At 34.3% G+C, this 72,089-nt stretch overlaps 3 protein-coding genes across 4 annotated transcripts; all 3 read right to left on the reverse strand.

Moving 5' to 3' along the window:
* Window positions 1–19,861: 19,861 nt before the first annotated feature.
* On the reverse strand, window positions 19,862–29,573 carry LOC104223279 (COP9 signalosome complex subunit 2-like). The gene is made up of 12 exons (XM_009774692.2): window positions 29,439–29,573; window positions 29,245–29,337; window positions 28,349–28,427; window positions 27,153–27,393; window positions 26,972–27,046; window positions 26,757–26,891; window positions 22,357–22,544; window positions 21,429–21,497; window positions 21,223–21,313; window positions 20,990–21,124; window positions 20,424–20,536; window positions 19,862–20,329 (listed from the first exon to the last, which is right to left on the reverse strand). Exons 1-12 carry the CDS (start codon window positions 29,446–29,448, stop codon window positions 20,239–20,241), a joined length of 1,320 nt encoding a protein of 439 aa, XP_009772994.1. The 5' UTR covers window positions 29,449–29,573; the 3' UTR covers window positions 19,862–20,238.
* Window positions 29,574–32,346: 2,773 nt separating this feature from the next.
* Window positions 32,347–40,302, reverse strand: LOC104223280 (L-ascorbate oxidase-like). Of its 2 annotated transcripts, XM_070156631.1 has the most exons (7): window positions 39,972–40,302; window positions 39,017–39,109; window positions 38,338–38,550; window positions 36,712–36,906; window positions 34,912–34,990; window positions 33,928–34,216; window positions 32,347–33,120 (listed from the first exon to the last, which is right to left on the reverse strand). In XM_070156631.1, exons 1-7 carry the CDS (start codon window positions 40,221–40,223, stop codon window positions 32,526–32,528), a joined length of 1,716 nt encoding a protein of 571 aa, XP_070012732.1. In that variant the 5' UTR covers window positions 40,224–40,302; the 3' UTR covers window positions 32,347–32,525. The 2 variants fall into 2 exon arrangements, with proteins under 2 accessions (XP_070012732.1, XP_070012733.1); XM_070156632.1 differs by lacking the exon at window positions 38,338–38,550 and having other exon boundaries at window positions 39,972–40,293.
* Window positions 40,303–47,166: 6,864 nt separating this feature from the next.
* On the reverse strand, window positions 47,167–54,173 carry LOC104223281 (signal peptide peptidase-like). Its single transcript, XM_009774694.2, has 12 exons — window positions 54,000–54,173; window positions 53,057–53,144; window positions 52,215–52,330; window positions 51,975–52,126; window positions 51,771–51,862; window positions 50,807–50,934; window positions 50,628–50,678; window positions 50,239–50,325; window positions 50,062–50,131; window positions 49,696–49,832; window positions 49,485–49,562; window positions 47,167–47,391 (listed from the first exon to the last, which is right to left on the reverse strand). The coding sequence occupies exons 2-12, from the start codon at window positions 53,094–53,096 to the stop codon at window positions 47,317–47,319; spliced, it is 1,026 nt and encodes a 341-aa protein (XP_009772996.1). The 5' UTR covers window positions 53,097–53,144; window positions 54,000–54,173; the 3' UTR covers window positions 47,167–47,316.
* Between the last annotated feature and the right edge of the window lie 17,916 nt (window positions 54,174–72,089).

Here is a 72,089-nt window from a genome sequence, read left to right on the forward strand (position 1 = left end):
CAAATAATTAATTGGCTAATATTACTAGTATTCTAATATTAATAATATTTTATAAATTTATTAATTTTTATAATAAGCTATTTATAGATGGACATATGTGATAGTTTTCCTTTTTTTTTAATATACAAAAAAATCCAAAGTAATATGGTGTGACAGCAACTGCTCTTATCTTTCTTTGTCCTTATTATGTACGTACCGTGTTTCTGTACTTGCGGAAATTTCCTCACGTAAACCTATTTCGGATAGTATTTCATTTATTTAATAAAATCAATATATATTAGTACATTTTTAAAGAACTTTTAACACCTAATCATTGTCAACTAAATACATCTTCCCATTTAATTTATAATTTCTTAACTAACTAATTTAGTTCGGTAAAAATATCGAATATATCTTTTTCAGAAGCGGATTTAAAATTTGAAGTTTGATGGGTTCTACAACAATCACAATTAATATATACTCCCTCCGTTTTATATTAAATGAGGTATTTTCCTTTTTAGTCTGTTCCAAAATAAATGACACATTTCTAAATTTGGAAATAATTCAACTTTAAACTCTTTCATTTTACCCATTTACCCTTAATGAGAAGTTTTTATAGCCACAAAAATGTCATGGGCCCACAAACTTTTTACCCCTTAAACTTTTTAAACCACAATTTTCAAAAGTCTTCTTCTTTTTTCTTAAACTTCGTGCTGAGTCAAACTACCTCATTTAATATGAAATGGAGGGAGTAATAATTAGCGGATCGGTGGATTGGTTTAGAGCTAAATATTCTTTATAAAAGTAGTGAATTTTTTAATACAAATATAAAATCTAAATAAAAATTACTATGTCAGGCGTTGATTGATTGACAAAAAAAGCATTGTATGGAACGGAATCGAACCACAATCGTTTTCTTGAGCTGAATTAAACTTTCATTTAAGTTTTTTGTCAAATTATAAATGAATTTATTAACTTACTAAAAGGATAAATATGAAGTTCCAATCATGATCTTCATATCAAGAGAAAGAGCTGCCCAATATTTGAATCACAACATGCATGTCTATATAATCATGGTATAGACTATTTAATAGATTTATGACTTTTCTTCATTAGTATGATTGTGTTATATAAGGTTCATTACAAAGAGAAGTGCTTTCCAGTATGATTTTTTCATTCGCAAGGCTTAAACCTAAGATATTTGGTTAAGAGTAAAGAGATTTAACGATCCTTTTTTTTGGTAATTAAATTTTTTTTGTATTAATCACCGAGGATCAGACTTTACAATTCCATAGTCAAGCAAAACTAAGCTGACTATCTCAAAGCAATAAACAAAAATGCTAACCTAAGAACATAGAAACTAATCTACTCTTCTAGATAAAATTGTTGTATCTGATTCTTAGCTCGAGGCCCTACTGTAACATTACAAATGTAAGCTATTTCTATTGCTAATACATCAATGTTACGATATCTTTGCTCAAATGTACGTGTGTTCCTTTCAATCCATAGTGCATATGAGGTTTCAGCATAAACCATCCTGAAAATACTGGCTTTGTTTGACTTCCCTTTACCTTTCTTGATGATCCATTGGAGGTGTTGATCCCAGCTGGAAATGGTCATATGATCTTCTTGAATCCATCTCAGAATTTTCCTCCACAGTTCCGTTGCATATGAGCACTGCACAAACAGGTGTTCCCTTGTTTCAACTTGGCCTTGGCACGTAATACACTGATGGGTGACATTTAATCCCTAGTTAGCTAGTCTGTCTTTGGTAGGCAATCTTCCATGTAACAACAACCACATATTGAAAACTGTCTTTGGTCGAGCAGAGTTCTGAAACACTAGACATTTTCAGCTTATTTTTGGCAAGTCTCCCATTAACTGTAAGTATATTTGCCTGATGCTACTAGTATTATGATCATTGGAGTTCTGAGCTTGTAGCAAGATATTTCTTGAGCCAATTATTCTTCTTACCATCCAACTAGCCTGTTGTGGGACTGACATATGTTTCAAAGAGATTTAGAGATAGATCCAGAATATTAAGTTTACGTGTTTTTACTGCGATCGCAAGTTAATATACAATAAATAATTTCCGAGATCAATATTCTTATATATTCAATTAATTTTTTAATATTAGTACATGATCTAGGTAAAAATTATTGGGTTCATGTGAACTCGTAATTATTATATTAGATTCGCCCCTAAAAAGATCTTATCCATTCCACCGCAATCCTTAGCAATACTATTTTTAGATTATGACTGCTCTAAGGAGGTAATGAGAATTATGGAACTAACTACAAAGTGTTTTTGTGTTCCTTAATCTTACCTAAATTTCTTTTATTTATTAATTGAATTATCTGTTTTCATATGTACAACACTTAGTAATTAATTTTTAAATTTTAATGGACTCGTTATTAAGAGCTCTTAATTAATTATTAGTCTATAAATCACTTTTAATTAATAAATTCATGTTTAACCTTTTTATTTTTTCTAACAATTTTGTGTATAAATAAATTAATCACTACTGCACCGAAAATCAGAAAACTTTAGCTAAAAAAATGTTTGGGCTTTTCATAAATTTTGAAGATTATTGAAGTGAAGTTGGGAAAGAATGCACTCCATTTAATTTACATGGCTCTTTTTATTTAGGACGTCTTGATGAATGTTTGACACAATCTTATTCCTACGCAAATTTCAGAATTTTCAAGAATTTAAATTTATTAAACTATTTATGTTTTGACTTTTTGTGATATTTGCTCTGTTTTCAACCATTATTTTAATATTCCTTTCGATTATCACTAACATATTACTCATATAAGTTCAATTAACATCATGAATTATACTAACAAGGGTTGTGGTGGAGCGGTAAGTATTCATTCATCTTTAATCAGAGGTCTCGAGTTCGATCCCCTAGCTATGGAGTCGCTTTTGTTAGGGAGCGTTTTACCCTCAATGTGTTACTTCCTGGCGCGAATCCGGATTAGTCGGCCTCCAATATGGGTACTGAATACCAGGTGAGAAATCAAAAACAAACAAAAAAACATCATGAATTATATGCCCCGAATATTTTCTTCCATTTTCACTAACATATAAATTCAGTTAAATTATACATTATGTGCCCAGTCAAATACCGTTACGTAAAAGGAAATAGTAGTTAAACTTGTGGCTGTGGGTAGTACCAAAATTGTTTTTTTTTCCAAAACATGAAATGCATGCAGTCCATCGTTGTAAAGGAAGCTTCATTTTTATTGAACGTTCTTTTGTTTGATTGTTAGAAAAATAAGAAATTATGAATGAAAGCTTCAACTAAATATTATCGCATTTTTGGGCCGTATTAATTAATTTGCTCACTGCTTCACTTAAAATTAAAGGATAATAAATATGTGCAAGAGAAATATGAAAAGGAAACTTTGAACTTATGTTGTACGCCACAAAAATTATGGAATATACAATCTTATTAGTATCATTTTTCTTTATTGTTCGTTCACAAAAGAAGTAAGTAATTTATAGGATATGTTTGATATAAAGGAAAACACATTCCAAAAAATAAGTCATTTTCTGGCAATTAAATACTAAAAAATATTTTTCTTTAATAGAATAAAAAAGTGCCTTTCTTCACTTATGTTTCTCCTCCGATAAACAAGCTAAGTATTTTTCTCTTAAGAATTATAATCTTCCTAATAGATACTCCCCTCGGTTCACTTTATGTAATTTTTTTGATTTATTTTTGTGGTCCGTAATATTTTATTTTTTAAAATATCAAGAAGGTATTAAATTGATAAAAGTGTACATTAATTTTTTGCTGATAAAGAATTTATTGAGATGGTCCACGTGGTACCAAATTGCTGCCTTGTACGGAACAATAAAGACATTGTCCCATGGAAAGGAAAATTTTGGTACGGAAATACACTCTTAATATTTAGAGCCCGTTTGGACTTAAGAATTTTTAAAAGAAAATTAAAAATATTTTTATTTTTATTTTTAAATTAGTGTTTGACCATAAAATTTTTACTTTTCACTTGAAGGTGATTTTTGAAATTTTTCGAAAATTTAAAAAAACTCAACAAAGTTGTTTTCCAAATTTTCATTCAAATCACTTACAAAACTTTAAAACAGCCCAAAATTATATTCATGTCCAAACACAACTCTAATTTTCAAATATCATTTTTATTTGAAATTTTTTTTTACCTTTTTTTGAAATTTTATAATTCTTATGTCCAAATGCCCACTTAGTTATGTAAGAGAGTGATTTACACTTTCCACACTAAAAGGGTTAAAAGGTATTACATGTTACACTTCACACATAGTCGGGGAAAAATAAAGGGTGCATTTGAAAAAGTCATCCAACGCTGGGTAATTATGTATTATCTATTTAATTTTTTAATTAATAAATTTAATCATCCTTTTTCATATGTAAAACACTTGTAGCTAATTTTTAAATTTTGATGGACTCGTTATTAAGAGCTCTTTCACGGGAAGGGTGTCAAACGGTCCGGTTTTGATTAAAATCGGGCCGGCCCAGACCGATTAAAATCGGAATCGTTCGGACCGGTATAAGAGGGTCGGGTAGGGTTGGGTTATTGGGGTAAGAGAGTTTGGTCCGTTTACGTTGGAGCTACCGGTTAACCGGCCTGGTCAAATCCGGTCAACGATTTTTACTATAGAACTAGTTAACTGGCCCAGACCAGTATAACGGCTACTTAATTTTTTATTATTATTATTTTTTATAGTGGGGTCTTTTTTCTGATCATTGGCAAGGTCTTCTGGCTTTGGAGTCGTTGCCCAACGGCAGATTTGCACAAATAGCCCATTTTTTGGCTTTTTTTATTAAAAATAAATATTTTTTGTAATTACCTAATTAACCCTTTGAAAAACTATAAATACACCCCTCCCCCCATCTTCTTCATTTCTTCACTCCTCTCTCATTTCTCAAACTCATATTCTCAATTATCATTCCCTCATTCTTCACCTAAATTGCAATTAAGTATTATGCAAATATAATTGATGATGATGCTCTTAATGTAGGCAATGTTAATCCCACTATGCAATGTACCACTTCTACTACTGTGGATGAAGATGAAGGCCTTGATAGTTTTAATATTTTTTCTACATTTGCTAACACTCAAACCAGTAGCAGGAACATTGATGAACTTCAATTCTACTTGCAGAAGCAAAAAGTGCCTCGCATAATGGAATTTTTACCGTTGGGATGGTGACATGAGAATGGAAAGCAATTTCCTGTTCTTTCCGCTATGGCTCGGGACGTGCTGAATGTGCCAATTTCAACTGTTGCATCAGAGAGTGCATTTAGCCAAGCAAGACAACAACTTAGAGATACCCGTCACTCATTGGGAAGCAATGCTTTGGAAGTTTTAGTATGTTGAGATTGGATTAGATCGGAACGAAGAAATCAAGGACGTGAAGATGTTGATAGCCCAGAAGACGAGGAACTTGGAGATATATTAACACATGGTAACCCATCTGAATTTAACACTCCAGAATAAGGTCAATCAGTTCATATTGATTATGAAGAACTTACTAAGGCAATGCATACGTTAATTTACTTGCTGTTAAATGTAACCTTTCAATTTGTAAGTTTGAATTTTGAAATAAATGTAGCACTTGCAATTTATAAGTGTAATATTTTCCCATCTTCATTGTATTCTTTATATTTTTACTTTATATTAATATAACTTACAATAGTTATATAAAATACAAAAAAAAAAATTACACTACCCGGCCCGGCCCGACCCCTTTTACCCGTAACCCGTGCGGTTCATATTTTACCTGGATGAATCCGAACCTATTAAACTCGATAAGAACTAACCTGTAATCGGCCCGGTTCCCAACCTGTCCGGTTCCAAAATTTGTCTACCCATCCCGACCCGACCCACCCATTAGACACCCTTAGAGGAAAGGGACTCGATACCTTTTCTTCTTCAAGTCTTCTCCAAATAATACCATTTATTTTAAATTGAATATTTATCTCTTTCAAGACTTCCTTCGAGAGTATAGTATGTTGGAAGTAACAGTTTGGATAGTTGTTATAGCAACGTATCCTGTTGTATTGCATTGTGCTAAATTATTTTAGTTTATATAATATTTAAATAGATTATATTATTTTTCGTCGTTTTATAATATCACACCCAAACAATTTGAAAAATAGGCGTACAATATTACAAAAAAAATAGAGCATGAGGTAGAGTAATTATTAAAAAAGTAGGATGAAGAATAAAATAGAATTATACTAAGGGCAAGATGAGAATAGAATAAGTTAACAACACGATTTACACCAAATCGATTGTTATGTAAAAGAGGACTTTCCATCGTTACGCAATAACGAATTTAACGATACGGTATAATAAAATTAAAATAATAATTAAAATAAATATTGTGCTTACAGTAATAATACGATACGATACATAACAACCATCCAAACAAATATTATAGTTTAAACACTATTTCTTCAATTATAAGCTAATTGTTCAATATGATTAATTAGTGTCCGCTTTCTTTAAAAAATACTACTAACTCATGATGAGGTTCAGCAGATCACGACAATCTCTATCACCCAAATTTAGGCTATAAATCACTTTTAATTAATAAATTCATGTTTAAATTATTTTTTTTCCTAACAATTTTGTTTACGAATAAATAAATTAATCACTACTGCACCGGAAAATCAGAAAACTTAAGCTACAAAAAAGTTTGAGTTTCATAAATTTTGAAAATTATTAAAGTCAAGTTGGGAAAGAATGCACTCCATTTGATTTACATGGCTCTTTTTATTTAGGACGTCTCGAATGTTTGCCACAATCTTATTCCTACGGAACTTTCAGAAGTTTCAAGAATCTAAATTTATTAAACTATCCATGTATTGACTAGGAATGAAGATATTCGACAGAAGGTAGGCGTGACCCCCATAGAGAACAAGATGCGGGAAGCAAGACTCAGATGGTTCGGGCATATTCAGAGGAGGAGCACTGATGCACCGGTGAGGAGGTGTGAGCGACTGGCTGTGGTGGACACGAGGAGAGATAGAGGGCGACCTAAGAAGTATTGGGGAGAGGTGATCAGACAGGACTTGACGCGACTTAGGATTACCGAGGACATGGCCCTTGACAGGGAATTGTAGAGGTCGAGCATTAAGGTTGTAGGTTAGGAGAAAGTTGTAAATATTTATACAGCGCACTAGAGTGAGACTAGCCAATTAGGAGTTAATCTTTGGCTGTTATTTGTCATCTACTGATGCAGGGCTTTATCTGCCGATTATTATTATGTCATCCATCTATTTCGTATTTTTTATATTGTTGTTATTTTATTATGAGTCTATTGATGATACTAATATATCTTCTCTTGTTGCTTTCTTGAGCCGAGGGTCTCCTGGAAACAGTCTCTCTGCCCCTCAGAGTAGGGGTAAGGTCTGCATACATATTACCCTCCCCAGACCCCACTTGTGGGATTATACTGGACCGTTATTGTTGTTGTTATATTCATGTATTGACTTTTTGTGATATTTGCTCTATTGTCAACCATTACTTTAATATTCCTTTCGACTATCACTAACATATTACTCATATAAGTTCAATTAACATCATGAACTATGTGTCCACTGTTGGGTTTTAAGCCTGATAGAGCTTAAAAATAAAATGAATAAGAAATAAAGGGAGAAATGAAAATTTGAATTTTCTTCTTTGACAAAGGGATATTATCTCATATTGGAGGAGGAAAAGAGCTTTGATGGGTATACATACAATTACACTTCTTCTAACTCTTAAAGAGTTGAGAAGAAGGCAAGTCTATATTAACGCAATATTATTTAATCCAAATTAGACAATTTTTGTAATGATAATTTAATTTTTCCATTATAATTTGAATTTGGTGGTTTCCGTAAATGGCCGTTTTATAAAACAACCATTTTCAATTGCAGCCTTACATGAATTGCAACTCTTCGGTATTATAAATGCATGACTCCCTCGGATTTTCCTTACGAAAATTCAAATTTCTCTTTCTTCCTTCTGTACTGTTTTTAACAGAAAGAAAGCAGTAAGTGTGATTTGCTACTGATATTTGAGTTCGTTGGTCACTGGGGTTTGAAGTATCGCTACACCAATAAGGGTAATCCGTTCTATCATGGAAAAAAATAATCCTAAATCTCGGATACTAAGAGGGGATTAAGTCCTTAAGGAAATACTGTGAATTCAGTAAGCTCGGATTAATTATGTTCTTCTACATTTTTGGTTTTAACATTGTTTCTATTTTTAATATATTTCTAATACAGAGTACTAACATCCACAAGTATTCTCTTCCATATACACTAACATATTACTCCATATAAATTAAATTAAATCATATACTATGTGCCCAATCAAATACCATTGCGTAAAACAAAATAGTAGTTAAACTTGTGGGTAGTACCAAAATTGTTGAGGAAGCTTCATTTTTATTGAACGTTCTTTTGTTTGATTGTTAGAAAAAATAAGAAATTATGAATGAAAGCTTCAACTAAGTATTATAGTATTTGTGGGTCATATTGATTAATTTGCTCACTGCTTCACTTAAAATTAAAGGATAATAAATCAGAGACGGATCTAAGATTTTTATAATATGGGTATACCACTAAAAAAAGGAAAAAATAAAAGTTTTAAGTGAGAATTGATCTCAATTTCTCTAAGTAAATAACTTAGCATTCAACCAAGTAGGCCATTTAACTTTTTTGGTGAATGGGTGCCAGCAGGTAATATTTGATCAGTTCTAAAAAATATGTACATACAATACCTAATTTGGTGGAAAGACCAGCAAAAATAGCACGGGCTAGCATGTTTTCGGATTAATCATTGAAAAATAGCCCGCATTTGCAAAGTCATTGAAAAATAGCCACTATTTTGCTGCAATACGGAAAGTTCCAGCATAATATACTGGAAATTGGTCGCCTCTGAAAGAACATCCAGCATATTATGCTTGAACTCCAACACGCGAAAAGTTCCAGCATAATATACTGGAGATTGAAGCACCTGTGTATGAACTTCCAGCATATTATGCTGGAACGGTATATTATACTGGAACTCTAGTATATTATGCTGGAAGTCCAGTAAATTATACTGGAACTCCAGTATATTATGCTGGAAGATTTTCCGAATTTTGAACAGTATTTTCGTTCATATTTATCTTGACATGAAAAGTGGCTAAATTTCGCTTACTTTTGAAATTGTGGCTATTTTTCGATAACCACTTGCAAATCTGGCTATTTTTAAATTTCCGCCGAAAGATCATGGGTTCACGTGCCTCATACACTGGGCTAGAGATCCGCCCCCGTAATAAATATGTGATCAGAGAGAAATATGAAAAGGAAACTTTGAACTTATGTTGTACGCCACAAAAATTATGGAATAAACAATGTTATTAGTATGATTTTTCTTATTGTTCGTTCACAAAAAAGTAAGTAACATATAGGGTATGCTTGATAGCTTGATACGAAGGAAAAAACATTCCAAAAAATAAGTCATTTTTGGGCAATCAAATACAAAAAAATATTTTCCTTTAGAAGGATAAAAAGTGACTTCCTATAATCTATTCGAAATAATTTTAAATTTTAGAGGGTGTGAGACAATAAAGGAATTAATTTACAAGGGGAACACCCTTTTATTTAACTTTTTTTTTAAATCCCTTCTAAGGAGCTCCACAATTGATCAGTGTTGGAGGTGAAAGGTGCTTATTCCTTTTAACTTCACTATTTGAGTAAGGTCTACAAGAAATTGAAAAATAGCCTGATTTATAATTGGTAATTGAAAAATAGCCACAGTTTCAAAAGTAATCGAAAGTTAGCCAATTTCTCATATAAAAATAAAATCTGAACAAAAATCCCGTTGAAAATTTGGGAAAAAATCGAATTTTTTACATACGAGATTCTAGCATAATGTGTCCGGATTTTATAATGTGCTGGAATTTCATAATGTTCTGGAGTTCCAACATAATATGATGGAAGTTTATACGCTGAAGCTCTACAATCCAGTATATTATGCTGGATATTTTTATGTTTCAGCTAAAATAGTGGCTATTTTTCAATATCTTTACAAATGCTGGATATTTCTCGATTACTAGTCAAAAACTGACAAAGGGGAGGGGTGTGTGCATGCTTAGTATGCTAGTACATAAGGAGGAAAAGGGAGTAAAAATAGCACGGTATAGTCAGTTTTCGGACTGGTCAATCAAAAATAGTCAGCGTTACAAAGTCAATGAAAAATAGCCACTATTTTGCTGCAACAGAGACCGGTCCAGTATAATATACTGGAGTTCGGTGCACCTGTGTATGAACTCCAGCATATTATGCTAAACCGGTATACTTTGCTGACTCCAGTATAATATATTGGAGACTGGAGTATCGGTGCTCCAAACTCCAGTATATTATACTGGACAATCATACTTGCTGGAACTCCAGTATATTATGCTGGAGTTCTAGTGTACTTATGCTGGAACTCCATCATATTATGTTGGAGTTCCAACATACTTATCCTGGAACTCCAGTATAATATACTGGCATATTTTTCCTGGTTTTGAACAGTGTTTTCGCTCAGATTTATCTTTACATGAAAAGTGGCTAAATTTTGATTACTTTTAAAATTGGACTATTTTTGAACGACCGGTTGTAAATCTGGCTATTTTTGAATTTCTCCCGAAAAAGGGGAGTCATGAAACTCTTGCACCTTCAAAAAGACCTAAATTTGCTGCCAAATTTCTATTTTTTAGGATCATAAACCTTAAGATTGGAACCCTCTTCTTTTCAGCCCTATGGTAAGTCCACAGTATAACCACTTCTTTCAGATAGGAGAAATCTCAATCAGAGGCGAATCTAGGATTTGAAGGCATCGTGCAACTCTCTTAAAACTTGATAATGATTATGCTAAGTTTCAGTTCTTAGCTTTGAGAGAAGTAAATTTGACACTTTTCTAAAAGTGTGGTTTAATCAAAAGAAATAGGAGATGAGGGGAGAAAACTAAAGAAAGAAGAAGGAAATCTAGTCTAATGACTTTTTGATGGGTTTAATCAAAAGAAAAAAATGTGACTGGGGCAAAAATTATAGAAAGAAAAATTCAAACAAGAGAGAAATCTGAGTTAATAAGCTGTTCAAATAAAAGAGAATTAAATATAAGGGTATTGTTGGAGTTGGGATTCGAACCTTTGTCATCCAACAAAAGAGCAGTGACTGAAAGTACAAGAGGGGAGGGGTGAATTGTAGCCTTTTTAATTTCTAGTCGACTACTGTTTAGACCTAGTCGACTTATACGGGGATAACCTGTACAGAACTGTTAGTTCTTTCGATTTAAACAAGTGTTAATCACAATAAACAGTAAAGGAACATAATATAATACGAGAGCGATAAATTAAATGACACCAGGAATTTTATACTGATTCGGAACCGATGTGATATCCTAATCCAGTCATCTTGGGTAGCAAGAGTGTTGTCTTTTATAGCTCTTTGTAAATTGAATTGAGTACAATCTTTGTGATGTTCATCAATCACCACCAACGCTGACAGGGTTGGTTTTCACTCGCTCATCATCAACGACGATTTTTGATTTTCACTCGCTCACCAAAGAAACGAACAGTGGCAAAACCTCTAGGACACACTGCCTCTCCAATATTTTTCTGTCTCTCTTCTCTCTTTTGTGTACACAGTAAATCTACTAAAGTGAATTACAATGCTTGTTAAAAGTAGAATAAAGAACTTGTAGTTTGATAGATAATTGTATAGAAGACTGCGTAAATGTTTCTTTTTCAATTTCTTGAACTTATAGTGTTGGCTTTATATTGACCTTTACATCACATCCTTGAGTCTTGATTTCCTTTCTGTTGCTAAAATCACGGGAATAATTTCCTCTGATATCTCCTGATGGATTATGTTGAATCTTCTTCTATTCAGCAGATGTCGACTTTCCTTTTGAAGCTTCATTGTAGTGCTTGATTTTGTGATTTAGCTACAGGCTTTTTGAATTTCAAACCTTTCTTCAGATATGAAATGTGTGCATATTTCTTAATATATCCCTTCATATTGGTTTAATTGATTCTTCTAATTGTAATACCATCTTTGAAATCTTTCCCAATCCAATCCATTTATCAATCCAATATACTAGGATTCTTTCCATTTATTTTCTTTGAACCAATCTTGTATATAGTTGTGTATTCAATGAATATTGTTTCTTGCTTATATCCTTTCCTTTTGCAGATAACTCTTTCCATAATATAGATTTGTACTATACCCATAATATATTTTCTTTCCATAGAAAATATATTCTTCTCCCATTATATTGAAAATATTCCTTTCTTGATCTTGAAAAATAATATCTTTCCTACTATAGATTGTACTATATCCATAATATATTTTCTTTCCATAGAAAATATATTCTCTCTTGTCCTTGTAATATCTCTTCCATATAGTATCTTCCTTTCACAAAATAATAGATCTTCTCCGTGATTTTAGCAACTTTCCTTTCAAGATGTTGAAAAGCTTTCCATCCATAATTTCCATAAATTCTTCTTCTGATATTATAGTAAGCCATTCAATATTTGAAATTTCACTTTCAAATATTATTCTTTCTAGATTAAATCTCTGAAAATAATCTTCATTGATAAATTCTTCACATGATATTTTTTCCCCATATTTGTTTGGATCTTTACCAGTATTTTCTTTCCTGTACAAAAATAAGATTACCACAAGTAAATGTTCTTTCATTAATAGTTATTTTGGTTTGTTATCATCAAAATTAATACGGAAATCTTGAAGCTAACAGTGACCAGTGTCCCCAGTGCAACATGCAACATTGGATGGGATTTTGGGTGGCTCAGGTGAGTTTTGGACCGCTCAGAGCTAAGTCCAAATATCGGGTGTTGCTGGTTTCCTTCTTCGCGATCGCGAGGGTTGTGTCAAGTTCGCGGAGAAGGAGAATGTGGGGGACTGCGATTGTTCTTTGCGTTCGCGACCCCTTGCTCGTGCTCGTGAAGTTCTGGGACCTGTGGCTTACGCGTTCGCGAGAAAGGGCTCGCGTTCGCATAAGAGAAAGGGCCTCGAGGGGGGGAAGCTGAACTTCATCCTTCTTTGCATTTGCGAGGTGGACCCCGCGTTAGCAAAGATCAGGCGTGTCAAGCCTTCGTGTTCACATGTGGGACCTCGCATTCGTGATGCCCATTTTTCCTAGGTCTGGGCAGCTTACCTTCGCGATCGCGAGGCGTCTTCTCTTGTCGCGAAGAAAATAATACTAGGTAGTGTGTTTTAAAAATCGAGACTTAGGCTCATTTTCTTCATTTCTCTCACTTGTTGGTCGAGTTTAGAGCTCTTTGAGGATGGATTTTCACCTAGCACTTTGAGGTAATTAATTTCTATACAGTATGAGTTTAAATCATGCATTATAAGTAGATTTTAACATAGAAATTGTGAAAAATTAGGAGATTGTTGGAAAACCTAGGTTTTGATAAAAATGGGGCTAGACCACGAAAATGATTATAGAATTGAATATAAATTATATATTTGGGTTTGTAAGGTTATTTATCTTCAAAAAATTTCTGAATCAGGGCACGTGGGCCTGGGTGTAAATTTTAGGAGTCTTCCAATTTGGGTTGGGTAATTACTATAATAGCTAAATTATGAACTTTTGAGTATATATTGATTAATTTATATAATATTTGGCTAGTTTCAGATTGTTCGGCACCGACTTGAGGCTTTAGAGTGATATGAGATACTAAGTATGATTAGGATTGAGATACTCGGTAGTACTATTTAAGATTTACAGTTTAGACTTTTAATTTTTGTTCATTTAGGAATTATGCATTATTAATTATTAATTTATGGATCATATTTTGGCTATATATTACTTCAGATTTGTGCAGAGTTGTTTGTTTGAGAAAAAAAAAGAATGAATATCATATGTTCATTGAATTGTGTGGAATATAATTTGGGACTAAATACTAATAAATTTGCTTTTGAAAAATGTACTAGTTATTTGTGGATTTTCATTAGGAAGTGCCCTGAAGCAGATTAATCTTTTGTTAGAAATTTACCTGCAAATATACAATACATGGGGATTTTGCTAGGAATTCTCCTGTGAAATTATCACATCAAATTCCCACGAAATTCCCTTTTTCTACGAAATTTTTATTGAATATTTTCTGCAAATTTACTTGGAGGTTTTGCTGCGGAATTACATGCGAATATTTGCCATGAAAATCCCTAGGAAAACTCCTTTCTTTCACAATTTTTTACCAAATTTTACTACGATTTTTTGGTATTTCTTGCGGAAAAATCCGCAAGCAACTTACATAGGGATTTAACATTTCCAGGTAATGCACCTGCGACTAATTTTTCCCCAGGTAATTTACCTGGGGAAATTAAAATTCGCAGGTAATAATTACCCACGACCTTTATTCCTGTGGATTCCCGTTTGCATGAAAATCCCCAGGTAAATATTTTACCTGCGAATTTTACATTATAATCCCTAAAAAAATCCCCATGTAAATGGCACTTTTCTTGTAGTGTATGTGGACCGGAAAGTGAATTTGAGAACGAGGTAAGTTTCTTGCCTAACCTTGTAAAAGGGAATTTACCCAATAAGTGTTTTAAATTAGTATTTGCTACTAATTGTGAATGCTACATATGCACAAAGTGACGAGGGTCCTTGCGTAGCTACAAATCATGCTTACGTCCGAGTAGTTTTAGGACTCCATCATGTAATACTTGTACTAATTGTACTCTACTTGTTAATTTAAGTGCTTAAATTATATTGAAACTTGATAACGGATTCGTAAAGACCGAACTTCATTTACTTTGAGTTTTGGCGGGTTACTTGACATTTAGTAGAAATTGTGTCTCCTTGTATTTTAATCTTGTAGTAGCCGTTAAATCGGATCTCGTAGAGTATTATCTATTATGTGGAGTGGGCCGAACGCCTCGGCGGTATAATCGGCAGTGTACACATTATTCTAGATCGGGTCGTATGACCTCGGCATAAATCGTGCGTGATAATGCTCAGAGTCCGATTACACTTGACATTACTTCATGACTTGAGAAATTATAATTTATTTTATGGCTCGTATTTGTTGAAGTAGTATGTGCTAATTGGAGATCTTAATTGACATCTAGTTAGAGAATCACTTATTCACTGTTCATTATTGCGTTATTATCATTGATGTACTTTATGCCTATTTAGAATTTTTGTACTTTATTTATTGGTCCATAGTGAGTGTCGACGTCGACCCCTCGTCACTACTTCTTTGAGATTAGACCGGATACTTACTGGGTACATGTTATTTATTTACCCATGCTACACTCCTGCACTAACCGTGCATGATCTGAGATAGGTGCATCTGGCGGTCATCCAGGCGCGTACCCCCTTACCCCAAAGGCTTAGTGGTGAGCTGCTCTCTATGCCCGTTCTGCAGTGCCCGCAGTCTCTCTTTTGTATTTATTTTCTGTCTATCCTATTCCAGACAATAGTATAGATGGTTTTGTATATTCTACTAGTTGCTCGTACATTTGTGACATCAGGTTTTGGAAATATTTTAGTAGACACTTTATGATTTTGAATATTAAATTCACTGTATTTATTCTTTCGTTAGTTTATATTTTACTTTACTATAATTTCCTACTAATCATTCTCTTAATAAATAAAAATTAACTACTTTGAAATTATTTAAAAGAATAAATATATGACTAGTTCGCTATTGACTTGCCTAGCAGCGATGTAGTCGTCATCAAAATCTATAAGGAGAATTGGATTGTGACAATAACCTGATTACTATTTTATTATCTGCCCGAACACTATTGTTAACAAAAATATATGACTATGGTATATCAAGAATAACGAGGTGTTAGAATAAATTATTATCATTATCTAAAATAAATGAATAAATGAAATAGGAGAATCCAGTCCTATTGTAGGATGGGACCAATGGTCTCGTGATGAAAGGAATTAGGCAGTGCATGCATGTGGAGTGTGTCATTGTAACGATACTTTTGAAGTTTCGAGGAATCTTTTATACTTTCCCACCTAATATCCGTACGGATTCAGAATTTAAATTTTATGGGTTTAAAATTCTAAATCATCTAAGTTTGTTCATATTTAACGAATATCTTAATATAAATATACAACAACAACGGCAACGACCCAGTATAATTCCATAAGTGGGGTCTGGGGAGGGTAATATGTACGCAGACCTTACTCATACCCCGAAAGATAGAGAGACTGTTTCCAGGAGACCCTCGGCTCAAAAAAAAAAATTATTAGGTTTGACCAAATTCGTAGCTTCTACTATCCCTCCACCACTATCGACTTTTACTCTCTCATCCCCTCTACCAACTTCTACTCTCTGTTCGCCCCTGTCGACGTAGAGGCCCCATTAATAAGATTTTGTGTCGCACAATGCTCATCAAAAAGAAATTATTTCTTTTTAAAAATTTTCTATTTTTAACGTTCGATCTCGAAACCTTTAATTAATTAAAAATAAATAATTTTTATTTATCTCACCACAATGATGGTTCGAGGCACTAATTGTGAAAAAATAGAAAACATCAATACAGAAATCTAACGTATGTGGCGACAGCAACTGTTCTTTATTTTCTTTGTCATTATGTACGTACCGTGTTTCCGTACTTGTGGCTGTTTCCTGATCCATGTAAATATACGTATCTAAATCAATGATTTCAATCAATCAATTATTTCATTACCTAATAATTGTCAACTAAAATACATTTTCCACTTTATTTATAATTTTTAAATTAAATTATTTAATTCGGTATAAATATTGAATATGTCTTTTTCAAAGGTGCATTGAGGATTTAAAGTTTATTGACTTCTATAACAATTTTAAGTTAATATATAGTAATAATCGGACCAACGGACAGGGTTGCTGTATTGGTCAAAATCTGACCGTCACAACCGAGCTGACCAACGTCCCGCCTAAGTGACCGGGCAGTGAAAGATAATATAGCCTGCTCGATATTCCTTTCCCGACATCCGACGAGTCGGACAGAGCGGCGCCTAAAAGCACGACTAAGACACATTGGCGTCAAAAGGACGCCGGGCCAAGCAAAGAGCAAGGGTGTCACGACTATATATAGCAAGGGAAAGCTTTCAAAGAAGGGGGTTGCTCCTCCTATCTCTCTCTAAAGCTAAAAAGCCCTCTTCTAGTATTCTCGATAGAGAAGAATTAATCTCTAGAAAAATATGTAAAGTTGTCTCCACATCGATTGATGGGAGACACAATATTGAATCTCAATAAGATCATTTACATTTCCTTCCTCTTACATACAATCCATACTGCTAGCTCTTTGATCTGGAATTTATTATGTCTGACTAAGATTTACCTCTTCATCTTTGATTAATTTGTTCAAAAAGATTTCAATATCTTCTGAGTCAAACAGTTGCGAGCTAATATTCTTATGTGTTTAGTAATTTCTTAATACAAGTTATTGTGTTCAAGTAAAACTATATCTAATACTATAGATGTGTGTGTGTCCTTGGTTGATAGGACAAAAAAAACACTTCATGAAATGAAATCGAACAAGTTTTTTTCTTGTATGGTGAAAGTTGAAAGTGAAAATCTAAACTCGAAAACATACGTTCGTTTAGAAAAGTGATCTTTGCCAGATTTCTTTTGTTTAACTCACTCATTAACATTTTTGTCATTTTATTGAAGGTCGAGCTACCACATTCTTGAAACCTTTTAAATTCGTTTTTCTTTAATAGAATTTTTTTTCTCCTTTTTCCTATAATATCTATTATCTTGAAATTACATTTCAACCTCAACAACAACAACAACAACAACAACAACAACGACCCAGTATAATCCCACAAGCGGGGTCTGGGGAGGGTAATATGTACGCAGACCTTACCCCTACCCCGAAGGATAGAGAGGTTGTTTCCAGGAGACCCTTGGCTCAAAAAAAGCAACAGGAGCCGATATATTAGTACATTTCAACCTCAATTTGATTTTATTATTCATCTTTAATTATCCTTGTTTTCTCGTTTCAAGAGAAAAAGATCCTCTCTTTTTTCTCGCAGAAATTCTATAAGTAACCAAATTGCAACAAAAAATAAAGTCAAAATTCGAGGTTATAAATGGACAAATTTCCAAAAGGACAGAAATAACTCTTTAATTTAATTTTTTAGATCAAATTAGAAATGGATTCATTAATTTATAAAACGATAAATATTAAGTTCTCATCATAATCTTCCTAGCCAGTACCAAAAAAAAAAAGGAAAATAGAAAAAAGACAAAAAGAAGTTTATATCATTGCAAGAAAAAGAGCACCCAATAATTGAGTCACAACATGCATGTCTATATAAATCATAGTTGATAGATCAATGATATTACTATTTATAGATTATGACTGCTGAGAATTCTGGAACTTACTACAAATTATTTTTATGTTCCTTAATCTTACGTACATTTATATTATTTATTTAATTATGTGTTTTCACATGTACATCACTTGTAGCTAATTTTTTTCAATAATCACATAACACTCTTTCCATTTGGGACGTTTCGAAATGTTTGAAACTATTTTATTTCTATATGACTTCCAAAACTTTTAAGAATTTAAATTCATTAAACTATTCATGCTTTGACTTTTTATGATTTTTGCTCTCTTTTAACCTAGTACTTTAATATTCATTTCCATTATAACTAACAACATTACTCCAAATAAAATGAATTAATTGTTAGAATTTTATCCTAAATTTCGAATATATTGAGATTCTCTTTCTTGAAGGAAGGAAAAAAGACTCATAAACAGAATAAATCTACTTCATATGCTCTTTATCCTTTTCTGGTAGGAAAAATCTTAGGATATCTATAAATTAAGAATCGTTATTTCTTACAACAACAATATCCACAGGGTAGTCATTAAGAGAATCACGTTTAGGGGGAGATTTATATTTCAGTATTTATTTTTATATTAGTGTTAGTTTCTAATCTCCTCTCTTTTAATATGTCTAATTTATCGTCATCAAAGTTTTCGTCGTTAGCTTCAACATGTACTATGTTATTTTGTCCCAACATTAATATCATAGATTATGTGCCCAATCAAACATTGTTTACGCGTTACGTATCGATGAGAGAGGTTGTTTGAGTTGTTAAACATGTAGATAGTGCCAAAATTGGTTTTCAAAATCATGAAATGCAGTTAATGATGTTCATTCTTCAAGATATATATCTTGATTAAGATTTAGTGTCACCTCCAAAATTGAACACCTTGCTGCCAAGGAAGCTTCATTTTTATTAAACGTTCTTTTTGTTTGATTATCAGAAAAAATTGTGGTTCATACTGATTATTATTTCAGTATTATAGTCCTTTTTGTGTGGGGTGGGGTGGGGGGGTGGGGGGGTTAATTTGCTCGCTGCTTCACTTAAAAGTTAAAACACATATGCGAAAGAGAAATATGAGAGGGAAACTTTGTATTCAGAAATAAATCATTTTCTAGCAACTAAGCACCAAAAATATTTTCCTTGAAAAATATTATCCGTTAAAAGGAGAAAAACAAACTTTACTCACTTATGTTTCTCCTCCGATAATCCATTTGAAATAATTTCTAAACTTTAGATAGCATAGGAGACTATGAAACAATAAAGACAAAGAAAATAGTAGCTTTTTTACCCTAACAAGATAGGGTAAAATCAGCGTACACACTACCCTCTCCACTACCCTCTCCAGCTTGTGAGATTTTACCGGGGTTTGTTGTTGTTTGTAGTCATTGTACGCAATCAGATTTAACTTCATTATTTGAACAAGGTCTACAAGAAAGTATTCTATTAACTTTTTTACCAGAAATCAGATTGACCGCCCTCAAGCTTTTTCAAGCACATTAATTTTCTTCTTCAAAATAAAAGTCACATAAAAATGACCACCAAATACTATAACTTAATCATGTTCCATATGTACCACTTGAACGACCAGTAATTGAGCAAATAAATTACCCAATGCACTATCCGATCCACAGTTCTATTTACTACCTAATGGAGAATAATTTTTACCTTACTTTAGCCTGCTCATATCAAGCAACTGAAATGTCCTCTGTGAATTGGGGGGGGGGGGGTGCCAGTGCACAAGGAGGAAAAGGGGGAATCATATAACTCTTGGAACTTTTTAAAAAAAAAAAAATTGCTGCTAAATTTCTATTTTTGGAATCTTAAACCTTAAGCTTGGAGTCCTCTCTTCTTTTCATTGTATGATAAGTTCACAGTATAATCACTTCTTTTAGATGGGAAATCTCAACATACTCTGTTGCCAACAGTCTGGTATAGAGACCTTAGTTGTGTGTTCCATTTATCTATGGCAGTATACTTCTTCATCCCTTTTGAACTGCGTGCACGAACACGTCATGTAAAACAAGTTAGAAGTGAACTTAGGTCGCAATAAGCAAATTAATAATAGCAAATCAAGATTATTAATTGACCTGTCGCCACGCTCTAGCAGTCGGTTCACTTGATCAATGTGGCCATCAATCCGGTTATCCAAGATTAGTGAGACCAACAAGTCTTCAACATCCTTTTCCGGCACATTCAGCTCCTGCAGGTCAATCAATATGAGAAAACCAACTAGGAAGTGCAGTGCATCCGTTGGGTTAGTAACTGAATAATGCGATAAACTACAGGAGTAGCTCAGTTCATTGTTTCTTTATCACCCTTAAGGAGATCTGTAGCCAGTATGCATGTATCTTCAAAATATGAACATGTTGTAATCAAGTAGCATTTTATGCCATCACTAACACAGGTAGCTGATAAAATTTAATTTAATCCCTCATTCTCTGCCCCCCCCCCCCCACCCCCACACACACACACAAAAAAAAAAAAAAAAAAAAACACCACACCCACCCACAAAAAAATTACTAAAAAATAGAGGCAATGAATAAGACAGAATATGATAGATAAGAGACAAAGGTCACCATGGGCAAGCGAAGAAAGGGAAAATGGAAGAAGCTCTAAGGTGCCCTAGCAAGAAAGACGACTGATAACTTTTCACCTTGGATATGAAGGGAATCCGGATTCTTGTGTAAGGCTTGATGAGCTTCAGTAAAACCTGGGTTCTGACATTCCTCAAAAGATCTTCAATGTAATTCCGAATGAATGGGTCATCCATTATTGTCCGTCTGTTACTCTGTTAAAATGTCGAGAAAAGCACATTCAAAATGATAACAAGAAACCAACTACAGACTGTAGGGCCAACAGGCAATATTGAAATTTAAAGGAAGGTACCTTAAGAATTTTCTCGAACTCCAAGATCTCATTTCGTTGGTATGCTGCGATAAGGTTTGTCATTGCCAATATCTCGGGGTCATTTTTGTAACTGAAAAATACAAACGCAGTCATGTACCGACACAATGCAGCTCTAGTCCAGTCACAAGAATGACAAAATGCTCATGTTGAATCTCGCAAACAAAAACTTCTCTCAGTATACTCACGGTTTAGCTTCTTGGCCATCAAAAGGGTTAACTTCAGATTCCATCAGCATATTTGCCAGAACCAAGTACCTAAGTGAAAGGAACCAAATGTAGTGCAACAATAGGTAAAGCAGAGGTTTGCAATGGTTAAGACATAAATGGAATTCGCATATTGTAATCTTCTGGTGGTAGGTGAATGTTCAAAGCAATCACCTAGTACTGCATTACAGCAATTGACATGTAGAGAGAACCATATCTGAGGCTATATCAAAAAATGAATTCAGAGTGTAAGAGTTAGAAACATCAGAGATAGTCTTAACTGTATTCATTTTTCTTTATATATACAAATATATATATCATGGTAGCTCAAGTCTAATCCAACCACCAAAAAGAGTGCAGAAATCTGCTATTGGTTACAAAAAGCACGCCATCGCATTTATTATTTCACTTACCACGTAACAAATGTGAGAATACTGGGACTGAACATGGAAACGGGAACTCTTGAGGAGCCTTCACAAAATACAAAAAAGCTCCAAAAACAGCATAACCTCAAAGTCTTAACAAGAACCTTTTATAAGATGTAATTGAAAAAACTTCTTCTTTTCTTTTGACAAGTACTTACGGAAAAACTTTCTACTATAGCTTCAATAGAAGTTTGTTAAATTATGAATATTTCAAAACAAACTGCTTTGATCATGCTTTTTAATCACATGATCTCCTATGTTCTTTAATGCAGCGACCACGAGCTACAGCTTGTTGCAATCTGTAATGCAGATGTCCAGGAACTAGCAGACTAAGACTACATTAAAAATTTCAATTTTGTTGCAGTTTTATCTTCTCTTGTGTCCTTAGCAAGACGAAAGTGGAAATGCAAAAGGAAGCAAATAAATGCACATACATGATACAACCTACGCATATGAAGCACACACAGGAAGTACAGCACACATACTTTAGGCACTGGATACGCCTATGATTCCCAGCTTCATCATAGTTCTTGAAAGCTTCAAAGAAGTCTGTAGCTGCCTCTGCCCACTTCCTCTCTGCCATATGCATTTTACCTCCACATTCGCGAATGATTCCCATTATTCTTGGATGAGGGATTGCTGACTTGACTGAAAGTGCTTTGTTGTACAGTGCCTGGGATTAGACTCATATTATTTATGACTTAGGGATTGAAACAGCAGCTTATCAGTTCAATCTATGTTGCTAAGATCCTCCAAAAAAACGACGGGTGCATGTCGGGTCCTCCAAAAGAAAGTTATGCATTTTTGGAGGATCCGACACATGTGAGTTGGTATTTTGGAAGCTCTGAGCAACATAGACTTCAAAGAGAAATAAATTAAGGAACAAATGACATGTCAAGAAAGTTTTAAAGCAAGCAATCTCCTCTATAATGTAATGCGACTGGATAGATGCTTTCAAGATATTAATGCCAGAATAAAAATCAGAAAGTTAGAAGTTCTGGTCATACTACAGATATATACTCTGAATCGATACAAACAAATCAGGGTCTTTTTTGGCCCCACTAAAAATATCAGAAAGTTAAAATATGAGTTCTCTCTTGTAGAGGGGTCCTTTTTGGCCCCATTCCAATAAATAGGGTGGTTATGGCTTTTTCACTACTTTGTCTACAAGTGTTTGACCGCCCCAATTATTGGAGTGACGCCAAAGAAGACCCTTGTACGGGAAAGCATTCTCAAAATATTACGGTTCATTATTTTCAATGTGAAAATATTTACCTCAGACATATTTGATCAAATCTAAGTAGTGAACAACGCCTAAGTAGTGACATTTAGGGTGGTAATAGATTTTATCAAATCCTATTATAGCAACTCTGACCGGACATTCCTACCGAAAGAGCAGAAGTAATTTATGACTACTAGAATTATAGTGGCTCACTGATACCATGTTATGAATCTTTTGGGGGAAGAGATGAAGAGAATCGGTTGTCTTCTCTCTAACTTAAAAATTCCTCCTGTCCTTCTTATTTGCTCTTTTAGCATTTTTATTTGGTCCAAAATAATTATTCCTTTCAAAAACCAAGAAGTTATTAAATTTTTTCTTCCAAAATTACCCTTAATACTAAATGATTTAACCAAATATCTAAAAAGTCTTTACAATTTCCCGTGAGTAAATTCAAAAGAATAAAGGTTAATATAGTCAATAACATTCTTAATGAATGTTCCAAAGAAGTTTTCTTAATATGTGTGTGGAAGGCTAAAAGATCAAATAAAAAGTACCGGAGGGAGCACTAACTTGATTGATAACTTACTCTATGCAAATGAGCTACAAGAGCGACCTATTTCTAGGCGTGAAAATCCAAAAATATGTGCAAACATCATAAAGGATTGAGACATTGTACTTGTTGCACTATTTGACTATATTAATTATGATAGCAGAGCATTTGTTGCACTCCTTAAAAAAAGGGCATCCCAGTGCATTAAGCTCCCGCTATGCGCGAGGTCCGGGGAAAGGCCGGACCACAAGGGTCTATTGTACGCAGCCTTACCCTGCATTTATGCAAGAGGCTATTTCCACGGCTCGAACCCGTGACCTCCTGGTCAATGCAAGAGGCTATTTCCACGGCTCGAACCCGTGACCTCCTGGTCACATGGCAGCAACTTTACCAATTACGCCAAGGCTCTCATTCAATTTGTTGCACTCCTTGATTTTATTTATTATTATGACCGACCTTGATTTAATGTTAAATATATACTCCCTCCTATCCTTTTTATTTGATTTTTTAGCCTTTGCACACCTATTAAGAAAGCTACTTTGGAACATTAATTAAGAATGTTATTGACTAAATTAACATGTATCTCTTCTCAAATCTACTTATAAGAAATTGTAAAAACTTTTTAGAAATTTATTTAGATCGTTCATTAGCAAAGCTAACTTAAAAAAAAAATTAATACCTTCTTGATTTTGGAAAATCAATTACTTTGGACCAAATAAAAGATGCTAAAAATGAAATAAAAAGGATCAAAAAGAGTAAGATAATCCAGTTTGGTGGTGCAATTAATGCATTACAGGAAAAATCAAGGTTGTTAATGTAGTCAACTTATGCAAGAAATGCACAACTATCATGATTAATATGCTCAAACAGCGCAATAAATGAGTCATGCTCATTCTTTTATTGACAATGGTGGGTATAAGGAGAGGTAGAGGTAGCCCGAAGAAGTATTAGGGAGAGGTGATTAGGCAGGACATGACACATATTCAGCTTACCGAGGACATGACCCTTGATACGAGGGTGTGGAGGTCAAGGATTAGGATAGTAGGCAATCAAGTGCCTTTCCTCTCATTTAAGTAGCAGTAGTGTTATCCTCGTATTTCCATATTCCTATATTTCTACTACTACCTGGATGCTTTTGTTCTGTTTTTTCTATTATGTTGTTGGTATTACTGCTTTCTTGACTTTTGAACCACTGCGTTTCTTTCTATATTCTATTGTGATTGGTTATGCATGCTTGCTTTGAGCTAAAGGTCTATCGAAAACAGTATCTATGCCTGTCAAGGTAGGGGTAAGGCTACGTATACACTACCCTTCCAAACCCCACTTGTGGTATTACACTGGGTATGTTGTTGTTATTGTTGCTCATTCTTTTATTGTGTCGACACAATCTCTGTATTTTTATAATATATTAGTAAACAATACCAGTATATAGGTGTTTCTTGTAGCTCTTTGTATCAAGTTAGAATAAAATAAGCTAATTTCGCCTCTTTCTCGACTTTTCCGGTGACTGTTGTAACCTTTTCAAGTCATTATTCTACTCATTGTACAAAGGGCACGTGCCACTATTCATGTCAAGATTCAGTCAGCTAACACATCAATGTCGTCGTCTAGAGACATATTTCTAATCAATGAGTAGCTATCACCAGGCCTCCATTAAGTCACGTGCCACTATCCAAGTATCCCGCTATCATGGCCACATTACTAAACATTAACTTTATCAACATACCAAACTTGATTTTACAGCTTTTGATGTGCAAACTTAAGTAGTTTCTTCACCTCATTGAGTTTGAAGAGTGTGTTTGAAAACAAGATAATGCAGCAGTGCATTTATCATTGCTATGTTTCCAGTCAACGCTTAATTACCGCCAAGTATAGCATAAAACTGTCCAGCCATTGCCATGTTAGTAAATAGTAATCCTTTCAGCACACTCAACTTGATTATCCAATTGATTTGAAAACCAAAGTTGTTTCAGCGCCTTAATTTTGAGGAAACGTGTTAAGAAGAAAGTAACTGATTCAGCTAGGAGGTGCAATAAACTCACCGTTGTCCAAGTCAAGTTTGGCTCCGAAATAATAAATATAGTAAAACTGTGTAATAAATGCATTGCTCTCATAAATATAATCAAGCAGTTCAATAAATAACTCGCACTCAATCCTTCAGTGATTAACGCATATTTCCAAATTTCCTACCCTACATTCACGTCTATAAATAGATACCTCTTGTAAATCAATTGTGTAAAGTAAATTGTCAATCAAGTTAGTAACAAGTTAGAGAAAAGTCAAGTTCTCTCTTTCTTCCCCTCAAGATTTCTCTCACTTATCAAAAGAATCCTTGGGAAACCTACACTTGCCTAGAACTGGATAGAACAACTTCAGCAAATGGAAATGACATGATTTATGGACGATCAGACAACTTTATCGTTCAAGTTAAGGATCTCATCTGAATTGACTGCTCTACCAAACCATTGTTAGAAGCAAAGCAAGCATCTCTGAATGAAAAGAAGATTAAGCTGGGTGCCTAATCCCCTGATAACTCCCTGCCATTCTGCATGTGAAGGTATATGCTTGATTACAGCTGTTTTTCCCTTTTCCTATGAGCAGTTCCTGGCTATTCTACAACCACCATCTTATGGTTACACTATAACTTCATTTATCACCAGGGCACGTGCGCCTTATAAACAAATTGGCAAAGGATCAAGGTAATACAGAGAGAAACCAAAGAGAGGATTTTAAAAGAATGAAGTTCAATTAGGAAGGTGAAGAATTCCATACTGCTAGATTCTTTAAACAATGACAGAAACTTCTACAATTCATTTCCTAATATTTCTTGGAGGAATTTAATAGATTTTTACTAATGTCGGGAAAAGAAAAGAAAAATTAAAGCAAATTATGTGTGTTTACAAAGACAAGCAAAATTCCAAAGAGTCTCACTCATTATTTTCAGAATGTACTTTTTATCAAGGTATTTTTGTTCCCAAATGAGGGAGCTTCTAGAAGTAACATCCTTTAAAAATAAAGGAGACAACAAAAACCAAGACAAATTAGACATAGAGAATTATCCGAAATTGGCATTTGAATTGAAAGAGACTGATTGTAAAAAGGTATTAAAATACCTTCAGTTTTTTGTTATTTTTCATCTCTGTGTACATTTGAATCTCAATTGCATATACCTCCAACAATTGTGTCCCTTTTTTCTGATCATCAGTGCCATCTTCTTTCTTACAGGATTTGTGGAGCTCTTTCAGAATCTAACAAAGTGGTCAAGTTATGTTCATGAACACCATAGCAAAATCATAGCTACAGATACTAATTTGATCAAGCAAGATACCTTGCTCATTCGTCCATATTCCCCAATGTCAAACCAAATCTTGCAAAGCTTTAGATTCGTCTTGAACCATAACCTCTGTGAAAGAAAGAGTGGGTGGTGAGACCTTAACAAAAAGACACAAGAACTTCGGGAGAAACCTGCGAGCTGACTCCTATATGCCAAAAGAGGAATACACTCTGACCTCATTCTTAGCCTCTTCAAGGGCTTTCAGTGTTGTCTGGTAGAACTCCTGCAGAAAGCTGAAGTTCTGACTAGCTGATCCAGAAACAAAATCCATAATACTGTTTATACACTTCTCACTATAGTTCCGTGTCACTGCTGATTTTATGTAGGTCAGCATTTCTCGATAAGCATCCATCATTTCCTTGAACTTCCCTAGCTTATAGTAAAGCTTAACAGTTTGCTTTAAAGCTTTAAATCCCCTGGAAATAATGATAGTTGGTAACAATATAAAAGCAAATTGTAGCTCTGAAATTCTTAAAAGCTTTGGGAAACCCATTAGTTGAAAGCATAAGGCATAAGACCTGGATAAGAGTCTTCCACAACTTGGATGTGTAAACAATAACCAGCCTTTTAGCATTACAAACTTGAGCTATAACTAGAAATTTTGGATAAGGTATATTAAGCGAATTTGTAATTCCAATTCAGAGAAGAGAACATTAAAAACAATCCGCAGTTAAAAAATAAACTAAAAAGACTCCATCTTCGTTAGTGATTTGAAATTTGTTGCCACATATACACACAGAAATGAGAAAAAGAGTCGATAGAAGAAAGACAGGCTTGTGTGATAGGCACATGTCACGAGTTCGAATACTAGTTGGTGAACCAAGCTTCGCATTTAAGTGAAGAAAGGCAGAGGGCAAGCCCATTATCCTACGAGCTTTGAAACTAAAATAGTGCAATTCTCGGTCATTAAAAAAGATGATGAAGAAGAAGAAATAGAGGTCTGCTATTTGAATCTGACCTCTTTTTCTAAAAACTGAGGTAAGTGATTTTGACTTTCAGGTCATATTAATAGTTGCATGCTGAATAATCGATGAGTTTTTATCAATGCACTGTTGCGTTAGATAATTAGGAAAAACTAACTCAAATTTTAGCATCTCCATAATGCACATAATTATATTTGCCAGGTTTGCCTCCACTTTACTTCACCAGTTTGCAGGTTAATAACAGAAAAGACACTTTTATTAGAATGCAGGTTCATGATGCCATTTCCTATATATGTAATGGCACATAGGCATCACCACACACCATAATATAACTGATCTCGCAAATATATGGTACGCTTGTTAATAATTTTATCTAGCCACCACCCAAGACAGCACGCTGAAAAGGTTACCAGCAATAACTGCAAAATTTACACATTCAACTCCTTACCACTCTGCCTTCTCAGGTTCCATACGTACTACTTCAGCAAAACCCTCAAGTGCTCCTTCAGGATCAGTTTCAACCAAACCTATGCATGACATCATTGCAAAATATTACATGGTGCAGTGTTTAATATAGTGAAAGAGAAGTGGATCAATAAAATAGAAAGTATATCTCTAGGCAGCAATACCAAAAATCATAAGAGGATGCATACAGTAATACAAAGAAAACACTTTTACCTGCCATTTAGCATCACAAAAGGTACCTTACAACTGAATAATACTAAAAGGGAGCATATATCAGATTACCATTACATACACTTTGCTTTTTGCAGTTACTCAATCTTTATATTGGCTGACTCATATAAATAAGCAGTGCAATTGTTAGCCAATTGTTGAGAAGCAAACGATACATCCAACATGCACACCATTCACACTAGCAAGGGCCTAGTGCACTAACCTACAGACATGGTTCATCAGGCGAGACGGAAATTTCATATTCTCGCCCAGGAGATTGAGCCCTTTTCAAAGTTTTCTATGCATTCTCCAGTAAGAAGGTTAACACTTTTACTTTAGGTCTTATACTCTCTAGGAGCGGTCTAACCTTTCAAAGATTTATATGATTAGATAATATACAAAACTTATTACTTTCATTTTATTTGTATTTGCATAATTTTGGCATAAAATGGAGTAAACAGGGACAATAAGGATTCATATATTATAGCCGACCCCAACTTGTTTGGAACTGAGTTGTTGTTGTAAACACTAAACACAACCCCGAGCATAACCCAGAACGCGGAATAATACAGCAAAAAGCACCGAGAACAAAAAAGACATGTACTGTACAATGCCAAAAAACCCTAGCTTTAAACTGGACAAAAAATTCTCAAAATTAAAGTTAAAAACCTTTAGAATTGTAGTATTGATTCTCGATATCAACATCTTGCTCTTCCTGCTCCTCGTCCGAGTACTCAAATCCATAATCCTCCATATCCGCATCTGTGACATACATATATATTCACAAAAATCGGATCAAATTTGTATATAATACAGAAAATTAACGGGAAAAAAATTGAATTTGATGTGATTTTGTGTATTACCAGAACCCATGGCTGATTTCAACAAGGGAAAATTGAGAGTTTGAGCTGTGAAGTAAGCGAATTGTGCGTTCTAACGTCGGATTATGAGAATCCCATTACATCAAATTCAAATCAATATATGCGACTTGCACATGTATATATTTACTAATTGATCAATAGTGTAACCATATATATTCATTCTCACTTAACTTTTATCTGCTAGGCGTCTGTATATAAAAATTATAATTTTTGAAGAAAAAAATTAATAATAATATTTAGAATTAATTTGAAAAATGGTATTTGAATTTAAAATTATGTTTCGACATATATTTCACTTGAAAAAATATTGTAATTTTATGAGTGAGTGAAATTTTTTTCTGAAAAAATAGTCAAAATCACTTTTAGGTTTTTGAAAGCCTCATTTTCAAAAAGAAAATCCAAAAAGTTGCACAATATCATGGACAAATACGATTTTTGGCAAAAGAAATTGAAAAAAAAGGAATTTTTTTATGGACAATATAAGAGCCCGTTTGGCCAAGAAAATTTTTTCACTTTTTTTTGAAATAAGCGTTTGACCATAAAATTTTAAATTTCACTCGAAGATGAATTTTGGAATTTTTTGAAAATTTGAAAAACTCAAAAAACTATTTTTCAAAATTTTCACTCAAATCACTCCTACAAATTTAGAAACAACCCAAAATTATATTCATGTCCAAACAAAACTCTAATTTTCAAATATCATTTTCACTTGAAATTTTCTTTCACTTTTTTTCCGGAATTTTATAATTCTTATGTCCAAACACTAAGTATTTACCTTAGCGCGGTGTAGGAGCATATAAAAGATTTATTTACTTACTAAGTAGTAATATGTATTTTTACTTTAAATTGTTATTAATTAAATTAATCAATTTAGCATAAATACTAATTACGAGTAAGTACTTTTCAACATTTCATAGTGATATTATTTGTTTTTCAAAGTGAATAATAGCATTGGAAGCACAAAAGTGAAATTATCACTGTAACAAATGGACAAACTCCTTACTATATTAATATAAACTAGAACTCAAATAGGATAACAATTCAACACTGAAATTACTGAAATTACAATGAGATATACTGAAACGTAAAAGTAGCTAAAGATAGAGATAAGAAGGAGAGATGAGAAGCTTAGACCCAGAGCAAGGATATGAGAGGAATAGAACATCGCCATAATCCCTTCTTAACTTATAGTCCTTTTTTAACCAATTGCTAATTGGGCTTGGATTTTATTAAGCCCGATAATCCCTAACTCAGTCTCATTCAGTACTTGGGGCATTTGCATTTATATTCGTTTTTTGTGTCACGTTTTAACTTGTGCCCACTTTGCAAAAAAAATTGGCAAGCGTACCCGCTTTTTCGCATAACTTCAGCATACGGGGCTGAAGTAGCAAAGGCAATCACGCAAAACTTCAGCATTTTAGTAGCGGGGCCTTAAGTTCAGCTCTAGAGCTGAAGTTTTTATTTTGTAACTGAAGTTTTTATTTTATAACTGGCGAACTTCAGCTCTAGAGCTGAAGTTTTTGTCTTTGTAACCGGAAGTTTTTGTCATTGTAATTGGGAAATTTCAGCTATAGAGTGTTCAATATAGCAACATGCATAGCATTTTGTCCATTGTTGTTAAGCATTTCTGAGCAATCTGGGCAGTGCTTTAATAGCTCATTTACCATGATTTCATCGCCCTCATTGGTTGCAGTGTGAACTGCTGTCGTCCAGTCATATTCACTACCTGCTGGAAGGTAAGCTAAGGATTTCTTCAACTACGACATATCAGAAACTACTTCTTTCAATCCTATATTGAACTATTGCACCTTTTAGCAAAAAAAAAAAAAAAAAAAAAACATATTGCACCAGCATATCATCTTTTTCTAGGGTATTAGATTAGTAGACTAGATAGAAAATAGCAGCAGAAGAAAGAGGAGAAGGAGGAGGAGAAAGTGAGCTGAAGTTATTTAAAAAGTGGGTACAAGTTAAAAGTTTTAAAATAAATGGGTATAGGTTAAATGGGGGCGACCAAATAGGACGCCCCGTGTAATTTCTTCTCAGTACTTCTAGCCCATAGGCCCTTATGAAGTTAGCTTGGCTCATAACAATTTCACATTATAAAATCGAATATCAATCTTTCTAATTATTTCAAAAATGTTCAGAGGTAATAGATTTCCCACAAAATTTGAATGTGTAACTAAATATTCGATTATATTCAAGGGAAATTTTTTATCCCATGAAAAATCACAATTGTTTCCTCAATGGTGGATTCTTGACTTGAACTATTCAGCATGTTCTATCTACTGTAAACTTTCCATCTCCGTATCCTAAACCTCAAAAGTTATATCAAAGATTTAAGTTACATTTGCTCAAAGATGGGAAGAAGGGTTGTTCTGATGGTAAGCAACCTCCACTTCCAATCAAGAGGTTGTGAGTTCGAGTCTATCCAAGAGCAAGGTGGGAAGTTCTTGGAGGTAAGGATGTCGAGGATCTATTTGGAAACAGCCTCTCTACCCCAGGGTAGGGGTAAGGTCTGCGTATACACTACCCTCCCCAGACCCCACTAAGTGAGATTATACTTTGTTGTTGTTGTTGTTGCTGCTGCTCAAAGATTAAAAAATATTTACACGATCAGATTACTAATTAGAAAATTACAGGTACTACAACAACAACAACAACAACCCAGTATAATCCCACTTAGTGGGGTCTGGAGAGGGTAGTGTGTACGCAGATCTTACCCCTACCCTAGGGTAGAGAGACTGTTTCCAAATAGACCCCCGGCATCCTTCCCTCCAAGAACATCCCACCTTGCTCTTGGGGAGACTCGAACTCACAACCTCTCGGTTGGAAGTGGGGGTTGCTTACCATCAGACTCGAAAATTACAGGTACTATAAACTTTAATTGATGTGATGGAAAAAAAAAATGTAACTAAGAAATTAAAATAAATTGTTGCAGATTTATAATTATCATCTATTCTTCTATTCCGGGACAATGTTTAAATAAAAAAAGAAAAGAAAAAACCACCTTTAGAAAGATAGCTCTTCTTATTATATCATTTGAAAAAACAACATTTAAATTAACTACAACTATTTATGCTTGTTTTCAGCAAACATTTTGCCTGTCAAACCACAAGTGAGAGCTTCATTAGGTATATTCTTGACAAGATGAACACCTTCAGCAAAGACAACTCCCATGCCCATATGCAAATGAGGTTCAATATGACAATGAAAAGCCCAAACCCCAGGATTATCCGCGGAAAATCTTAGTGCAGTCCATCCATAGGGAAAAACCACAACTGTATTCCTCAACGGGGGATTATTCAAATTGAGCGTCGTCTCAGCATCTTCTGTTGTAAAATTTCCGTCTCCATACCCTAAAACCCAAAAACTATGTCCATGCAAATGCCAAGGGTGAATTTCACTGACGTTTTCAGCTAAGATATTGGCATTTTGAAGGATTATGTCAATGGTGGTATTGAATTTCAACATGTAAACACCATTTCCATAAGTAGAATTAGGGTTTGGTGGTGGTTTCATGATATCATAGTCTTTGGAAAAGGTATTTGGTGGAGATTTTGTGTCAAATGCATTGTTTATGCCATATTTGATTGATCCCAAATATGGTGTAGTGGGAAAAACTAAGGAAATGTTGTTGATAGCCCATCTGGTGTATCCTTCAATCCTGTTGTTACAAACATAAATAATTAATTTGAAGCAAAAAAAAAAAGTTATAACTAAATCTCACCTGCTAATAAATTATACTTTTAATCGGATGATCGTAATCACATAATTTTACATTGTCACATAGCAAAAAGGTCCCAAAAATCAAAATCCATATCTCATTTTATATATATATATATATATATATATATATATATATATATATATATATATATATATATATATATATATATATATATCACTTATCGATAAGAATATTTTCATGTGTTTTGCCTAAGAAATAAATCACCTCCAAGTGAAAGGGCATATTACAAATATAGTTTAAGTTTTATCCATTAATAGTACATATATATAGACTTTTACATCATCAAGTAAAATTGATCTACGATTAGTAAATATTTTAACAAGCATGTATGGTAATTTGAAGATAGAGTAATAATCTACTAGTATAATCTGTTAAATTAAACTAATATTATAAAAATTATGATATATTTAAGTTACATCACTGACAATATAACGAACTTATTACACTATCAATGTAATTACCATGTTATAGCAGGTAAGTTTCCATTTTTTTAGTTTACTAAACAAATACAAATTATAAAATATCGTTAGTGCATAAAACATAAACTTAATAATAATATTTTTCTCTCTGTAATAATTTAAGCTAATAGGCCCCACTCGATAGTAAAGATATTTTTTTCATGCCTATATATATGCAATCTATAATTTACGCGTCAAAAATGCTATATTATATTCTTTTTTAAATTCTCAAATATCGTCAAAAAAATTGAGATAGATGAAGTACCTGTTCTGCGTGTTGAGGAGAAAAAGACGACGATCGTGTCGAGTTGGCGGCTTGGGAGACCCCATCAAGCCAAAGATTTTCTTAGAGAAGGATTTGCTGTAGTTATAATCATTCCAAAGAGGTGGCAATGGTGGTGGAAAATTTGGAATTTTTGAAGCAAAATTTGGAATGTAGTTCAATATAGTGAGGCCTTGAGGTGTTTTAGGTTCTCTTCCTCTTACACTTATTGAAATCCAGTAGTTGTTTGAAGGATCTTGATCAGTTGTGAAGAGAATTGAATAGCTTTCACCTGAATAAATGTCCATATTTTCCATAAGAAATGGTTATGTACTACAACATAAAAGAATTCTTACACTATCGATCAGTACGATTTAACATGTTATAGTTGTGTAACTTACTATTTTTAAATTTGGTAAATAGTATTAATCATAAAAATGACATGTAACTAGCTTTACGTGACGTAGTCAGTGAACCCAGAGACGGATCCAGGATTTAAAGTATATGTGTTCTTGTCGTAATCTCAAATTAATATACAATAATAATTGGGTTCATATTTAAATATTTATTAATATTTAGTGGATTTTTTAATAGAAGTACAGGGTCTGCACAAAAGTTACTGGGTTCCCATGAACCCAATAACTGCACTCTAGATCCGCCACTGTCAATGGCGGATGTAGTCTACTAGTTATCGGTTCAATTAAACCCATAACTTTTGACGCAGAGTAAAAATTTATGTATAAAAATTAGAAAAATAGTATATATGAACCCATAACTTTAAAAATAGAACGGGTTCAATTCTAAAAACCTTATAACTTAAACTCATAAAGTTTAAATCATGAATCCGCCTCTGAACGTAGTTATATAATTATATATTTTTTATTCCGTCACTACATATAACTTAAACTCAATAATAATAATTTACTGAAATCCAGTAGTTGTTTGAAAGATTTTGATCAGTGTTGAAGAGAATTGAGTAGCTTTCACCTGAATAAATGTCCATATTTTCTACAGAAAATGGTTGAATGTAGTTTCCATCTGCTTCAACCACCACCATTTTGTGACCCTATAGATGTAAAACCAACACAAAGTATCAGAATTATTTCTTAAGAGCTTTTGTAAAAGGAAGTCAACTTCATTTTTTTTTTGTCGAATTCAGAATTTAAATTTTATATATTTGAGTTCAGGTTCTATCTCAACTCATTTGATTTACTAGTTTTAAAATTATTTATTTATACTTATTAATTTAGTGAAACTATATTGTCTGAGCCGGAGTTATTGGTTTTGGATGATCCTATAACTTACATTTTACATCCGTCCTTAGATACAGATAGGTTTTCGTGGCAAAATAAACAAACTACCAATGTGCTCATATTTATTATTTACGTTGAATCAATAAATAAATTATATATATTTGCACATATACATTTATTATTTAACTATAATTAATTAATATACATTCTCACTTTATTTTTATCATCTACCTACTGTAAGTTAATATGATTTGTTGTAAATCGCAAGTGCAGATAAATATATAGATATATAAAGAGATGATAAATCATAATTTTATAGTTTAAATACTATTTAAACGTTAAAGAATCATAATAAAAAAAATATTGACTCCTTAAATAGAGTAATAGAATAATTTCAGTTTTAGCCACTTTATGAATTAGTTTCTCCAACTTTATTTGGTGGGCACAAAGGTCCTTAGAACCAATTATGCGCATTATCAAATTTTCTTTTGTAATTGATGTCCCTTATCTTTAAAAAATAATTGAGACGATATAAAGAAGATTAGTACAGTTCTTGCGTAAGCACCAAATCAAGAAGTGGTCCAAATTATTTTAACTTTTTAAAAAGGTATAAAGTCATTTCTCTTTTTAAAAAAAATTAAATTTAACATTGAATTGTAATTTATCAACTGTAACAAATAAAAATGAGTTAAAGAAAATATAGCCTCAATTTTCAAAACTCTCTCTCCTACGGTCTTACGCTATTTATTCTCAACTTCAAAAGTTCCCTAATGGAAAAAGAAAAAACATATTGAATTGTACACATACTGACCCGCACATCATGATCATCGTAAACTTATTTCAATTTTTGAATTGAATTTTTAAATCCTACTATAGTCTTAATTTTTAACAACTCTATCGCTGGCGCTATCTAATTTTATTTAAAAATCCTTAAATAAAAAAGATTAAAATACACACAAACTGATTCAGATAATAATAATAATAATAATAAAAAATAAAAAAAAAGAATATGAGGGTTGTAGTTTAGGGGATAGTAGAACATTTTTTTCCTCGTTGTTCTGGCTAGTCTGATAGTGTTTTATATAGGACTACTAGCGAATTTTGTTCCATCACACTTTTTTGTTTTATTTTTAATTTTAATCTTAATCTTAATTCTTATTATTACCATAATTATTGTCCTCCACTTATTTGTTATCCCCTACCGTGTTGATATTATTTGTCTGATTTCTGTCCTTGTTACATATCTTTTGTCTTTGAGCCGAGGGTCTCTCAGAAACAGCCTCTCTACCCTTCGGGGTAGGGGTAAGGTCTGCGTACACTCTATCATCTCGAGACCCCACTAGTGGGACTATTACTGGGTTGTTATTGTTTGTTTTTTTTATTTATTATTATTATTATTAGAAAAAGAAAGTCAAGAATCGATTCATGAAACTACTTTAGAGCAAGTAAAAGAATAATAACTTTGTAAAAAGTTGGAGAGAATAATTATTTTTTGAAGTGACAAAAAGATAAATAAGGCTATTTTGTGCCTTACCCCAACGGCTAAGTGGAGTGAAGACAAAGCAGTGCTGCTAGCCACTCTAAGCCTGTAAGTCTTGTTTGGATGCACGTGAAAAATGTGGGGTGCGTACTGCTCATCTCCTCTTAACTTGCACTGAGGAATGGGTGATTTGCTAAATTGCGCCGCTAGAGAACAATTAAATTGACCTCTTCCATTCATCAATAAACTCTGGTTTCACAACAAAAGGAAATTAAGACTCCATTTAAAAAAATATTTTTTTAATTCGAAAAGTGGTCAATAATTATTTAACAATGCAGAATTTTTAAATATTTAATTTTGATAAGCATGTATTCTTTTACCGAACAAGTGCTCCTTTTGACGTATTTATTTAGAAGGTTAAAAAAAGGAAAAACGATATGGTTAAAAAATGTTATAGAAAAAACTATTTATATATTATTATATCAATCTAGAAATGAATATGATTGTTTGATATAATGGTAATTGATTTTTTAAGTAATTGAAAGCTTGGTAGGGTAAGGCTGCTTACACCATATCCTCCTTAGACTCCACTTATAGAAATACACCAGATATACTATTGTTTGGTTTAATTGGAAACTTGGATCAACTGCAGTGCAAAAAATAAAAAAATCGGCTATAAATAATGCTTTATCCTGCTCCATATGTATAATTTATTTATTTTTGAAAAAATGTTGAATTTTCATGTATAAAAATTACATAAAAAGTTCTATAATTCACCCATATATATAAATAAGAAAATAATTTGTTTACTATTTCAAATATTTATATTCTTTTGAGGAAATTAATGAGGAAGAATATTTTTTTAAATCTCAATTGAGACAAAAAACACTAGGTGATTTCATTCAATTAGTTGGTACTCCCTCCGGTTCAAAATAAGTGATTTTTTGGCCTTTTTATTGTGGTCCAAAATACGTGATTTTTTCAGATTTCAAGAATGAATTAATTATTTTTTCCCTACATTATCCTTGGAGTAAATAGTGTTGGAATATGTGTTAGGAGTGTTTATGTGAGATAGTAAAGGTTAATATGGTCAATTTCATTGCTAATTAATGCTAAAAGGCGAATTTCTTAATCTGTGTGAAAACATCCAAAAAAATCACTTATTTTGGACCGGAGGGAGTAAATAGAGTTATTCGATAATTATGATGATAACAAGTACCAGTCTTGCAAGAAAATAGGATTTCATATTGAGCTCCAAATATACGCTATTGGGATGGGATGACTCCTACTAGCTCTCCCCCCCCCTAAGAACCGCACGTGCGAGTTTCCCCGCATATGGCTCAAGTGGCGAAGGCCCTTTCCTTCGCGCTTGGTAAGCGCTTCGTTGTAGCCAAGCTTACTGCTAGCCTATCGGCTAGAACCAAGCTTCGACCGCGACTGTTCGTCGCTTCTGATCGCCTTATTCCGTCACCCGAGATCCAAGTCAGCACCGGCAAAGATCTCTTGATTCCTCGCGGTCGGGCCGGCTTGGAAGCAAGCTACCTCTTGCCTATCTCACCTCCTTCCTTCAGCTGGGGTGAGCCTTCGCTTTTTGGATCGTCGTCATAAAATTATTTGAGGTGTACGCAAAACGATACAGATACCACGATTATTACAAAAAATAAGGAAGTAAAATGTTACCTGTGGTTCACCAATCCAACGAAAAGGCTTAGAAGAGATGTCAATTTGTTGATCTTGGGAACTTTTGTGCCACCAATCACTAAGTAATAAATTAAATTCTCCATCATAATGAAAGGGTTCTTTCTCATTTTTTGCTAATTCCACTATAAGTGAACCATATAATCCTGCTGATCTTTGCATCCCATAATGTCCATGGTAGAAATATGTCCCCGCCTGTTATTTAATTTAGCACAATAATAACGTCTCAATTTCAAACAAGTCGAGGTCAACTATATTAATCTTTACTTCTTCATAAGTTTATCTCATAGTATTATTATACCTCCACTTCCAACCAAGAGATTGTGAGTTCGAGTCTCCCCAAGAGCAAGGTGGGAAGTTCTTGGAGGGAAGGATGATGAGGGTCTATTTGGAAACAGCCTCTCTACCCCAGGGTAGGGGTAAGGTCTGCGTACACACTACCCTCCCCAGACCCCACTAAGTGGGATTATACTGGGTTGTTGTTGTTGTATTATTATACCAAATAAAATACAATAGTTTCGACGAACACTTTTATAATTAAGATTATTAAATATTTAAATATTTTTTAAGGAGCGTGCAAAAAACATAAAAACTAACCTTTAGATGGTATATAGTACATCCTTTTTTTTATTTTTTTTATCTTGTGTTTGAGAGAGATTACCTTATCAACTATAAACCTGTAAACAAATGTCTCTCCAGGGTTAATGGGACATTGGGAGATTGATGCAGTTCCATCCGCCCATGGTGTTCCACGCTGTAGTAAGAAATTTAAGAAAACCAAAAATGTAAATTAAAAAAAAAAAAGGTAAGAAAATAATAAATATTAAATTTTTTACGCAAATTTTATTTTAAAAGGACCACTTACATGTTAAAAAAGGTCATTGTAAATTGTAATTTTGATCAAGCATATATAGAAGTAAAAACAAAAATTTGTTTTAAGCTCTCTATATTTTCTATTTGCATGCATATAAATCTCTAATAAAACTCAAAAACTCCTAAAAGAACACCTAACTAATATATATCACCTAAACATTAATGTGGCAGAGGCAGAAGCCGAGCTATGGGTTCGATAAGCTGAACCTAGTAGTCTTTACTCAAACAATGTATTTTGTATTAAAACATTATTAAGAAAAGTATAACTTGTGTTAAGAAATTTATTGAACATGTATAAAAATTAAATTTAGAACTCAATTATTAGCATTTGATCGAAGTCTTCATTCTAAAATTCAAAATCAACATCAAATTAAAATTCTAGCTCTGTCTCTACTTGGCTTGCATGAGGATATCTGTATATAACTATATATACTAGCATTAGAAAAGCTCTTCTCTAATATACATACATATATATATATATATATATATATATATATATATATATATATATATATATGGGCCCAGTCTGCATGTTGTAAAGGGTGTTCAACTAACCACCCTTCGTCAGAAAATTACACTGCGTATATAAGTAAAATATTACATTTTAGAGATATATAATATATATTGAACACTCTTTCTCGGAGATTTTTTTCACTTCTTTCAAGTTTAAACACCCTTGAGTAAATTTCTGGCTTCGCCACTGTATATATATATATATATATATATGTTTTTTGGATCCTAACCTGTGAAATTCCATGCCAGTGAATGACAAGTCCTTCAGTAAGAAGATTGTTAGTAAGCTCAACAGAAATAGTATCACCAGTTCTTGCCCTAATAGTTGGACCAGGAAACTTTCCATTAATAGCCATTACCACACCCTCTACACCATCTGGAGACCAATGCATGTACTCCACTCTCCATTCAAATTGCCTTGTTTTGGCCATGGCTGAAATTGTTAACAACAACAACAAGAAGATGATGGCTAATGGAGACATCCTCTTTAATTCTTGATATATATGTGAAAATATGGTGGTAAAATAAATAGAGAGAAAGTTCAAATGGAACTTTCATAATGCTGGATTATGTGTGTGTATATATATATATATATATATGTTGGCATAGATAAAAAAATTACGTTTGGGTTGGGGGGAGGGGGGGGGGGGGATTATCTATGTAAAATATTCCGTTCCACATATATTAAGCTAGCGTTTGGATATAGATTTGACTGAAACTTGAAAAAGGAATTTTTGAAAATTAAAGTTATGTATGGATATACATTTTATTTAAAGAAACATTGAAGTTTTGACTTGAAAATTCTTGATTTATTTTTCCCAAAACATGATCATATTTCATAAAAAAAATATTTACAAAAAAAAATTAAAAAAATGAAGCCAAAATCTATGGTCAAACGGGAGCTAATTGTACAATTTTTGATAATTGAATTCTTTTCAAATTAAATATCTTATGTTTTACAGAAAAAAGTTGTGATTTTACTTTTCTTCTAGATCTACTCTTACTGCTCTAATTAGTGGAGTGTTAATTAAGAACATTTAGACAAGTAATATCATGATTAATGTTGTTATAAAATATTTTTATTAAGGAGTGTGCTAAACTCTTGGTATATACTAATATTTATATATGGACCATAAGGAGTAAGAATTTTCATGTTATTTTTTTATATATCAAGAAAAAAAGCTAATCTCCTTACATAGGAAAATGATATGTCGCTCGTAATCAAAATTCACAAATTAAAGAATTCTTTTTTTTTCTTTTTGGTTAAAAATAATTTTCATTAATTAGTACGTCCATTACTCTTGGATTTAAAACTATCATTTTTATTTTAAATTTTCTATGCCATTTCTTCTTCTGTTATTTATTTTCTTTTCTTTTTTGGTTTTGTGTGTGGACTAGTTTTTGTGATAATTTTGGAATGAGGTTCTATTATTATTTCATCTGTAGATGTAACAACAGGGGCATATATTCCTATATTTTATTCATTCGTGCTGTGTCTGAGGATAGCTCTTCAGTCAAAACAAGAAGAATAAATACGTTAAAGAAAAGTTATAAATAGAATTTATGCTAATTCTTTGGTATAAAGAACCAAGAATTCGGAACTTTAATTTCTGTCTTCAAGAGAAACAATCACGCAATTAATTGGAACAATGAATTAATGTTAACCCTGCCTCACCTCTGAGAACAATTCAAAGCTACCTTGGATCTTATTGTAAAAATATTATTTACCAGTTACCACTATAAGGATTTGAGTAGCTTAATTCAAAATTCTAGAATATTTTTATTGGTAAAAAATAGTATTACGGCCCGTTTCTCATTATAGGCCGTGATGACACCAAATGTTGCTGTTAGACAAGGCAACTATTTAATTAACACACCAACAGCTTGTCCAAAACGTATTTCGAATCAATAATGAAATAAAACGCCGAAATCGTTCATTTTCATAGAAAAATATTGATATTATTATTTTAAACGTTCAAACGAGATCGAAATATAATTAATACAGATATCATAACATAAGACCACTAAGAACAAAAATCTAAATCTCCAAAATGCGGTGTCATAAGTGTTTGAGCATCTACTAGAATATATAATACTACTACAACGACTGTCTAGAATATAAATTAGACAGAATGCAGTAATGGATAGGAAGGAGACTCTGTGTGCTGCGGATCTTAACATGGCATGCAGCTCACCACAAAGTCTCCTCAGCAGTTGTGCATGCGCGCCTGTGTGACCACCAAACGTACTTGTCTCACTACCTGCCTAATTAGTGCAGAAGTATAGTATGAGTACGTAAATCAACGCGTACCCAATAAGTATCTAGCATAACCTCGAAGAAATAATGACCAGGGTCGATATCAATACTTACTAATGGTCCAATAATCGAAGTACCATAAAAGTAGACAGGTATAAAATATAGCAGGTAGAAGCAACGAAAAGAGATATATGTGCATAACACGATCCTTAATAGAAGAGTAGATAAGAAATCCTCACATGCTGAATATTGCCTCAAATGATACATGTATATGCTCAATAATAAATAAAGTACTAAATCTCAAGCCGGGAAGACTCATAGGTACGCTGACTTTCTATCGAATATTGCGCACGATTCTGACAAGGTCGTACAACCCGATCCATAAAATAGTGTATATTATCAAGCTCGTACTGCCCGATCTGTGGATGCATCTCATAATGCTGCCGAGATCGTACGACCTGATCCGTAATAGTACCGTTGAGGCGTTCAGCCCGATCCATAAGAATGATGAAACTTTTGGGGGGTCATCGGCCCAACACGCGAATATATGTGCAAGTTATGAACTCAAGAAACTTTTTGGTAAAGTATATGCAACGCAGAAGAAATCCGTAAGAAAAAGTATAATTCCCCCGGCTATCAAGTAGCGTGTCAAATGTCTAGAATAGTAAAGTTTGATACTCTATGCATGTCTAGTCTCACGCAAGAACATGAATTAAAGCATTTAAGCAAGCAATGATAACTCGAGCAGTATAATTAAAATATGATGTGAGTATACGTCTAACCGAACATAATCAAGAATCTAGCATACGCACGGACAGTCGTTATCCCATACGTGCGTAGCTCATAAGACATAGTACGTAACACATATAGCACTTACGGGTAAATTTTCTCTTACAAGGTTAGACAAAAGACTTACTTCACTTCAAAATTCGATAACCGACTCCAAAGTCTTTCTAGCGCCTCAAATCAATGCCAAACGATCCGATCTAATCAAAGAACGTGCAAATCAATCAAAATATACTCAAAGACTCGTAATTCAACAATTAGAAGCAATCTGCAACTCCACACGACAGTCAACAAAGTCAACCCCCAGGTCCACGTGTCTGGATTCTGAAAATTTATTTACTGATATGAAATATTTGTGTATTTTAACTCAAAAGTCCTAAAATATAGTCAAATTTCTACTAAAAACTCAAGAACTTGAAATAAAAAGGAGATATATTGAATTCTTAATGTCATCATACATAAATAATTAAGCATTTTTATTAGTAAAGGTCAAATAATGAGTATAAGAAAATATTTAAGTGTTTAAATATTAATTGAAACTTGTTGACACATATTATATTTTTCTATTGGTTAAAAAGGCATCTGCCGTAGAGCTCAAATTAGTAAATATAAACATTAAAATAAAAACTTGAAAATTTAGAAGAAAAATATAGTTAATGCATGCCTATGTCATATGAAGTTTTATATTAGTTAAAAAGGCTTGAAAATGTTATTTACAACTTTCCTAACTTGATTATAATAGGGTAATTTTCGTTCCTATACCATATAGGAAACTATATTATCAAATATGTTCATAATTTGCATATTACCCTTCATGCTAATAGTATTTTTATAAAATATAGACCATGCATTAAATAAGGAATTATTGTAGCTGTAGGCTTCCTTATTTAGGCGCGCTAAAATTGGGGGATTAAATATTCTTCCAGATCTTCCAAACGCAAATCACGCACATTAATCTTCTTCGTCAGTTCCGTTTCAAATTTAGCGTCTCTACATCAAACGCAATTACTCTTCTACAATTCAAAAACGAATTGATTATTCTTCTACAATTCACAAATCAAAAACGACTAAATCTTCTACAATTCTTCTGCATCAAACGCAATTATGTCCAAATTTTAGTAATACAAAGCAAAGGAAAAGAGAGCAGCAATTCCACCATTGACAACCATTAAAAAGCTTTGAAGCTTTGAATTCAAATTTGGATTTTCAAAAATCATTATTTGTTTGAATTGGGTGTTGTTGCAAATAATTGGGAATATAGTTTGGAGTTTATATCTCAATTTTGAGGAGTTTTGGTGAAGATTAGACTTGGTTTTGGCTGAATTTCGGATTGAAACTCGAAGAAGAATAAGAAGAAGACATGACATACATTATATTGCAGAAATTGTAGTTAAATTGTAGAAAAATTATATTCTGTTGTTTATTTATTTTTCTTTTATTCATTTAACTATTGTATGAAAGTTGAACAACATTGTATAAAAATTATATTTAAGTGGTATTATATTGTAGTTGTATATAACTTAGTAGAAATAATGTACGAAAATTGTAGATAATTTGTAGATAAGTTGTATAATATATAATTAGTTGTATGAAGATTGTTTTTAGTATGTATAAATCAGCTACAAAATATACAAAAGACATATTGTATAAATTTTGTATGTAAGTTTTATGTTATTGTAGTTGTATTTTACTGGGTGAAAATAATGTGTGAAAGTTGTAGAAAGTTATAGATAAGTTGTATTCCTTTATAACGGGAGATGTTGGCATATCAAGTAACTTTAGTGTTCCAGACGAACATGCATGAAAATAAAGATAAATTTTGTTATGAACAGTTTGTGGATATTGTGTAGATAATTTGTAGAAACATTGAAATTCTGTATTTTCATATTAATTTTTCAAATGATATGTAGTTTTGTTGTAGACTAAATATAGAAAACAAGCCATTGTGAGTCTTATTTGACTCATTTCTCACATTCAACATATTCTACAAATTCACGCCTCTTTAAATACAATACAACCATACTTTCTTGAATTTAAAGGTATAGCAATATATATAACTTAAAAAACATCTTCTCCTTTGCACAAGTTAGCTCCAAAACAGACGAAGTGGAATAACAAGCTCCCATCAAAATTTTTAACAAAGCTCAAAAATAAATAAACAACAGTCTACAATTTTTCTACAATTGCTGCAATATAATGTATGTCATGTCTCTTCTTCTTCTTCTTCTTCTTCTTCTTCTTCTTCTTCTTCTTCTTCTTCTTCTTCTTCGAGTTTCAATCTGAAATTCAGCCAAAACCAAGTCTAATCTTCACCAAAACCCCTCAAAATTGAGATATAAACTCCAACTATATTCCCAATTATTTACAATAACACCCAATCCAAATAAATAATGATTTTTGAAAACCCAAATTTGCATTCAAAGCTTCAAAGCTTTTTAATGGCTGTCAATGATGGAATTGCTGCTCTCTTTTCCTTCCCTCTTATATTACTGAAGGAACCCGAAATCATAACCATCAAAAGTTATTGTTGTGTATGAACTTTGAAGATTTGACTTCAATTTTGACTAGTTGTAGAAGAAAAAACCTTGATTTTGGACGTTAATGGTAGAGGGTTTCAATTGTTTTTCTGGTTTTAATAGAGAAAATAATGATTTGAAACGTGGGTGTGGTGATACGTGGGTGAGGGTGTGGGGTTGGGAGAGAGAAACATGAGGGGTGGGGATTTGGAGGAATATACGGTACCATAAATTTAGGAGTAATATAAGGTACAATTAATGTACAGTTAAAATACCTTATGGTATAGAATTGATAATTAGGTATAATAAATGTAATTATATCAAACCTTAAACATTGAAGGTAATATAGTTTCCTATATGGCATAGGAATGTAAAAATTCCATTATAATATTGGATGATGTTTTTATTAATCAGTAAGTTATTCGTTTCCTAATGTGTAAAAACTTGAGAGAAAAAAAACTTGGAGACTTGGAAATGATATTTACTGCATTATACAAGAAAACAATAAACTTTTTATAATTAGAAAGGTCAAATAATAAGCACAAGGAAATAATTTAGTTTTAAAAATCAACTATAACCTTTTAAGGACGGCACTAACTTTCTTGTGGCATAAAAAAGGATATTATCACTTTTAGCTCCCACCAGAAACTATTTACAAAGTGTATAAAATTTGTATAATTTTTGCCTATAACATACAGAATATATACACACAAAAAAAAAAATACAAATTTTATATTTTTTTGGTTATTATTTTTACAACAACTATACAACGTCATTTTTCTAGAAAAGGTCCTTATTGAGTTATTGGAGAAGTACAAACTAATTGCACCTTGAGAAATTGAAGTAAAACGTTAAAAGGACATTTACTGTATTTTTATCGTCGTACAAGAAATTAATATTTTAGTAATAAATAAATAATAAATACAGTAAATAATTATATTTTTAGTGATTAATTGTAATTACAGTTTTTTATAGCATGGAATGTAGTTTTGAGGGGTAAATATTTCGTATCGAATTTTTATTCGCTAGCTTTTGAGATTCTAAGTATACAAAATGACACCTCAACTTGCGTCACTTTTTCAAATATAGCCCCCTAACTTAAGACTTGTCCAAGTTTAGCACCTCTACTTGTTAAAACATCGCATAATAAACTTTTCGTATGAAAGTTTTATTCGGAGTTTATTCTCTAACTTTTTGAGATTCTAAGTACACAAAATAGCACCTCAACTTGCGTCACTTTTTCAAATATGGCCCCCTAACTTAAGACTTGTCCAAGTTTAGCACCTCTACTTGTTAAAACATTTTCGTATGAAAGTTTTATTCCGAGTTTATTCTCTAACTTTTTGAGATTCTAAGTACACAAAATAGCACCTCAACTTGCGTCACTTTTTCAAAGATGGCCCCCTAACTTAAGATTTGTCCAAGTCTAGCACCTCTACTTGTTAAAACATCACATAATAAACTTTTCGTATCGAAGTTTTATTCGGAGTTTATTCTCTAGCTTTTTGAGATTCTAAGTACACAAAATGATACCTCATCTTGCGTCGCTTTTCAAAAATGGCCCCCTAACTTAGACTTGTCCAAGTTTAGCACCTCTACTAGTTAAAACATCACATAATAAACACCTCTATCCAAGTTTAGACCACTGCTAATATCTTCAAGATAAAGCACCATATCTAAAGACAATATCTTCAAATTCAAAGACAATATCTTCAAGATAGCTAAAAATACCAAAGGCCAAAAAGATCAAATGCCACAACTATGTAATCACTAGCTACTCTTTGCAGAAGATGAACTACTTTAAATCTCATGGAATTTTTTTTTTTTTTGGGGGGGGGAGGGGGGAGGGAGGGGGGAATGCTATAATTGACAATTGAAATGTTAATTTAGGGTAATAACATATGAAGCCAGTCTAATCAATTGTCACTAACAAGAATCTAGTACAACAAAAAGTTTTTCCTTAACCAACAATCTCTGCAGCTGGAAGGTCATATCCTACTGTCTGTCTTTTTAGACTCATTCTACTTTCTTGCTCTCTTCAGCGGCGACTTCTTCAGTGCTTTGTGTTTTTGACTCGTCGAACTCCAACAACTGCTCAACCGAAAATCAAGAATACAAATTCAGCCTTGAATAAGATATATAATGCTTAGAGAATTATAATATTGGAATAAGACAAGTTTAGTCGAAGAGACATAACCAGTAAGGATTCATACAGCCAACCTCAACTTGCATGAGATTGAGGTGTAATAGTTGTTGGAGATTTAGACGAAATCCTCTCTAGAGTTGCTCTCATAACCAAAATCATGTTTAACTCTATGAAAGAAACTAAGGAAAGTTTTAGAGAAGCTAGAGTAGTTTTAAGAGGGTGTTTGGATTGGCTTTTTAAAAAGTAGCTTATATAAGCTAAAAGCCAAACGCCATAAGTTGGTAATACAGTACCCAACTTTTGGCTTTTGGCTTATGTTTGTATTTTTCATGCCTAAAAGTAAGTACTTTTAAGCATTTTTTATCATTGTCAAACACCACAAAAACTAAAAAAGTGTTTTAAAGCCAATAAGCACTTAAAATAAATCAATCCAAACACCCTCTAAGTTCTCTTCTCGAGTTTGTTTGGTATAATGCGAGTTAACCCCATAATTTCATTTACTTATTCATAGCTTCATAGAGGCTCCATAGATGAACTTGTATTATTTTGGTCTAAGGGTACGCTTATGACATTCAAATGACTATTTTATTTCATACCTTTAATTATGTTTTGCCGCACTTTAAATCAAAAGTCTAATTATCTCATATTGTTTATTTAATACTATAATTAGTTAAATGAATTGAGTTATATGGGTATGAGTTGGGTAGGCAATACATCACTGGTTCGCTCGACGCAAGTTGGTAGGCACTGGATACCGACCATGTCGCAATCCATTTTAGAGCGTGACAAACTTGTAGAAGATAGAACAACATTACAGGTTATTCTTCCCTTCAAAACCTAAGTTGCTCGGACACGGGTGCTAATCTAGAGGTCGGATCCTTCGAAATGTAAATTCTAAGATTCGGGGACACATATCCTAGCACGGATACGGGTGTGGGGATCAGGCTAAAAATAATTCAAAAAAATATAAATATAAAACTATCTCCAAATTATGAGAAATTTTGTGAAATACTTACGTATAGTTTGTGAAGTGTGATTTTTTTTAAAAAAAAAATTCAAGTAGTAGATAAGTAAATAATTGATTTCTTAGATAAGGTATATTATTTTCTTCAAATTTACCTAGTTTTGATTCTGATTTCGGGAATCAAATTGTACTTCGCCTGGAATTCTTTCGTCCGTCATCGTCAAAGTACCCAAAATTATTTGACCAGATGCGGTACGGATCACATACCCACACCACCCATACTAGTATCGTGTCGACACAGGTGCGGCACTTAAATTTGCCGTGTCAGATCAACTTAGCTCAAAACACATATAAATAAGAGGAGACTACGGTCTGGCGTAGTGATCAATAAAGTGATCAGGGTTCATATCCCAACAGAAGCAAAGGACATTAGGTAATTTCTTCTCATCTACCTAATTCTTGGTGGAAGAGCTACCTAGTACAAGTACTAATGGGAGGTAGCAAGTACCAGACGGGATAGTCGAGATACACAAGTTGGTCATAATACTACGGTTGTCAAAAGAAAAAAAATGAGAAGAGTGCACAGTTTATGATAATCCCTACTACTTTCCACTCAAACCAATCTGTGGAGGAAGATTTTCCTTCATTGTTTTTGCATTTTCTTCATCTTTACCGTCCCATTTTTGCTCTTCCTTCCCTAGTTACAAAACAAACCATGAAAAATGCTTCTCTTATCTACTCCTAAACAATGTTACTAAGAGAAATTGGTAGACAAGACATGCTTGGCCCAAAATGACCCTACTAATTTTTTGGCCGAAACACAAAAGATTGAATTCAATCAATAATATCCATAATCCCATATGATACATGACAATTTGGAGTAAACAGTAAACAATATTCAAGTCCCATAAACAGTAAAGGCGACAATTTGGAGTAAACAGTAAACAATATTCAAGTACCATAAACCGTAAAGGCGACAATTGGAGTAAACAGTAAACAATATTCAAGGCCCATAAACAATAAAGACAGAAGCAAATGGAGTGAGAAAATATTGATTATCGAAGAAAAGCTTACCGGCTTCACATCCCCATTCCAAACGCAATGCACGGCCAAAAATCCGATTACAGCTGGTACAATATATAACAATGCAGGCTGGAAAATAAAGGAGTAAACGAAGTGCCAAGTCAGATAAATAGAAGCTTGAAAAATAAGGGCACAATAGCCCTGCTTCAGGAATAAAACATAAAATAAAAAAATAAAATAAAAAACTTTCTGAGACACCAACCTGTGCCGCTTGAAACCAGTTCATAACAACAATTGTTGAAACCACACCAACTGCATATCCCAAAAATGCACTTTTAAAGTATTGAGGCTCTTTCCCTCTGGAGACATCAAAGCGTAGTGCCAGTGCCACAAAAATGCCTGAAGAATAGAAGAAGTGATCAAAATATTGCTAACTCTACTTATTTAATCAAAGAAACAAATAACATAATAAGAGGATAATTACTAATTCATGCCAAAAACTAATAACGGGAGGTAACAAACAGAGTAAGTTCAGAGGCGGGTAAAATCCAAAGCAAATTCATGAAATCACTTCTATAGCCAGGTCACGAAAAAGCAGTGGGTTTAATTGGAAAAAAGGGTATTATACCGGGAATTACAATATCTCCAAGACCAAGCATTGAAAACGGACGTTTTAAATCGGCTGTGGGGAACAAAAGCTGCAAGAGAAAAAAAAGAAATTCCAATTAATACACCATAAGAACGATGAAAAAAATGTCTGCAATGACAAATTGAAGAAAAGCTAAAAAGAAAAATCACTACAAACCTTAATAGGAGCATCAAAAGACTTAGCAACGCTAACCATCACTGGGGTAAAAAAGACCCAAAAGATGTCATACACAAAAAGTCCAGCCTGCAGTTTAAGAACATAGGACGCATTCAGCACAAAGATGGTAAGTTAATGCATAGAGAAAGTGCAAAAACTAATGTCATATAAACCCCAGGGGACTCTTTTAACTGCTTGCCCACTAAAGGTTACACATTTATAAAAAGGACGTGACTATGTAATGCATGCCATAAGAGATGGCTCGTTAAAGAGTCCCACTTCAACTATTTGGCATGCAGTTTTGGCCCAATAAAAACAAACATAACGACAGCACTGAACTATGCACAAATAATTAATTACGTATAAAAGTAAAACCCCTTTCTACTTACCAATAGTATGGCGCCAGTCTTAAATGATCCAAGCGAAAGCATTTCAATCCCCTGCAAGTTAACAGAAATAAGCATTCAATTCAGTGTCCAACCATCAGAAGGAGAAAAGAAGCTATGAGAAGTTTGTTTTATAATATCAAAGCAAGAACAGTGTAAGTTTGCTATTTGTGCAGACAAACCTGAATACAAAATGCAAGTCCCAATACATTGTTAGCTAGCCAATGCTTCTGTTTAGCATACCATACACAGAAAATAGTCCCAGGAATTGCAGCAACAATCTGGGACCTTGTGAACTCGACCTCCAAAGCTGAGAAAGAAAGAAATAAAACATCATATCCAGAAAGAAGAAAAGGCAGAAAACCAACAAATTCCACTCAAAGGATTGAGGAAAATCTTTATCCAAAAAGAAACAACTATAAAATGCTCGATCATTTTCAAGAATACAATCCTAGATCCCATAAAAGTATGAAGATTGAATGCGTCCATGTTTCAAGTTGAAAATGGAGTAGATTGGAAAACTGGATTTCTTCTTGGAAATTCAGAAAATATCTCAAGTATGTAGGATAAGAAAACCCCAATAAGCTAGTCGATCTGTTCAAACATATAAGTACATGACTTAAGGATCCATAAATGCTCATCAAAACCATATCAGGAGATAAAGGTAAAGAGTTCTTATGGCAAAGTTTCAGAAAAAGTACGCCAATCACCATCTAAACAGCCAAACAATACATACTCTGCGGACTCTACTGAGAAAAATAAGGCAAAAGAACATAAATTTCAAAAACCGAGATATTTTAAACAAAAAAAGAGTCTAACTATTGTTGTCAGAATAGCCAAGAACATGTCCAAAAAAAAGAAATACGGGGAGTACCATTTTATGAGCTACTCCACTTGGAAGGGGGAAAAAGGAGTACCATACTTGAGAAAGGGAAAAGAAGTTCAGTCAACAAGTGGCGCTTTCAAAAGAGACACGAAGGTGTACCACAGAGTGGGACGTGAGAATGCCCTTAAATGACGATTTTACAGGGGTGCGGAGAAAAAAAGAAAAGCCACAGCGAGCAAAACACAATTCAGAATCTTTTGGGGGGAAAAAGAGTCAGTCACCAACTAGCATAAAACAGGACAAAAGAAAGTGGTCCATACAGTTGAAATATGGGATTGGGAAGCGCCAAATTATGAGATCTTCATTCCACTTTTTCGGCAAGAATCGTTTGATAGCGGGTAACAGTGTTGCTCTGCAAAACCCCAAGAAATAGATGATATAAGTTTACATGATGAAACTAGTACTTAGAAAATTGAAAAAGAATATATAAGCATAGTAAAATGACCCATACGGGAAGAACATACGAAAGAGCAGCAATGCCAAGCACAAAAAAGTAGCACGTCAACACAGCATTAACCAGGTCTTTTGAGAGAAACTTAAAAAGCAAGAACAACGACAAGAGCATTGCACTTCCGACCAAGGGGAATCTCATTGCGTGTTCGTTAGACATTGTCTCCTACAAAGTAGAATAGAACAAGTTTAGGAAATATCAAAACAGATAAACAAATATAAGGGAAGGTGCAACTTGAGTTCTGGGAATATACCGAAGGTGGAGTTGGCTTAACAGAACGGTAGCAACCCACAAAAACAGTGAGGCAAGCTGTTAATACGACATTTAAATTTGGGTCCACATTCACGACCAGTGGTGCCAAACTCAAACCTGAAATTCACAACCAAAAATCAAGAGTTCTCAAGATAATTCAAACAACACGAATTTGGCGACAGGAAGGGGAAGGGGGCTAAACACCAGCATATCAATCAAGCAATCAATCAACTCAGTCACAAACTAGTTAGGGTTAGCGAGGGCCAAATACCACTAAACCTATTAAAGCAATAAATATTATGCCTGTGGGCCCAATGCCCCACCATTTGATCAAACAGCGCATTGAACTCAGCGAGCTTAAGATACGGTAATGTGAAGCCAGTGAGAATTTCCAGAGTTTTGATCCCTTACAATGAGCTACAAAATTTATGGCTATTTTAGAGTAGGATATTAGGTCTTATGTTTGACAAACAGAATCTGTTTTATAACACATTGAAGTGAGGAAAAACAGAATAGTAATAACATCTATCAATAATAAATGGATGAAAACATATAATAAGATCATACATATACAGTTGTAGTGTCTATTTTCTCTGCAAATCTAAACAATGCACATCCAAACACTCATAAATCCACTCTTCATAATATACGGAGAAACTTAAGAATCACGAGTTCTAAACAGTCATCAAAACAAACTCAACAGATACTGAGGCTCGTCTCATATCTTGAACATGGATTCCCTCATTTCCAAGTTTTGACAAGCACAAATCAAAGCCATTGTGCGATGTAATTCAGCAACCAAAAAGAAACATGCATGAATCAAATCGAACAATGAAACCAAACCTGCTAAAGCAAGATTTGCTAGTCGCTCACAACTCTTCATCCTCACAGAAGCACACTCCTTTTTTCAACCCGATGTAACAGAGATAAGCTACAACAAACCAAGAAAAAGGAAGTATTAGTAACAATAACCAACATTTACATGTTTTCAGGACCGTAAACATTAATTATAAGAGAAAAATGCAACCTTTACTAACATTTCTCACCAAATTTTAAGAAGTGTAATCTTATCAAGATTTGACCAATAAAAAAACCTCTGAACATTTCTACAAAAACCCAATTCTGGGAAATAATAAATTTGTCTCTGAATATGGGAACTCAATCAACGGAAATCAAAGGGAAAAACCCAATTCTCTTAATTAAATGAATTTGCCTCTGGAAAACATGGAAACTCAGTTATCTGAAAATGTTGAAAACTCCAAACTCTGAACAAAAATCAATACTCTAAAATGCTTAAATTTGCTCTGAAAAATCAAGGAAACCCCATTTAATTGAATTCAAAAATCAAATTTTTTAATGAAACCCCAATTAGCTTAAAAGCATGAACTTCCCTCTGAAATTACATGATATATATAAATCAAATTCTATATCAATCATCTCAACCAAAAAAAATCTCAATCCTCTAAACTGCATAAATTTGCTCAGAAAAAAACCCAGTTTTAAAAAAAATCAAAAATCAAAACTTTCAGCAAAAACATATTACCCTATTAGCTTAAATACAAGAATTTTCCTCTGAAACACATGAGGAGTGTGCATAGGAATAAATCATATTTAAATCAACAACAACAAAAAACAATTGAAAATTTCAAATATCAAAATTTTCATGATAAACCCAATAAGCTTAAATACATGAATTTTCTTATGAAATACATGAAAATCCAATTTAAATTCAAATTCTGATTAACAAAAAAAAACAATTAAAACTTCCATATTTATTCTTTTTTACCTCACAAGAAGCAAAAAACTGATCTTGGTCTCTTTATCCTTCTACAGATCTCCAATTGCACAGAACAGAAGAGACTTCTCAACGAGATAGATATTTGGAACGTTTCAATTTTGACTTTTTGCCTCTATTTTTTTAAAGTCAAAATAGGGTTTTAGATTTTGGGTTAAATGAGTTATTAACAGTTCTATTTGGGATTTGGATTTCAATTGGGAAGGCACGTAGGACTTGTTGTCTCAACCAATAAGAGACTCCCACGTCAACTTCTCACTATAAATGCCATTTATTAAAGTGATAGTATTCATGTAACCACTATTAAACGTTAAAGGGGTTGTTTGGTATGATGAATAAATAAAAATAATTAATTTAGTACCGTCTTATCTTTATTTGGTTCTTTTGGATAATATATATTTGTCAAATGGTGGAATAGTAATGCCAGAATAAGTTATTCCAGGATAAAATAATAAAATTGACAATTCTAGAATTAGTACAACATACAAAGCAGTCAATAAGAAATAATACCAGGATAACTATTTCAATATAATTAATCTTAGCATAGCGAATTTCAGCATAAGTTATCTTCAAACCAAACTATCCCTAAAAGTTGATGGTTGCATTTATTGGTTTGACGTAAATCCTAAAGTATCATGGTAATTTTTTTTTTCATATTAGAGTTTTTTATTCAAGAATAAGTATTTATTTGCACGTGATATTTGCATCAAAATATATTAACTTACCATAGTTAAGTGATTACCAAGGTTTAAAATATATATTTTAAATATAGTTAAGTGACAAATTTTTTTATTATTATGCATAACAATCAATTTGATATAAATATCAAAGGTGAACAACCCTACTATTGAAGAATTACCAATTATGTATGCCATAAGCGAATTAGTACAAAAATTGGTCGATTCATAAAATATTACTTATATTAGCTAAATGCTATTAATATTAGCCAATTAGCTATTTGTAGCTAAAAATGTCACATTTTTTGCTTTCTTTTTAGTGGGTGTTGTTGAATAGATTGCGTACATCTTAAGGAGTTTGAATCTCAGTTTTGCGATGATTTGATAGAGTTTTGAGGTAGTTTGAATTGAAAATTCAAAGTAGAAGATGAACATAGAAAAAGATGATATGTGTGTCACCCTATGTATCATTTGTGTATCACATATGTAGTGTATCACATGTATATTCATGTATACTTGTGTGTGAGATACATGCATGATACATGTTTGATACATGTGTCGCAGAAGAATTTTCTTAAACTCGATTTTTACGATAAATTTTGATACCAAACAAGTCCAAATCGCTTTCAATCTTGCTCAAATTTTGTACATTGCCTCATATATATGTTTTCAACAAATTTCAATCATACCCGTTGAAAATTTCTTTTTTTGCCTTTTTTTAAATATTTAATATCATTGGTAATAAGTTTTGACTCCAAACTAGTCTAACTCGCCTTCAAACTTCGTCAAATTTTGTATATTACCTCATCTGTGTGTTTTCAACGAATCGTAATAATACCAATAATATAAAAGCTGGAACTTTTTTTTTTTAATTAAATTTGTTTTGATAAAAATTGCATATAATAAGAATTGATGCAAGTAAATAACTAACAAATTGGATAAAGAGGACACTGTATATTAACTACCAGATGTTATCTATTTACATATATATATATAGAGGAACAAAAATATTCATTATTGAATGTTGCGTTGCAAGGTGATACATTCTTCACATCCAACAATAACAACAACAAATAATCTAGTATGTTTCCACTGGTGGAGTCTGGGGACACATTCTTTATATCCATGGATGCTATTTACATATGGACAAAAAGTGATACATTCACAAAATTGTGATTAGTATTCTTCTTCGCAGTCCTTGTTAAAACATAATGGCACCTGTAGAAGCAGGAACTGATGATCAAATGTCAATAACCAATATAAGGGGACTAATTTATTTTTCCAGGTAAATGAGAAGAACTAAAGCGGAAGAAAAAAAAGGACTATCACTGAATCAAGAGTACGCAGGAGAGTGTCTGAATAAAGTTGTTGTACTCAACTTCTAGTTTGATTTGGAATGAAATCTAACAATCAAGTGTGATTTGTTCTTTCCATTATTGTTATCTCAAGAATATGTATCAATTTACTATTTAGTCATGTTATGAATAAAGAGTAGTTTTAGATTTTTCCCAGTGTCTCAGGATAGTTTCTCTCCATCCTGCTTCAATTCTCTACAACTCAAACCCTAGTTGTAGCAGAAGTAGTCTGCACCTTATTTTTCTCTTTTACTTCAATTTATGCCCTAATTCCACGCATTAAACCTATCAATGCTTCTGTAGTCTATCATTGTTGATACCCAATTTTTTCCTATAATATTTTTAAAGTGCATATATACCTTCAAAACTATGCATTAGCATCAATTGATATTTTTCCATAATTTCTATATTTTTTAGGTAATTTCTTCTAGTATTTTATTTATATAAATAATTCTAAAATTGCATTACAAATGGCTCTATAACATTTTATTGATTTAATTTTGCTATTTATAGCCATATTAAGTTCAAATTACTTCACAAATGGCCAGATTTATACCTTTTGGTTACAATTGCAATAACTCTGCAATTATAGCTGTGAGCACGTGATTTTGCATTACGAAAAATTGCTCCAAAATAAATCAAAATAAATTTCTTTTACTGTGTAATTTGTGAATTTGCGTGGTGTTAAATATTTGTATTATGTCCGTCAATGTTTATATTTGTCATAATAAAATAAAAATAAAATAAAATACATATTGCATGCATATAGGATTTAATTATGCATTTAAGAGATAATTTAAATAAAATCATAAAAATATGCATTTTGTTCTATTTTTAATGTTCCACTGTGTGATTAATGTTGTCTATATGTTAATAGTTGTTAAAAAGGTAATTAATATCTTTGTAATGGTAATTTTGTTTTTATAATTTTTAATTAAGATTTTTGTTAATTAATAATGAAATTAGAAAGAAAAAAAATAGCACAAGTTATACAAAATTGGACCTGGATTAAAATCCAGGCCCAAAACGTTAAAACCCCCCCACAGCCCAATCCAAACAGCCAAGTCTGACCCAGTCCCAAGCTGATACCAAACGACGTCGTTTGGTCATCTTTAATCAAGGGCCGTTGGATTAAATACAACCAACGGCCAAGATCTCATCACCCTTACCCGCAACCCATAACCCGATCCATTAACCCGATTCAATCCGACCCCAACTTCAAATCAAACGACGTCGTTTGGTTTAATGAATTAATCCTGGCCTTTCATCTTGCTTGATCGGACGGACGAGATCGATCCATCCCACCCCTATATAAATCCCAAACCCTTACCCCGGCCCCTAACTAAACACCCCCCATCCTCTCATGTTCATCATTTTCTCAAACAGACCCCTAACCCTAGCCGCCCCTATTCCCCTTCGCCTGAAACCCGGCGGCATCAACGCCGCCGGTCACCAAAGTAACACCCCAGAACCCCCTGAGCCTCCTCTATCCGAATATGTTACCTGCTTGGTTCGAATCTCCCTGGAGGTTCTCGAATCTTCATTTGAAGATTCGAGCCAAGTTCAGATCTAAACCAATCAGCCCCAAATTAACACCATGGCTTCCCCTAGTCATCCTAAGTATGGATCTGTTGGTTGTTAGGTTCGAATCCGTTCGGAACTTCTCGAATCTTCTTTTGAAGATTCGGACCAAACAAAAATTTACCCAGATCTGTTTCAAACTCACACCAGTTACCCTCCTGGCCTCCCTCGTGCCTAGAATATCTTTGGTTCTTCTCGAATCTGACCAGAAATGGTTAAATCCCAAATCGAGTTTTTAAGAACCCTAAAAAATACCAAACTTCCGGATTCTGTGCCTATTAAATGAAGATTGAGGTTTAATCGACCTTAGTCGAAGTATTTTCAGTAGAAAATACTTCGACTAAGGTCAGTTTGATTTCAAACAAAAAGGTCCAAATCCAAGTTGAGTTCGAGTGAAGATTCAGAGGTATTTTTTCTATTTCTTTTGTGTATTCTACGTGTATTGTTGTCCGTATTAATAGCTTGTTAATTTTTCATATTTGTTTTGATCAATTCTGTCATTTCTGTCTATTTAATCCGAATGTGAATTGTTTCTGTTGGTTGTGGTTATTTACAATGTGTGTAATCGACTCGATTAAGTTCGTCGATTAATTATATTACGAATTTTTTCATTTCTGAAAATGTTGACTAAAACAGTCTGCTTCTATTATTTTAGACTAATTATTGACAAATGTTGTAAATAGTCAATTGATTAATGCTCGTCAATTAAATCATGATTGTCTGTGAATCAGTGAATTCAAATGTATGTTGTATATGTTATTGTCTGAACATTAAAATTTCAGGACATTGTCAGTATTGACAATGATCCTGTGTGTGTTTGATTCTAGTTCAGTATTAAGTCCAGTCTGAATTGTTTTGATAATTGCAGTAATATGTTGTTAGTTCTGAATTCAGTATAATATTGCTGTAATGTCCAGTTTGAATTCAAGTTTGCAAAAGTTGGTCAAATGCAATTGTGTTAGGAAGTTAATAGGATTGGTTATAGCTGTAAATCAGAAAGATAACTAAGTTTGTACAGATTTTAGAATCTGTTTTGCTGTAGGTTCTGATTTTGTTTTCAGTAATAACATTAGGATTTCAGGGGCATTTCTGGGAATGAGCAGTAAAAAACAGGGTGTTAGTACTAGTATATTATAATGTAATGTTAGTTGCTATTAGTTAATAATACTAATGGGGAACAAGGGATAATGGGCTGCTGAAAATCAGGGAAAAGGTTTTACATAATGGGATTTTCTGTTTTTAAAAAGAAGAAGGGGGTCCAAGAAGCACTTAAATTGCCTAGGACCAGCCCTGTATAAATACAGGAGCTGGACAGACAGTTAAAGGACAGAATTTTTGAGTGAGAAAAAAAAGAGGGAATTTTTGAGTGAGAAAGAGAGAATTTTAAGAGAGAGTTTTGCATGCAGAATTTAGGAGAGTCTTTGAGGAATTTTCAGAAAGACTGGAAGAAAGTTTAAGAGTTCCTTTTGAAGAAATTTTAGGAAAATTGAGAGGGAGTTTCAGATTTTAGGATCAGTTTTCAGAAGAGGAGAGTTTGAGAGATTTTAAAAGAGGAAAAAGAAACAGAAAAGGAACAAAAGAGCATTCACACACACACAGATATACAGCAACAGAAAAACAAAAATCAGAAAAAATGGGATTTTGAAACTGAAAAGGAATTGAAATTTGAAATATTGTTTCTTTTGTTGAATTTGTTCAACCTTACTTGGTTCCATTGATTCAATTAATATTTGAAGTGTCCAGTTTTAAAAATAGCTGTACTGTGTATCTGTTTTCTTCGGATCCTCTTATTGCTCAAATTTGAGGGAATACTGGTATTTCGCTGTTTTTGTTACTGCTGCAACTGCTGAAACTTACTTCTTCTACCTTCATTTTCAGGTATATATATCCTTTTAAATTCTATGTTGGAAAAAGATTCAATATGGTGGATAAATGAAGATTGAATTGAAATTCTGTTTTTATCTGTCCAGATTCATCAATTTAAATTTCGTTTTTATTTTATTTTATGTTAGTTAATTAGTAGTGAATTCAATTTGATAGCTATGAGCTAATTGTCTTACTTTGAAAGTTCGTATAAAGATTTGTAATAACATTAGCTCATTATCTCATTAGTTTAATCATATTAAATTGTCGAAGTAGGGAATATGGTATGAATGTTGGTCATTATTTAAATTTTGTTGTTGGTTAAGTAAGAAGTGATGTAGAAGGGCCAAGATAACTATAGTAGTGATATTTTTTGTTACATAAGGTTAAGATGATGATGTCGATAAGATAATAGATGTGTGTATAAACTTTGGTGAAAGGTGACATGGTATAGCTTGTTACGATGTTTAAAATATTATGAAGGTTTACAACATATAACTAAGTTGCATATAAGGTAATTTTATTGAATTGGCTTGTATAATAATTCCTTTCTTATAAACTCGAATGCCTATCTACCTTCTTAAAATAAATTAACCAAGTAATTAGGCCTATTAGATTAAAAGCAAGCATATAAGAATGAAAAAAGATGTATAAGCATAAATTGCCACACTTCATATCAATGATAATTAGAAGTAGAATTTGCATTAAATAAATAATGAAAATTCTCGGAAAATATTTCCTTCCTTTATGAATCATTTATTTTCAGTTTCATATGCAATTTATTCTTTGGCATATATATATATATATATATATTTGGCATATATATATATATATGTCATATATGTTTAAAAATAGTACTAATCATGTTTTTATTCTGTTCTTTGAACTTGAATAGTCTTGGATAAACATGTTATATGTGGAAATTCCATAATATCATTATAAATATGTCGCGCGATTAGGGATACGTTCGCGTACCCTGATTATATTTTTAAAAGCAAAAAATTCGGATTATGCGTACGCGCAATTTCGAACGAATGTTTAATAAAAGGATTTTTCTAAAGGCGTTAAATCAATTTCATAAAAAACCCAAGATGTACGGTTCACTATTCAAGAAAAATAAATATTCTTGATTCAAAACAATCTCGGAGAAATGATTGCTTAATATATTATAAAAAATTATTGTGTACACGTACGCGTGACACAATTCCGCATTTTTAATTTATAACACGAATATACGTACGCGTAATTCGATTCAAAGAAGGTTTCAATCGTAATAAGTATAAGCAGTAGTAAAATCAGAAAACATCAATATTTAATAAAATCAAGATGATTAAGCCAATAATAAAAAACAGTTAAGCGACCGTGCTAGAACCACGGAATTCGGAAATGCCTAACACCTTCTTCCGGATTAACAGAATTCCTTACTCAGGATTTTTGGTTCGCAGAAAAATAAACAGAGTCATATTCTCCTCGATTCAGGGATTATAATTGGTGACTTGGGACGCCTCAAAATTCCCAGGTGGCGACTCTGAAACAAATAAACAAATCCCGTTTCGACTGTCCTTTAATTGGAGAAAACTCCCCACGCGCCCCGCGGGCGCGGGAAAAAGGAGGTGCGACAGCTCTGGCGACTCTGCTGGGGAACAGAGTGTTATCTTAACCCAGAACCATTGGTTCAGGGTTTAAAGAATTCGAGCTTAAAATATCTGTTTTATTGGCTTTACTTACTATATAATTTTCAACTGTTTATATGCTAATATGCTAAATGTTTTTTTTTACCGCTTTAATATTATTTGAATTGTGAATATATACAACTGCTACGAAACCCCCTTCTTTCTGAGTCTTCTGAATTTATGGTGTACACGTGCGCGTGACCCACCTTTCTGTTAAAGTCATACCAAATAAGACGGAGTTGGGACAAGTAACTAGGCCGGGCAGACTTTCGTGCTCCCGGTACGTTGCCCCCGCTTCGGCTCAAACTGTCCGTTTGGGTAAGCCAGGTTTAGAACAATCAACCTAAGGTTTTACACTTAGAATAACTCAGCCATGTACCGGATCCCTAGTAGGAACGAATATTTGCATCATATGCATTTGCCCTTGGAGACTCAACACAGGGGTTGGGTCTGTCTAGGACAGGTGAACCCAAAATTAAAAGACCATCATGATGCATCCTACTTGCTACTTGTGCATTCATTTGCCTCAAACATGCTTGTTGACCAGCTTAAATAAAATCATGGTAAGAAGCAAGGAATAAAATGGGTTGTTTTAAAATTTTCGAAAAAAAAATAGTTTTAAATTTTGAAATAAAAATATTTAATGAAAAAAAAATCGAAAATAAATTTTAGTATAAATTTTGACTTTATTAAAATTAAATTTCAGATACAAAATGAGCACCACACAAAGCCCCTCATCCACAAGTACGGAGGAATTTCTATGTCAGCTTCAAATGTGGTGGTATGATTTGGGCGAAGACGGTCAAAAATGGGTCGTCAAGCATTTGGGAAATCTCACGGACATTATGAAAGTTGAGCCTCGGGATGATCTGATTACGGCATTAGTAACTTTCTGGGACCCTGTTCACAATGTTTTCCGTTTCTCTGACTTCGAGCTTACTCCTACATTAGAGGAGGTAGCTGGCTATGTTGGTTTTGACGGAAGTTTAAGAAATCAAAGCTTGATATTCACAAAAGCTCCTTCAATACATCGATTCTTCGGTCTTCTGAACATCAGCAGTCAAATCAGGAAAAGCAATGTCATCAATGGATGTTGTTCCTTCAACTTTTTGTATTCCAGATTTGGAAAGTCAGATGGGTTCGAAATTCATGAGAAAGGCCTTACTAATAAGCAAAACAAAGACACTTGGCAGATACACCGACGATTTGCTTTCATGGTGGCTTTTCTAGGAGTCATGGTCTTCCCAAATAAAGAGCGAACAATTGATATTCGCACCGCAAAAATTGTGCAAATCCTCACCACTAAAGAAAATCACACCCTTGTCCCCATCATTCTGTCAGATATTTATCGGGCTTTGACTTTATGCAAATCAGGGGCGAAGGTTTTCGAAGGATGCAAAATTTTGTTGCAAATGTGGGTGATTGAACATCTCCAACAACAACCCAAGATCATACAGTATGGGTCGAACAGAGCTAATTGCATCGAGAGCTATGAGGAAAGAACAAAAAATTACCAAGCTCCAGAAGGGATAGAAGCATGGGTATCTCATCTAAAGGCTTTAACGGCAAATCAAATTGAATGGACTCTGGGATGGCTCCCGATGAGAGAAGTAATACATATGTCAACCTCAAATAGTTATCTACTACTATTGGGATTGAGAAGCATTCAGCCATATGCACCACTAAGAGTCCTAAGGCAACTAGGGAGATATCAAATAGTTCCTGATGAGGAAGATTTGAGTATGCAAGTAATCGAATTACACCCAGAAGCCACTATTCCCGAAGCTCTACTTCAGCAGATGTGGAATGGGTGCCGATACTTGAAAAGTGATACTCAAGTCCTAGACGCTACCAAGGGTGAGATAAATCCTGGATATGCAAGGTGGTTCGAAAAGCGGTCCCGCGTGGATGATGTACCGGAACCTGAGCTAAAAAGGCCAACAAAAAGACCCCATGTTCAAAATTTCAATGATAAAATCCAAGAACGGTTAATCTGGGGAGAAAAAGAAAAAGGGTACAAAGCCACTATCCATGCCCTAAAAGAAAATCTAAGAAGCCTCAGTTTGGAGAAAGATTTGCAAGAACAAGAAGCCAAAGGCGAGAAAAAGAGTCTAGCTTGTGAGAATGAAAATCTTCATGCTCGATTCCAAAAAATGAAAAGAGTCTCTGAAACGCCAAAGAGAAGCTGGAAAGATCAAAAAACCATCGCCAATCTCTTCGAAAAAATGCAAGATTTTGACTCCATTCTTGCAGAAAACGAAAGGGCATTGAGCAAAGCAAAAGAAAGGATCCAACAATTAAATGAAGAAGCCAGATCTAACAAGGAACGCCAGGATAGGCAATCCGAAAAAGACAAGGCTCAATTCAAGAAGGAAAAAGACTATTGGATGCGATCAGAAGACCAGCTTCGTGCACAACTAGAAGAGGCAAGAAGATGCAACAGAGAATACCAACAAGCAGACCTCGACAGGGAAAGATCACAAGCAAGATTAGAGCAGGCCAGACTCCGAGCTCTATTAGAATCAGCTTTAGATCGTGAAAACCGTGTCAGAGACATAGCCACCACTCGTCAGCAGCAATTGCAAGACCAAGACCAACGTCTCCAAGGTTTCAGGGCACAAGTCCACGACTTGGCAGTCTTCACATCTCAAAGTTATGTAAACTGCCAAGGAATGGATTATGAAAGGTTTACAGAGCATGCGCCCACTTTTGCTCGTCATCTAGCAATAGAGTTGGAAAGGATGTATCGTACGCTGGGAGGCCATCCAGGTCAAGCCCCACATTGAGCAGATAATCCAATATTAGAGAACAAAAGTGGAAAGTGGGGCATTTTGTGAGATGTTATGAATTGTATCTTTTATTCTGATTTAAGTGTGTGTATTTCAAGCTATTTTCTTAAAGTTTTCGAATGTAATTCCATCTTTGTGTAATAAATAAACATGATTGACTTTGGTCCGAACTACGCAAGGTCTGATTCATGTTTGACATAATACATAGGCAATCTCTAAGAGTCGACCACCACGATAAAGATATCTATAGTAAATAAAAGCGAATGACAATTTTTCAATTTCAATAAAGCTGGGACGATACAAGCAACCGAGCGAATGCATAATAGAAAGGGATTATTTGTCTAGGAGCATTGCATCTCAACGTGTGATTATATATGTGTTAAACTCTCAAAACTAACAAGTTTGTTCATTTTCAGAATTCAACCAGTTAGTTTCTCTAAAGAGTATACTGGCATATTATCACTATCACACAAGATCAAAAGGACCAATACCCGAAAGTATGTCTATCCCAGATGTTGACACAAGTATGGAGATAGAAGAGATGGATGTCGGGAAAATGAAAGAAGAAATGCTTAAGCTCAAGCAGCAAATGGCAGAAATGTACCAAGCTTGGTCTACAGGACAGTTGCCCCCATCTTACCCAAATAACCCTGCTCCATCAATAATCCAAACTCAGGATAATATCACCACTGAATTATCCCCGAGTTTCCCCATTTATCAGCACTACCGAGGCACCACCTCTCAGACACCACAGTCTCCACCTCCAAAACCAGTTCCGTACCTTCCTCCACCTATGACTCCTATTTTTGTAGCACCTCCCCCTGCTACATTTCACAAATCTCCTAGTGAGCCTACATTTCAGGCCCAAGACAACCAATATTACCCCCGGAGCCCACCTTCAAAGCCTCCGAAATCAATTCACCTGCTCCTCGGTTTGATCTCCCAACCGAAATTGACAAGCCAGCCAAAAATGCTGAACAAGAAGAGATGTTCAGGAAGGTCAAAAGTCTAGAACAGTCGTTCCGAGACATGCGAGGATTAGGTGGGCAAGTCAGTGTAGCCTACAAAGATTTATGCTTATTCCCTAATGTACAATTGCCATTTGGCTTCAAGATGCCCAAATTTGACCTATACAGCGGGCACGGCGACCCAGTAGCCCACTTAAGGGGTTTCTGTAGCAAGATGCGAGGAGCTGGGGGAAAGGATGAATTATTGATGGCTTACTTCAGTCAAAGTCTAAGCGGATCAGCTTTGGAGTGGTATACACGCCAAGACCATGGAAGATGGTATACCTGGGATGACCTGGCACAGGCATTCGCATACCATTTCCAATACAATCTGGAAATCATCCCAGATCGATTATCTTTGACCAAATTTGAGAAGAAACACAATGAAAGTTTCAGAGAGTATGGTTTTCGGTGGAGAGAACAGGCAGCAAGAGTGGATCCTCCTATGAAGGAGAGCGAAATGGTAGACTACTTCCTCCAAGCCTTGGAACCAACTTACTACGCCCACTTGGTTTCAGCGGTTGGAAAATCATTCAACGAGGTAGTGAAGATGGGAGGTATGGTAGAAGAAGGCCTCAAGACAAACAAAATCATGAGCTATTCAGCAATTAAGGCAACTACTCAAGCTATTCAAGGCGGGGTAGGAGGAATCGGAAGAAAGAAGAGGGAGGAAGCAACCGTAGTTGATTCAGGAATTTGGCCAGGACCCAGGGGTTCACCGCTTTACTATAATCAGCAACGACCTCGCCAATCAGCTTACCACCATGATTCATCCCAACATTACTATCACCCTTCAGAGCCTCATTTCGCCATTAACCACGCTCAAGCATACAATCAGCCACCTGTTCACACCAATTGGCGTGCTCCTGTCACACCAAATACCTACCCCCGAGCTTATCCCGGACCAGGTTTCAGGCCTAGACCAGCATTCAGGGGAGAAAGGGAACAGAAAAAGAAAACTTACACTCCATTGGGAGAGTCTTACACTAGTCTGTTCCACAGGCTGAGACAGTTAGACATGTTGAGACCAATACAATCCAAGCTACCTAATCCTCCACCAAAGAATCTGGATTACACCATTAGCTGTGAATATTGCTCCGGTACACCAGGCCATGATACGGAGAAATGTTGGCATTTGAAAAATGCAATACAAGAGCTGATTGATACTAATAAAATCGAGGTTCAAACCCCCGAAGCTCCAAATATCAATAGAAATCCAATGCCAGCCCATCAAGAGGCTAATATGATAGAAATCATACAAGCTGATGGGGAGACAAAGAAGCCGTCACAAACTGTCATGATGATCAAGTCTCATGAAACCAAGCCAGATAAGCAGTTAATGGAGGAGAAGCCGGTGTCTAAGCATAACAAGAATGGTGGTGAACCGTCTATGATAGTCGATGAGGGATCATCGAACAAAGTTGCCGCAAAACAAGAGAGGACAAAGGTGATAGTACCAGGGGTTGCTAACAAACCCGTCGTAATTGTGGAAGGAGCACGTACAGATCGAGTTATTATTGCACCTGTAATTCAGCTGCCAATCATCAACAACAAAGCCATCCCATGGAACTATGAACGGGTGACCGTAATGTACAAAGGCAAAGAAATCAAGGAAGAAGTGTGTGAGGTACAAGGCTTGACTCGTTCGGGAAGATGTTTTACTCCCGAAGAGCTGAGAAAAACTAAAAACAATCCAATGCCCACGAAGAAAGCTGTGACGGAAGAAGAGGCGGAGGAGTTTTTAAGAAAAATGAAGCTCCATGATTATTCTGTTGTGGATCAATTAAAGAAGACCCCCGCTCAAATTTCATTGTTGTCATTACTGATCCATTCAGAGGAACACCGTCTGGCATTGATGAAAATCCTGAATGAAGCTCATGTTCCTGAAAAGATCTCTGTAAATCATTTGGGCAAAATAGCCAACAGAATCTTTGAGACGAACAGGATTACATTTGCTGATGATGAATTACCTGTGGAAGGTACCGAGCACAACAGAGCTCTTTACCTCACCGTGAAATGTGAAAACTCCGTAGTAACCCGGGTATTGGTCGACAATGGGTCCAGTGCAAACATATGCCCTCTCTCCACTTTAAACAAATTAAAAATTAAAGAGGAGAGGATTCAAAAGAACAGTATCTGCGTACGAGGATTTGACGGTGGAAGTAGAGATTCATTTGGCGACATAGTGTTGGAACTAACTATAGGGCCAGTTGAATTCACAATGGAATTCCAAGTTTTGGACATGACTGTTTCTTACAACTTGTTGTTGGGTCGACCATGGATCCATGCTGCTAAAGCAGTCCCGTCAACATTACATCAGGTTGTCAAGTTTGAATGGGACCATCAAGAAATAGTCGTGCATGGAGAAGAAAATTTAAATGCTCACAACAGCACCATTGTACCAGTCGAGGGAGCAGAAATTGACCAAGGACCATGGGTATACCAAGTGTCAGACACAGTGTCGGTAGAGAAAATTCCAGAAGGAAAATACCTTGCGAATCCAAAGGTATCCTCTACATCAGTCATGGTAGCTTATGAAATGCTGAAGAATGGCTTTATACCCGGCAAAGGTCTGGGCTTATCTTTGCAAGGAATTGTACAACCAGTATCTCTCCCCGAGAACTGGGGAACATTCGGTTTAGGATTCACACCAACCGCCAATGACGTGATGAGAGCCAGGAAGTTGAAACACCAAGCATGGGTTCTTCCAAAACCAGTACCACAGCTGTTGAAGTCTTTTGTCAAGACCGGTGCTAAAAATCGCCCGATAACAACAATTCCTAAATCCCAGGTCAATCCTGAGGAGGAATTAATTGAAAGGTTCGAGAAATTGTTTAGTGATGTAAATATGCTGGAAGACGGAGAAGGGTGTAGCAACGCAGAAGTTCAATTCGTTGGACCAAAAACAAAGCTCAATAATTGGAAAGCCACTCCTCTCCCAATTCGAAAGGAGTCTTGGTAGTTTATTTTGATTTTTTTTCAGTTTGTTTGGGATATTTCAAGGTTGTAATCCCAAAATTTATCTTACAGTTGGTTTGAAGCGTGCAAAACCTTGTTATTTTTCATTATCCAATAAAAAGCAGTTTCCTTTTTATTATCATTCCTAATAGCTTTCTTTTCTTTTTCTTCTTTTTTGTACAGTTCTTTTTATGCTGGCTCTAGTGATATGGCATGCATGAGGAATCTTCAGCCCAGTCTTAAAAATCAATCTGATTCCGAAATATTAATTCAAGAAACATATTGTGATTATGAATCAGAATATGATGAAGATGAGGTTTTTGAAGAGATTAGTAAAGAGTTAATTCACTTTGAGGAAAAAATCAAACCTAACTTGAATGATACCGAGGATGTCAATATAGGGGACACGAGTAATGTCCGAGAAACTAAAATAAGTGTCCATCTCGAGCCAAAAATCCGAGAGGAGTTAATTAAAGCACTCATAGAATTCAAAGATGTTTTTGCATGGTCATATGACGATATGCCGGGCTTGAGCACTGATTTAGTGGTCCACAAATTGCCCACCGATCCAATGGTGCCTCCTGTCAAGCAGAGGCTGAGAAAATTCAAGCCTGATATGAGTGTGAGAATTAAAGAAGAAATCACCAAACAATTGGAAGCAAAGGTCATTCGAGTCACTCGATATCCTGTTTGGTTAGCTAATATCGTTCCTGTGCCAAAGAAAGACGGCAAAATTAGAGTATGCGTCGACTATCGCAATCTCAACAAAGCAAGTCCAAAGGATAATTTCCCATTACCCAATATCCATATCTTGATCGACAATTGTGCCAAGCATGATATAGGATCTTTCGTGGACTGTTATGCCGGATATCATCAAATTCTAATGGATGAAGAAGATGCAGAAAAGACGGCATTCATCACACCATGGGGAACTTATTGCTACAGGGTAATGCCATTCGGTTTGAAGAACGCCGGAGCAACCTATATGAGAGCAATGACCACAGTGTTTCATGATATGATACACAAGGAAATTGAGGTATACGTGGATGATGTAATCATAAAATCAAAGCATCAGACCAACCACGTTGGGGATTTGAGGAAGTTCTTCTTAAGACTTCGCAGGTACAACCTCAAGCTTAACCCTGCCAAGTGCGCATTCGGAGTTCCATCTGGAAAATTGCTGGGATTCATAGTCAGTCGACGAGGCATCGAGCTAGACCCATCAAAGATCAAAGCCATCCAAGAACTGCCACCCCCAAGAAACAAAACTGAAGTAATGAGTTTGTTGGGAAGGTTAAATTATATCAGTAGGTTTATTGCTCAGCTCACAACAACCTGCGAGCCAATTTTCAAATTGTTAAAAAAGGATGCTGCAGTCAAATGGACCGATGAGTGTCAGGAAGCGTTCGATAAAATAAAAGGGTACTTATCAAACCCACCCGTGTTGGTCCCGCCAGAGCCAGGAAGACCTTTGATTCTTTACTTGACGGTTTTGGAAAATTCATTTGGTTGTGTATTGGGGCAGCATGACCTCACTGGCAGAAAAGAACAGGCCATCTACTACCTTAGCAAGAAGTTCACAGCTTATGAGGTTAAGTATACTCATCTGGAAAAGACATGTTGCGCCCTAACATGGGTAGCTCAAAAATTGAAACACTATTTGTCATCCTACACTACTTACCTCATTTCTCGTTTGGATCCCTTGAAATACATTTTTCAAAAGCCTATGCCAACGGGAAGACTTGCAAAGTGGCAGATATTGCTCACGGAATTCGACATCGTCTATGTGACTCGGACTGCAATGAAGGCTCAAGCACTGGCCGATCATTTAGCCGAAAACCCGGTCGATGAGGAATATGAGCCGTTGAAGACTTATTTTCCTGATGAAGAAACAATGCATATCGACGAGGTGGAACAAATCGAAAAACCTGGCTGGAAACTTTTCTTTGATGGAGCCGCCAACATGAAAGGAGTAGGAATAGGAGCTGTAATCATTTCTGAAACAGGGCATCACTATCCTGTTACGGCTCAATTGCGATTTTATTGCACCAATAATATGGCTGAATATGAAGCTTGCATTTTGGGGTTAAGGCTAGCTGCAGACATGGGTATCCGAGAAATCTTAGTCATGGGAGATTCGGATCTTTTGATACATCAAATTCAAGGAGAATGGGAAACCCGAGATTTGAAGCTCATACCATACCGACAATGTCTACATGATCTTTGTCAGCGGTTTCAATCAGTGGAATTCCAACATATTCCAAGAATCCATAATGAAGTTGCTGATGCATTGGCTACTCTAGCATCAATGTTGCACCATCCAGACAAAGCTTATGTGGATCCAATACATATTCAAATCCACAATCAGCACGCTTATTGCAATATGGTTGAAGAAGAATTTGATGGAGAACCATGGTTCCACGACATCAAGGAATATATCAGGATGAGCATATATCCCGCACAAGCCACAGGAGATCAAAAGAGGACCATCAGGCGATTAGCAAATGGATTCTTCTTAAGCGGAGGAGTTTTGTATAAAAGAACACCAGATCTTGGATTATTAAGATGCATAGATGCCAGACAAGCTACAACTGTCATGGCTGAAATACATTCAGGAGTTTGCGGACCCCACATGAGTGGATATGTGTTGGCAAAGAAGATCCTACGGGCTGGTTACTATTGGCTTACCATGGAGAGAGATTGTATCAGTTTTGTACGCAAATGTCATCAATGCCAAATACACGGAGATTTGATTCATTCTCCACCATCCGAGTTGCACACAATGTCGGCACCATGGCCTTTCGTTGCTTGGGGCATGGATGTGATCGGACCAATTGAACCGGCAGCATCCAATGGACACAGATTCATTCTGGTAGCTATTGATTATTTTACCAAATGGGTTGAGGCCAAGACATTCAAATCAGTGACCAAGAAAGCTGTGGTCGATTTTGTCCACTCAAATATCATATGTCGATTCGGAATCCCGAAGGTGATCATCACAGATAACGGTGCTAATCTTAACAGCAACTTAATGAAAGAAGTATGTCAACAGTTTAAGATTACACATCGTAACTCTACCCCATATCGGCCCAAGGCGAATGGAGCAGTAGAAGCAGCCAACAAAAACATAAAGAAGATACTGCGGAAAATGGTAGAAGGTTCAAAACAATGGCATGAAAAATTACCCTTTGCATTATTGGGATACCGCACTACTGTTCGCACTTCAGTAGGAGCAACTCCTTATTTGTTGGTATACGGCACCGAAGCAGTAATTCCTGCAGAAATTGAGATTCCTTCCCTTCGGATCATTGCCGAAGCAAAGATTGATGATGATGAATGGGTCAAAACCCGTCTAGAACAGTTAAATTTGATTGATGAAAAACGATTGACCGCAGTATGCCATGGTCAATTATATCAAAGAAGAATAGAAAGAGCATACAACAAAAAGGTGCGTCCCCGGAAGTTCGAAGTAGGTCAGCATGTGCTGAAACGCATTCTTCCACATCAGGTTGAAGCAAAAGGCAAATTTGCTCCGAATTGGCAAGGACCATTCATTGTGACCAGAGTATTATCGAATGGTGCACTATGTTTAACAGATATTGAAGGCAAATGCATAGATATGGCGATCAATTCTGACGCGGTAAAGAGATATTATGCATAACTTTTGAATGTTTGTATTTAGCACTATTTCAAAGATTGAAATGACAAAGGCAATTTATTCTGCTGTCCAAACACTATACCATTTGCTTCCCCTTTGAGCCATACTTGTTTCTTTCCTAACCTCTCTTGGAATCAATAAAAAAAAAAATCTTCACTATTATGGAGTGAACTACGTTTGACCTGATTCCTCAAAGAAGGATACGTAGGCGCCTCACGGCTCGGTCATAGGGTGCACAACATGCACAATGTGCACGGAAAAGAAATATCAAGAGACCCCAATCAAGAAACTGGGGCAGGAATTGTATTGGAAATAAGAAAAGATTCCAAGAGTTGTAATTTTAAACCCATACCACAGCTATTTAGCTTTTAATACCTTTTCCATTCCTAACCTTATACCAAAAAGACCTTTCGATCAATCTTAGAAAAATGCTGATGCAAGCAAATGAAGTGGTACAAACAAGGAAAGAAAGTAAAAATGAGAGAGTCTTATAGGTGAAAACCCGCACGGGCACCATAAG

This window comes from Nicotiana sylvestris, chromosome 9 (genome assembly GCF_000393655.2).
Source record: "Nicotiana sylvestris chromosome 9, ASM39365v2, whole genome shotgun sequence".
In the NCBI taxonomy this organism is placed as follows: Eukaryota; Viridiplantae; Streptophyta; class Magnoliopsida; order Solanales; family Solanaceae; genus Nicotiana; species Nicotiana sylvestris.

What these genes read in the sequence shown, in the direction of transcription:
- LOC104223279 (XM_009774692.2), bottom strand. An exon ending in AAAATAACAAAAAACTGAAG is followed by an intron (nt 22,545 to 26,756) that starts GTATTTTAATAC and finishes GTCTAATCCCAG; the next exon opens with GCACTGTACAACAAAGCACT. An exon ending in CTGCTAGAGCGTGGCGACAG is followed by an intron (nt 20,330 to 20,423) that starts GTCAATTAATAA and finishes TCGTGCACGCAG; the next exon opens with TTCAAAAGGGATGAAGAAGT.
- LOC104223280 (XM_070156631.1), bottom strand. Translation starts at nt 40,223, where the DNA reads ATGTCTCCATTAGCCATCATCTTCTTGTTGTTGTTGTTAACAATTTCA. An exon ending in ACAGGTTTATAGTTGATAAG is followed by an intron (nt 38,551 to 39,016) that starts GTAATCTCTCTC and finishes ATTAAATAACAG; the next exon opens with GCGGGGACATATTTCTACCA. An exon ending in AAATATGGACATTTATTCAG is followed by an intron (nt 34,217 to 34,911) that starts GTGAAAGCTACT and finishes ACATTTATTCAG; the next exon opens with GTGAAAGCTATTCAATTCTC.
- LOC104223281 (XM_009774694.2), bottom strand. Translation starts at nt 53,096, where the DNA reads ATGAAGAGTTGTGAGCGACTAGCAAATCTTGCTTTAGCAG. An exon ending in CTTTTGATGCTCCTATTAAG is followed by an intron (nt 50,132 to 50,238) that starts GTTTGTAGTGAT and finishes TTTCTCTTGCAG; the next exon opens with CTTTTGTTCCCCACAGCCGA. An exon ending in TGGAGATATTGTAATTCCCG is followed by an intron (nt 49,833 to 50,061) that starts GTATAATACCCT and finishes TCTATTCTTCAG; the next exon opens with GCATTTTTGTGGCACTGGCA.